This window comes from Phoenix dactylifera, unplaced genomic scaffold (assembly GCF_009389715.1).
Source record: "Phoenix dactylifera cultivar Barhee BC4 unplaced genomic scaffold, palm_55x_up_171113_PBpolish2nd_filt_p 001654F, whole genome shotgun sequence".
Lineage (NCBI taxonomy): Eukaryota > Viridiplantae > Streptophyta > Magnoliopsida > Arecales > Arecaceae > Phoenix > Phoenix dactylifera.
The window spans coordinates 15015-80907 of NW_024068957.1; the positions used below are offsets into that span (position 1 = coordinate 15015).

At 39.8% G+C, this 65893-nt stretch overlaps 1 protein-coding gene across 5 annotated transcripts; it reads left to right on the forward strand.

Moving 5' to 3' along the window:
* Positions 1–37539: 37539 nt before the first annotated feature.
* LOC103711617 (U-box domain-containing protein 44-like) lies at positions 37540–49410 on the forward strand. Of its 5 annotated transcripts, XM_039122659.1 has the most exons (5): positions 38088–38101; positions 41855–41916; positions 42116–43308; positions 44879–45197; positions 47731–49410. In XM_039122659.1, the coding sequence occupies exons 3-5, from the start codon at positions 42493–42495 to the stop codon at positions 49203–49205; spliced, it is 2610 nt and encodes an 869-aa protein (XP_038978587.1). In that variant the 5' UTR covers positions 38088–38101; positions 41855–41916; positions 42116–42492; the 3' UTR covers positions 49206–49410. The 5 variants fall into 5 exon arrangements, with proteins under 5 accessions (XP_008796067.2, XP_038978586.1, XP_008796068.2 ...); XM_008797845.4 differs by lacking the exon at positions 38088–38101 and adding an exon at positions 37540–37923 and having other exon boundaries at positions 41855–43308; XM_039122658.1 differs by lacking the exons at positions 38088–38101; positions 41855–41916 and adding an exon at positions 37567–37923.
* The last annotated feature ends 16483 nt before the right edge of the window (positions 49411–65893 follow it).

Here is a 65893-nt window from a genome sequence, read left to right on the forward strand (position 1 = left end):
CCTTTGCTTGAGTGGGTCCCCATCTCGTCCTCACCATCCCTTGTCCATCTATTAAAATTAATTAAATATGTCTTAAAAAGTTTGAAGACAATATGAATATAAAATATTAACTTTAAATCGAATTACCCTGGATGTAAAGCTCATCCTCCGGGCAATCAGTAGGAGGCTCGCACTGAGATCCTGACTCGTGCTGCTGGTGCTCACATGGCTGCTGGGACTGTAGGGACTGATCAGAAGTAGATTCCACTTGAGAATACTGGAACTCCACATCTTTAAATCATCTCCCTCGGGGCATATTGTTACCTGGTATGCACAAAAAAGAATCAATATTTGGCTAAATGATAAATTTATACTAAATAAATGCTAATAAAAGAGAAATAATAACTCATTCAACGTATATATGATAATGTGAGTTGCCATTATGAAACTACATTCTCATTCAACATATAAGAGAGATGAAACCAAATGAACAAAGTATATTCAAAGAATCTAGTATTTGACATATGAAACATGAAGAAAATACAAGGCATTAGGTGAAGGGATCACTTAGAAAAAGGAATGATCCGGAAATGGAATCTTTATTTGCAACATCATAAGTTTTATTGCCCTTGTATAAGGTCAGGGGTGCCTACAACCAGAGTGTCTTCTTCTAGATCAAAATCTCAGATCACTGTTAATATGAGTTGTAGGAAAAAGGCCTTGAATAAGAAGTTAGTTGGCTTCTCTAAGAGAGATGAGTCTTACTGAATCACATTCTTTTAACAAACATGATGATTGTCTAAGTTGATGTTTGTGAGCTTGAAAGACGGGATAATGCTTCGTTTCTGTTTGCACTTTGATCGGTTTCGGCCCTTGGGTTTTGACTCTTAACAAATGTTAAATTTTCAGTGAGTTATGAAGACATATGTAGGAGGCATTGTGATATAGCACTCATGAATATGAGCATAAGCCACAGTGCATAGGACCTAACATTAATCGATCCTGTAAACAATTGATGGTTAACCTGCAAACATAAATCAGAGTGGCAACATGTGTTAGGAGTATGCCCTAGAAGCCAATTTGGCAGATGCATTGTAATTACTCTAGAGGCATGAAATTTGTATTTGATCTTTTATTAATTAATAAATCAGTATTTCTTCATTCATGTATTAGGTGTCCATGAATCGTCCTAGGAATTAATAAAATGATAACACATATTCTCAAAATTAAAAATTTAAGGCATGTTGTAATTAATAGTTAATTTTAAATAGCTCCTGATCGATGGATCATCATGAAGACGGTGATCGATCCGATAAGATTAGTGCATAGATCACTTTCCTTGATGGACGAGTTTTAAGTTCACAGGTGACGACACTGGGGTGATTGTGTAAATGCTTGTTAGAGAACAAGGTACTGAGGCATGACCAAAGCAAAAAGTTACTTGGATGTCTATCCACTCGTCAGTGACTTACTTGATTGCTGCTGTTGTATGACTAGTACTTAGACCTCGATGTCTCAGCTAATCATGGTGAGATTGCTGTAGTTTGACGAGCACATAAACATGGCCCTAAGAGTCCTTGTGGTGCAGATTGCTACAGTAGTTTTACTGTCGATTAGGGTTGCATCTAGAAGGGATCTATCGATCTTGATAGACTAGGGGTGATCCTATATTGATTTATGAGACTACGTTCGAAATACCTTGGCTAGGGCAGTTCTGAAAAAGAGTTTCTAATCTCGAACTTGAGTCAATAAATCTGATATAGATAGACAAGTGAGGTTGACAAGTTATCCATAACCTCCGTTCAGTCGGGATCCATGATAGAGTACTGTATCATACGCTAACTGCACCTAGAAGTTCATCCCTTCCGTTCTGCTAGATTGTCACTATATGCTGCTAGGTGTCACTAGGTGGATTGTGAGACTCGAAGCATTCACTTGGTGATCAGTGAACCCTAAGAGTAGAGTTGAAATCATTTCAACCATTGAAAGGAGTTCGATTTGATATTCTGATAGAAATCATAATATATCTCATTACAGTCAGAATAGAACTTACGGGGTCACACACATTAGAGATTTTGATCGTTCCGAGGTAGATACGGATTGGAATCGAAATTAAAATTGATTGTTATTTGATTGACAATTGGTTAACCTACTAAGAGTTAGTAAGTTAAAAGAAGAAGGAATTGTAATTGGGATTGCAATTTAATTGAACCCAATTAAAATAGGCTTTAACTTTATTGGATAAGGATGGAAGGCCTAATTAATTAGAACTCCTTATTAGATATGGAACTAGATGTTAGAACCCGCCCATGCCGTAAAAAATTTTTAAAAAATTCAGATGCGCGGAAAAGGCATGTGCAGGATCAACCGTTCATCACATGAACGTTGTTCAAAAACCGTTCGTAGTTAGATAAGGATTAAAAACTTTTGAAAACATGAAAATCAGATCTTCACTTGTGCGGGTAGGATGATCACCGCAAACTGATATCATGGTTTTGGAAGAAGGTTCACTTGAAGCCGTTCAAGTGTCCGGCCTCTATGGGTATCCACACGAAACAAAAACCGATCCAAATGCTTTAATCTCCCCGGGGGTGCTAGCTCCCTTGCAGAGATTGGTTTGATGGCTGATCTCCTTCCTTTTGATCAACCCTTGATTGTGCTTGGGAGAGGAAGAAGAAGGATGAAACTTGAAGAAGAATCAAAGCCACCTTGCAGCCTTTTCTTTCCCTTACGTCTGGATGATGCAAAAGAGGAGGGAGGAGGCCGCCAAGCTTCCTTTCTTTTTCACCTTGCTTGCGGCTGAAAAGAATAGGAGGAAAGAGGTCTCACGGCACAAGGAAGAGGAGAGGAAGAAGTTAGTCTAGGGTTTGGCCTTTGACTCCTTATAAAGGGCATATGGAGCTCCTACTTATTAGGAGCTTCATAATTTTCCTTTTTGGAGCCAAGAGGAGGGGCGCACGCCCCCTCTTCCTTTTTCTTTGATTTCGGCCAAGCCCTCCCTCCTAACCCTTCGTCACACATGCCCCTACTTGATCTAATCAAGTGGGGCATGGGGCCTAACCCTAGGTGGCTTAATCCTCTTCCAAAGAGGGATTAGGTGCACTTCAAATCCTAATCCAATTAGGAATTGATTGAACCATGACTCTATTGAACCCTTCAATCCTAATCAAATTAGGAGTCAATCATAATTCATTGGATTTAATAATTAATGTTGGGACTTAAGAAGTCCTAATCCAATTAGGACTTATTTAATTTTAGTCCTAATCCTATTAGGACTCTATTTGAATCCGGAAGTCCTAATCCAATTAGGACTTCTAGGGAATCCTATTCTAAGTAGGAATCCAAATTGAATTCAAAATTTTAATCTAATTTAGGATTGTAGAAATCCTACTCCAAGTAGGAATTCCAATCCTACTCCAAGTAGGATTCCCAGTCCTAATCCAATTAGGACTTCAGGAATCCTACTCCAGTAGGATTCGTGTTTAAGTCTAATGAATCAACTCTCCTTGTTTCTTCTTCAACTGATTATTAATCGAATTGATTACTCGTGATTCATAATCACAATGTCAACCATCGGATCGGTCAATACTTCTAGTGTGTGTGACCCCATAGGTTCTATTCTGACTGGTAGTGAATACATTGCAATCTCATCACAATATCATTGAAACTCCTTTCATGGGTTGGAACAGTTCCAACTCAACTCATCAGGATTTATCGATCATCGGAAATATTCCCTATGAGTCTCACCCACCACCAGTGACACCTAGCAGCATGTAGTGGCTACCCAGCAGATGGAATGATGAACCTCTAGGTGCAGTCTTGTCGTGTGATACATTTCCTACTATCGTGGACCCTACAGGACGGAGGTCATGGATAACTCGTCAAACTCCATTGTCTTGTCATATGTCAAAGATTTATTCGACTTAAGCTCGAGAGTGGAAAACTCTTTTCTCCACTGATACAATCTGCCCCGGCCGAGGTTTTACGAACTCAGTCTTATAATCACATAGGATCTCTCCTTATCTATCAAGGTCGATAGATTCCTTATAGGTGCATACCCTACTCCTACAGTGAACCTACTGCAGCCAATCTATACTGCATGGACCTATATAGCTAGAGACCATGTATATGTGCAATCAAACTACAATAACCTCACTGTGAGTAGCCGAAGCATCGCATGTCAAAGAACCAGTCACACTACTGCAACATCAAGCAAGTCACTGACGAGTGGATAGACATCCAAGTGACTTCTTGTCTTGGTCACGCTCAGTACCCTTGTTCTTAACAAGCACCTGCACTATTACTTCAGTGTCGCCACACTGTGGACTCGAGTCTCGTCCATCCATAAGAAAAGTAATGTGTGCACTGATCGGATCGATCACCATCCTCGTGATGATCCATTGATCAGGAGCATTCAGAAATTAATCACCAATGATGCATGGCTTAAATTCTTAACTCTTAAGAATATGCATCATCATCTTATTAATTCTTGGACGATTTATAGACACATAAACAATATGAATGAAAAAGATGCCTTTTATTTATTCAATAATAAATAGTCAAGTACAAAATTATGTTTCTAGAATTAACAATGTGTCAGCCAGATTGGCTTCTAGGGCATACATCCTACACTAGATTCATGAAGTCCAATTCAAGTCCTAATTGGATTAGGATTCATATAAATCCAATTTGGAGGACATATTGGGTTCTAATTAGATTAGGATTCAATTGAATAGATGGGACCATATAATTCCTAATTGGATTAGGAGGCTAATTGTGGAGTGATCGATTAAAATCCCATTTGATTTTGATGAGCTCAAAGCATTTGAGTATATCTTGTGATTACTAATGAATTCAATTGAGTGTTTCAGTGAAAATCCTGTCCAAGTGTCTCTAGACTTGGTTCATAGCATTTTGGATAAGTTAAGAAGTCTGCATGAACCAATGTCTGAGATACGAGTCGACTCTCGAGTTTCACGAGTCGACTCCAAGCGTATCAAGGTCACTGGCACGAGCTCGAGTCGACTCCTGATCAGTACGAGTCGACTCCGACTGAAAACAGACAGAAGGACAGAAGAGCAGTTTTTCAGGTCTGAGATTCGAGTCGACTCCAGTGGAATGCGAGTCGACTCCCAGCCGGTACACACAGAAAAAGTCAGAGAGCGTTTTATGGACTCTGAGATTCGAGTCGACTCCCGCAGTACGCGAGTCGACTCTGAGACTGTGCGACCATCGACAGACAGAAGACCATGTTACTGCCTCTGAGATTCGAGTCGACTCCCAGACAGCTCGAGTCGACTCCAAGACAAGCTTCACGTCAAAAGGCAGAAGACCAACTTTCGGAAACTGAGAGCCGAGTCGACTCCAAGGAAGTTCGAGTCGACTCCAAGACTGGATGAGCCAAAAAGACAGAGAATCGGGAGTTCGGGCTCTGAGATTCGAGTCGACTCCCAGGACAGTCAAGTCGACTCGAGTGGACAAAATTCAAATTTGGATCCACGGACTACAGAGGATGAGCCGACTCCAAAATTGCCAGGTCAGCGCCAGAAGTTGGCGAGTCGACTCCGGGTCAAGACGAGTCGACTCCCCAGTCAAGACAGCAACTTTAATTCAAACTGGGAACAGTTGCCGAGTCGACTCCGGAAAAGCTCGAGTCGACTCCTGCTACAGCCGAGTCGACTTCTGATCGCGCGAGTCGACTCCAACCCACCAACGGTCACATTGTCAGGCTGCGCAGAGTGTGCAGAACGGCCAGAAAAAGCAGAAGTAACGGCTAGTTTCCGTGGGGGTTGACTTAAATAGCCACAGAAGACTGTAGCAAGGTAGAGAACACATATTCCACTCCTAGCATTCAAGTCTTCAAGCTCTCTAAGTGCTCTTCAACGAGAAAAAGGGAAGATCTGCATTTACTGCTCCACCAACATCTTCCCAGCATTCAAAGCTTCCTCCTCCTGCTTTCAAGTCGACCACTCTTTCAAGAGGAGACCGGAGTTCCAGAAGCCACACCTCTTCACCATCTTAAAAGCGTTTGAGGGCTTCTAACTCCTTTACGATTATATTGTTTTAAATCTGCTTTTTTGAGAAGCTATTTTCTGTTTTCTTCTATCTCGTGTATTTACTTGATTCAATCGGGGGATTGAATCAAGGGATTAAGGTTGGTTGGTGAGCCGGTTTAAAACCAACGAGTGTAAGGGTTTGATTGTGAGCCCGGAAAAAACAATCGGGGTTGGTTCTAGTCCGGTAAGCCTGGGAAAACCGACCGAGTTCGTTGTGAGCTCGTTAAAACAACAAGTTCGGTTGTGAGCTTGCAAAACAACCGGCTGTAATCCAAGGGGGTTATAGTGAAATTCCCAAGTGAGACTTGGGGAGTGGACGTAGGAGCAAGGGCTAGCTCCGAACCACTATAAAACTTTGTGTTTGTAGTGCATTGTCTCTCATCTTCTTCCCCACACATTACTCACAGCACTTAGCTTTAATTAAATAACTGGCTATAGTATTTTATTAATCATCCACAAAGTTTTAATTAGCTAAGTTAATTTAAAAACCCAATTCACCCCCCCCCCCTCTTGGGTTGTCTATCTGGGCAACAAGTGGTATCAGAGCCAAAAACTCTTCCACTCAAGAGTTAAAAGATCAAAATGACAACCCCATTTGGATCTTCTCACATTGAGGGTCAGTCCACCCAAAGACCTCCTTTCTTCAATGGATCCGACTACTCATACTGGAAGGCTAGGATGAGAATATTCATCCAAGCCCAAGACTATGAGATGTGGACCATTGTAGTGAATGGCCCATACATCCCATCCACATATGTAGAGGGTGTTAAGGTACCCAAACTAGAAACGGATTGGGATGAACATGACATGAGGAAGGCGCAACTAAACTCTAAAGCAATGAATGTGTTTTATTGTGCCTTAGACCGTAATGAATTCAATAGAGTTTCAACTTGTAATTCTGCAAAAAAAATTTGGGACAGACTTGAAGTGACCCATGAGGGCACGAATCAAGTCAAGGAATCCAAAATAAACATCTTGGTTCATAAATATGAACTATTTAAAATGGATTCAAATGAAACAATCACAAGCATGTTCACTAGGTTTACTGATATTGTCAATGGCCTAAAAAGCCTTGGCAAGAACTATACTAACAGTGAACTTGTCAGGAAAATCCTTCGGTGTCTACCAAGGTTGTGGAAGCCAAGGGTGACGGCGATCCAAGAAGCTAAAGACTTGAACAAGCTTCAACTTGAAGAGCTCCTTGGATCCCTGATGACGCATGAGCTTACCATGAAACAACACAACGAGGAAGAGTCCTCCCATAAGAAAAAGGTAATAGCTTTAAAATCTACTTCTTCTAACAAGGACCTGTCTTGCAGCAGCAGCAGTGAAGAAGAAGAAGATGAGGAAGATGGTGGTGAGGCACTTCTTGTGCGCAAGTTCAAGAAGTTTATCAACCACAAGAAGACGTATCATCAAAGGAGAGGTCCCTCAAATTCCTACCGCAGAGACAAAGGTAAGGAAAGGAAAATGAGGGGATTGGGTGTTACGAGTGCAAAAGCCGGGACACATAAGAGCAGAGTGCCCCTTATTGAAGAAGGGGAGTAAGTACAAGAAGAAGAAGGCACTTGTCACCACCCTATCGACTCCGACGCATCATCTTCATCATCGGATGAAGAACAAGAAGAGAAGGCCAATTTCTGTTTCATGGCCAACGAAAATGAGGTAATTTCCGATACGCATTTTGATTTTACATTTGATGAACTTTATGATGCGTTCAATGAATTAATGATTGAGTATAAGAATATAAATGTTAAAAACAGAGAACTAAAAGTAACTAACCAAAGTTATATTCATAAGCATGATTCATTAATTAAGGATAAAGATAATCTCACCAAAGAAAATCTAGACTTAAGACAAGCAACCAACTCCTAATAAGAAGACTAACACCTTAACGAAAGATATTGAGAAACTAACAAAGGAATTTTCAGATCTCAAAAAACATAAACAAGTCTTAAACAAGGATCTAACTAAAGAGCTAAATGATCTAAAAACCGAAAATCAGACATTAACTAAAGAACTAAACAAATACAAACCCTTAGTTGAAAAATTCACATATAGTTCTGAAAAGTTAAACATGATACTTAATAATCAACGAGCCGTATTAATAAAGCGGTTTAGGTATAAACCAAGGAATAAGCAAAAACTTCTTAGTAACTTCTTTGTTAAAGCTGGGGAAACTAAAATTAAGAAAATAACTTGCTTTTGTTGTGGAATAGTAGGACATAAAGCAAATGCATGTAATTTTAGGAAAAGTAAAACTAAAAGAAAAAATAAAAGGGTATGGGTTCCAAAAGGAACCAACTTGACTAACCATGAAGGACCCAAGAAAAACTTGGGTACCTAAGATGACATGATTTGCTTGTGTAGGAGTGTCTTGCAGCCAAGGTCAACAAAAACTGCTGGTATTTGGATAGTAGCTGTTCAAGGCACATGACGGGTGATAAAGATCAATTTTTCACCCTTGAAGCTAAGAAGGGGAGGTGCTGTGACTTTTGGAGACAACAACCAAGGTCACATCATTGGTATTGGTAAAGTTCAAATCACCCCCTCTACCTTTATAGATAATGTAGATATGTTGATGGTCTTAAGCATAACTTGTAAGCATTAGTCAAATTATGTGATAAAGGATATGATGTATGTTAAACCATCACTATGTATTATAACAAATCCTAATGATAATAGGTTTAGTTTTTAAAGGGATGAGACGTGGAAATGTATATGTGGTAGATCTAGAAGACCTTACAAACATAACCAATGTTTAGTTGTTAATGAAACTAAAGGAAAATGATGCTAGTTGTTATGGCACCGTAAGTTAGGTCATGCAAGCATGGACACAATAACTAAACTAGTTTAAAAGAGACTCCTGATAGGTTTGCCAAAATTAAAATTTGAAAAAGAACAAAATATGTGAAGCATGTTCAATTTTGGCAAACACATCTAGAAACTCTTTAAATCCATAAAATGTGTCTCTACTTCTAGGCCTCTAGAATTACTACCACATGGACCTATTTGGTCCAACTAGAACAACAAGCCTAGGTGGAAATAAATTATGGTCTATGTTATAATAGATGATTACTCTAGGTACACATGGGTCATGTTTCTAGCGCATAAGGATCAAGCATTTTCTATGTTTAAGGAAGTTCCATAAGGAAGTAACAAAATGCTAGAGAGTCCTCAGTATAGCTATTAGAAGTGACCATGGTACCGAATTCGAAAATCAATTATTTGATGAATTTTTGTAGTAAAAAGGGGATAACCCATAATTTCTCAGCACCAAGGACACCACAACAAAATGGAGTTGTGGAAAGGAAAAATAGAACCCTAGAGAAATGGCTAGAACGATGTTATGTGAAAGTAACCTCCCTAAGTACTTTGGGGAGAAGCCATTAAATACTTCTTGCCATGTATTAAATAGAGTTCTATTAAGACCCATCATAAAGAAACACCCATATGAACTGTGGAAAAACAGAAAACCAAAGGTTAACTATTTTCATGTTTTCGGATGTAGGTGTTTTGTACATTAATAATGGGAAAGATATCTAGGGAAATTTGATCCAAAATCTGATGAAGGAATATTCCTAGGTTATTCTACAACTAGTTAAAGCTTATAGAATCTTTTAATAAAGAACCCTAGTTATAGAAGAATCTATACATGTTGTTTTTGATGACTCTAGTGACATCTCATCTAGTAAGAAGGTTAATTTTGATGATGATATTGAAATACTTGAAGAAAAGATAGATGAGATGGATTACAAGATGATAATCAAAACGTTGATTGAAGGAGAATCATCAAACCAAGAGCCTATAGTGGATCATGGGCTAACTAAAGCTTGGAGGTATGCTCATGGGCATCCTAAGGAAACTAATTCTAGATGATCCATCCCAACCCGTTAGGACTAGAGCATCCCTTAGAAATTTGAATAACCATCTAGCTTTTTGTTTCACACTTTGAGCCCAAACATATAGAAGAAGCCGAAAATGATGTAAATTGGAATAAATGCAATGCAAGAAGAACTAAACCAATTTACTAGAAACAAAGTGTGGATCTAGTAGAGAGACCTTCTGAATATCCAATTATAGGTACAAAATGGATATATAAAAATAAGCTAGATGAAAATGGAATTGTTATAAGGAATAAGGCTAGACTAGTAGCAAAGGGTTATAATCAAGAAGAAGGTATAGACTTGATTGAAACCTTTGCTCCCGTAGCTAGACTTGAGGCTATTAGACTATTATTAGCTATATGCATGCTCTAAGAACTTCAAGCTATATCAAATGGATGTAAAAAAGTGCTTTTCTAAATGGGGTTTATTAATGAGGAGGTATATGTGGAACAACCTCCTGGTTTTTGAAAATCATCAATACCCCAATCATGTGTATAAACTGAACAAAGCACTTTATGGTCTAAAACAAGCACCTAGGAGCATGGTATGAGAGACTTAGTAAATTCCTATTAGAACATGAATTCTCTAGGAGAAATGTAGATACAACATTATTTCTGAAAAAGAAAAATAAGATATGTTATTAGTACAGATTTATGTTGATGATATCATTTTCGGTGCTACTAACAATCGCCTCTGCGAGGAATTTGCTGATTTGATGCAGAGTGAGTTTGAGATGAGCATGGATGGGAGAGCTGAAACTACTTCCTCGGCTTCAAATCAAAACAATCTGAAGGAGGCATCTTCATCAATCAAGCCAAAATATATCAAGGAGATGCTCAAGAAGTTCGATATGGAGTGGAAACAAGTCAATCAGCCACCCCCATGAGCTCATCATGTAAGTTAGACCAAGATGAACAGGCAAATCTGTTTAGATCAAAAACTTTATAGAGGTATGATAGGTTCTTTACTATATCTTATTGCAAGTAGGCCTGATATTATGTTTAGTGTGTGCATGTGTGCTAGATATCAGGCTAATCCTAAAGAATCACACCTAGCTGCAGTTAAGAGAATCTTTAAATACTTAATAGAACTAGAACATAGGCTGTGGTACTCTAAAGAATCTAGCCTAAATTTAATAGGGTACACAGATTCAGACTTCGCTGGATGTAAGCTTGATAGAAAAAGTACCAGCGGGTCTTGTCAATTTCTAGGAGAAAAACCTAATCTCATGGTTTAGCAAGAAACAAAACTCGGTTGCATTATCCACTGCAGAAGCTGAATATGTTGCAGCCGGGAGTTGTGCTGCTCAAATCTTGTGGATTAAACAACAATTAGAAGATTATGGCATTAAACAAGATAAAATTCCCATTAATTGTGATAATACAAGTTGCCATAAAACCTAACTAAAAATCCAATTCAACACTCAAGAACTAAACACATTGAGATAAGACATCACTTCATAAGATCATGTATTGAATGTGATGTGGACTCTCCAATTGTCTGTACTGATAATCAATTAGCAGATATTTTCACAAAACCCTAAGTGAAGAGAGGTTCAGTGTACTTAGGAGGGGATTAGGAGTGATGTGACCCATCCTAGTGGGGAGTTTCCACTAGATTAATTGATTTTGATGGTTAAAATGAGTGTTAAAATAGATTTCTATTCAATGATCATCAATCAGATCCCAACTAGGTGATTTTCCCTCATTTGGCATGGTTATAGCATGATTTTTTAAGTGCGTGCCAAGGTTAGAGACGACTCGAGTAAGTTTCAGAGCCGGCTCCTAAGGGGGAGTCGACTCGCGCATTTGGGGGAGTCGACTCGCAAAGTTGGCAGCTGAGGGGGAGTCGACTCGCACATTGTCGGGGAGTCGACTCGAAGTCTTACAGGCGCATAAGAAGAGTCGACTCGCGCATTTTCTGGAGTCGACTCGAGGTCGAGTCGACTCGCGACTCAAGGGAGTCGACTCGCAGTCGGGATCCGACTTTTTAACCCTAGGTTTGTCGTTTCGCAAACACTTTTTCTCAAGCCGCCACTGTTCACAAAGCCCTAGAGCCGACTCCCTAGGTCATCCTCGATCGTCTCCAAGCCCTTTTTCCCGTCGATTCTTCGCCGGACATTGAGTTTCCGTCCTTTCCTAGGTTCTTTTCAGGTACAGTCCCGAGCTTCCTCTATCGATCCTTCTTCGTTCTCTAGTTTTCATCTCGTTTAGGTCAAGATGCCTCGCAAGGATTGTTAGAAAGAGGTCCCGTCCCGTGGCCGGTCACCGAGCGGCGCTCCAAGGTGCGGCACGATCCCACGAGGCAACCTCCTCCGGATCGTTCCCCCGCCTAGGGTGGTTCTTGTTTAGGCCGTTGGCCGGAGAAGGCCGTCACCTCCGGGAGGTATGTCACTTTCGACTATCTCTCCCGGAAGGATTCACCATAGGGATAGGCTTAGAGCCCAGGGTCTAGAGTACTTCCTCACCTTGGACCTTCCCACCTATCCGGCCTAGTTCAAGAGTTCTACAGTACCGTCCATCGGGGAGATGGGAGGTATTGAGGGCACGGTTATTAGGTGTCCCATGCGTGTCACAGAGGACCTCATTGCCCATATCCTCCACTTCCATTAGTAGGGGTGGCTCCTGCACATCCTGAGGATAGATTTGAGGCCCTTACGATCGTCTTAGGGCATCCACCTCAGTCTCCCCTAGATGAGGTATCTGCTAGCTCACTTTCCTATTGAAGTGAGAATCCTTTTGAGCATTTTGTCCAGGTCCATCTTCTCTAAGACAGGGAGATTTGATTTTGTGAATGAGAGGGACCTAGCTATTATGTCTTACATTCTTCAGGACACCCCGGTCAACTTCCCCAAGCTCATTTATAGGTATATGTGTGAGCCCCTGGATAGACCTAGGCTCTCCCTCCCATACGGAATGTTATTCACTCTTCTATTTAGGCAGTACGAAATTTCCATTCCTGAGAAGAACCCTCTCGTGCCTTGCGATGGACCTGATCGCTTGGGTACGGGGACCATGCACAGGATGGGATTTCGGAAGAGAGAAGGGATCTGGGTTAGGAAGTCCACTCTCACCGCTCAGACCACCAGACCATCACCCAGTCCTGAGCCAGATTGCTGACTACCCAGAGTCCCCAGACCATCCAGACCTTCCATCCACTCCTCCTGCTCCTACCACCTCTGCCGGACCTTCCTCCTCAGCTCCACCATCTATGGAGGTCCGTATTGATCCAGAGCAGCTCCGGGAGCTGCGGCAGGAGATCGTCGAGATTTGAGGGACGAGCTGCTCCGGGAGCTCCGAGGTTCCGTGCCAGCTCCCACTCCTGCACCCACTCCATCCTCAGCACTGGTCCCATCCTTGACAAGCCGTGACAGACATGACGGCTGAGTGCGGCAGGAGATCTACAACATTAGGACCCTGGTGCCAGGCCCCAGTCCACAGCATGAGCGAGGTCACGAGCACCACGAGGAGGATGCGGGGATGACATCCGCCGTGACATGCCACACCACCACCGAGGGGGCCGAGCGCTTGTCGAATGTGCTCATCGACAAGCTGGACGCACTTCAGACCTCGGTGACTGGGCTTCAGACGTTGGTGGACTGAGCTCTCCACTACACATAGCAGAGCCACCACGTCTATTATCACGCAGCTGGGCCATGTTACAGAGGCAGTCGCCCTCCTCATGGAGCAGAGCCGATTGAGAGAGGAGTCACATCCTCGAGAGGAGGAGCTACATCCTCCAGAGGAGGAGATGTATCCTCGAGAGGGGAGCTACATCCTCCAGAGGAGGAGATGTATCCTCGAGAGGGGGAGGCACATCCTCGAGGAGGTCATAGATGATTTTGAGTTGTGTTTTGTCTTCTTTTGTATTGTTCTTGCTTTACCTATTGTATGCTCAAATGTATTCACCTTCATATCAATACAATGAGTAGACATCTTATCTTCATTTCTGTGCCATTTGATGATTGACTGTGCCATTTGTGCCATTGATTGTGTGTGATTACCTCCTTTTTGGTATGATGACAAAAAGGGGGAGAAATGTGTAAAATATGTAAAAGGGAAGAAATATTTAAAAAGAAATAAATAAAACGATAAACTCTTAAAAACACACATAATTTGTTCTAAGTGGATTCGGTACCTCGAGGCTCATTATCTCTCTTTTGGGGCTCCTAATGGAGTAATCTCCAGAATCTATTCAAGGGATATTCGGAGATTAGCTGAATCCTACTCAAGAACAAATTGACAGATTTTTCCTCTAAAAACAAAATTTTTAGTTCAAAAATTTCAAAGCATTAAAAGGAAATTCAGAAAATCAAAACATAGTTGAATGCATATGTTGAGGGGGAGAATCTGAATTTTAATCAAGCTAAATCATTAATGTCATATAAGCCAAACAATTGATTACAGAATATGAAGGCTTATATAATTCCAAATGAAAGGGGGAACTTTAACTCCGAAATTTAATATTTCACTCCTTTCAAACTTGGATAAATTAAATTATCAAGACATTTGAATTCATTTATGGAGTTTAATTCATTATTTACTGAGCAACTCATTTTACATATACTCAAAGTTTTGTCATCATCAAAAAGGGAGAGATTGTGGAGTGATCGATTAAAATTCCGTTTGATTTTGATGAGCTCAAAGCATTTGAGTATATCTTGTGATTACTAATGAATTCAATTGAGTGTTTCAGTGAAAATCCTGTCCAAGTGTCTCTAGACTTGGTTCATAGCATTTTGGATAAGTTAAGAAGTCTGCATGAACCAATGTCTGAGATACGAGTCGACTCCCGAGTTTCACGAGTCGACTCCAAGCGTATCAAGGTCACTGGCACGAGCTCGAGTCGACTCCTGATCAGTACGAGTCGACTCCGACTGAAAACAGACAGAAGGACAGAAGAGCAGTTTTTTCAGGTCTGAGATTCGAGTCGACTCCAGTGGAATGCGAGTCGACTCCCAGCGGTACACACAGAAAAAGTCAGAGAGCGTTTTATGGACTCTGAGATTCGAGTCGACTCCCGCAGTACGCGAGTCGACTCCGAGACTGTGCGACCATCGACAGACAGAAGACCATGTTACTGCCTCTGAGATTCGAGTCGACTCCCAGACAGCTCGAGTCGACTCCAAGACAAGCTTCACGTCAAAAGGCAGAAGACCAACTTTCGGAAACTGAGAGCCGAGTCGACTCCAAGGAAGTTCGAGTCGACTCCAAGACTGGATGAGCCAAAAGACAGAGAATCGGGAGTTCGGGCTCTGAGATTCGAGTCGACTCCCAGGACAGTCGAGTCGACTCGAGTGGACAAAATTCAAATTTGGATCCACGGACTACAGAGGATGAGCCGACTCCAAAATTGCCAGGTCAGCGCCAGAAGTTGGCGAGTCGACTCCGGGTCAAGACGAGTCGACTCCCAGTCAAGACAGCAACTTTAATTCAAACTGGGAACAGTTGCCGAGTCGACTCCGGAAAAGCTCGAGTCGACTCCTGCTACAGCCGAGTCGACTCCTGATCGCGCGAGTCGACTCCAACCCACCAACGGTCACATTGTCAGGCTGCGCAGAGTGTGCAGAACGGCCAGAAAAAGCAGAGTAACGGCTAGTTTCCATGGGGGTTGACTTAAATAGCCACAGAAGACTGTAGCAAGGTAGAGAACACATATTCCACTCCTAGCATTCAAGTCTTCAAGCTCTCTAAGTGCTCTTCAACGAGAAAAAGGGAAGATCTGCATTTACTGCTCCACCAACATCTTTCCAGCATTCAAAGCTTCCTCCTCCTGCTTTCAAGTCGACCACTCTTTCAAGAGGAGACCGGAGTTCCAGAAGCCACACCTCTTCACCATCTTAAAAGCGTTTGAGGGCTTCTAACTCCTTTACGATTATATTGTTTTAAATCTGCTTTTTGAGAAGCTATTTTCTGTTTTCTTCTATCTCGTGTATTTACTTGATTCAATCGGGGGATTGAATCAAGGGGATTAAGGTTGGTTGGTGAGCCAGTTTAAAACCAACGAGTGTAAGGGTTTGATTGTGAGCCCGGGAAAACAATCGGGGTTGGTTCTAGTCGGTGAGCCTGGGAAAACCGACCGAGTTCGTTGTGAGCTCGTAAAACAACAAGTTCGGTTGTAAGCTTGCAAAACAACCGGCTGTAATCCAAGGGGGTTATAGTGAAATTCCCAAGTGAGACTTGGGGAGTGGACGTAGGAGCAAGAGTTAGCTCTGAACCACTATAAAACTTTGTGTTTGTAGTGCATTGTCTCTCATCTTCTTCCCCACACATTACTCACAGCACTTAGCTTTAATTAAATAACTGGCTATAGTATTTCATTAATCATCCACAAAGTTTTAATTAGCTAAGTTAATTTAAAAACCCAATTCACCCCCCCTCTTGGGTTGTCTATCTGGGCAACACTAATGCATGGAGAGAAGGGAGAGAACCCTTCCTTCATGCGTGTGAAGCAAAGAAGGAAAGAAGGAGGGACGTCCGCCCCTCCTCCTTCTCACACGCATGAAGAAAGGAGGGGCGTCCGCCCCTCCTTACTTATTTGGTCCACGCGACATGGAGGGCTGATAGCCCTCCTTCCCCTTTCACGCGGATTGCCACAAGGCATGAGGAGTGCTCTTGGATTCTCTCTAATATCTTTTAAGTAAGGGATGTGATAGAATTAAGTAAGGGGTGTTGCAGATTTTGGAGGGATGAATCATGGAGTGATTGATCTCTGAAATTATTCCTTATTTGTATGGGCATGAGATGCCTATTTAAAGGGCCCTGGCATGAAGCATAATAAAAATTGAAGCTTCTTGCTGCCGCCACCCTCTCTCCCTTCTCCCTCCTTGGCGTGAGCAAAAGGAAAAAGAAGAAGAAGCGTCTTCTTCTTCCTCCTTTTCATCCTTCTTCTTCTTCCTCTCAAAGGAGTCAAAGAGTTGATTCAAAAGAGAGGAATTCAGCCATCAAAGGTGATCTCTACAAGGGAGCTAGCACCCCGATGAAATCTTGGAATGATCTGTACCTCGTGTGGATACCTGTAGAGGCCGGACGCTTGTGCGGCTTCAAGAGAACCAGAAATCCTACGATCATCAGATAGCGGTGAAGTTCTACCCGTTCAAAGGTAAAGATTAGATCTTTATATATTTTATACAATTAGGAATTGTAGTAGATCTGAAATTAATCTAGTTTTTAAATTTTAATCTTTTCTTTAGATTTCATAAATCAGAGTTAGAGAACTCTAGAAAATTTTTAAAATCTACGTTCTCTAGAAAGTTCATAAGATGAACAACCCCGCGCGTGTCTTTCCGCTGCGATCGTTGCAACACGTGCGAGAGTACTCCGATAACATGCGCATCCGCCGGACTATGGCAAAAATGTTAAAAATGCTCCCTAGACTCAAGTTGAAAAGCTTTACTTAAGCTCAAGCATATTCTAATCTCTATTGCTATCTTTATACTGTTTCCTTGCTCTTATGACTATATTCTGGAAGTAACTCTTTTTTCACTAATATGTTTGATGTTTTTTATGATTTTTCTTCACAATTTCAATTGATGAATTGTTTAAAACTACTGATACCATTTGGTTCTATGGAGCAGGAAGCATCATTCAAAACGGAGACTAGATTTTCGTTTGTGCTAATGTTATTATGTATACAATTAATCCAGATGTTTTTGTTGGGAATTGTATCCTAAATGTCAATTGTCAGCATGTTGATGATTAAATGAATTGACAAATCAATAAAGTAATTTTTAGCATTATTCATCATTTTACATCTTCAAATGAACTCTTATATGATGAAGTCCTTAGGACTTATTAATGATAAAGGAGGATTTATCTTCGAGTCCTTAAACTTGTTCGCGACCAAATAATATGTTGTTACTAGGACGACAACATTATCGAGATTAGGTCATTGTGTGACATATACGTTGGTTGTCCTCTTAACCAAGGAGTGTGGAGACACTGGTATGCCATACAGGTGAAGTGTAGGAGTACATTTTACTGAACATGACCAATTCCGGAACGCTCTACTGTCGAGAGATGTTCCGAGTAGATATGGGTATAAGTTTGGCCCTCTGACCTGAGACCGCAACCTGTGACTAGCAAGCAACTCACTGTACTTTGGTACCGGACTACCTGAATTTCTAATTCAGTGACTGGGTGCAGTCACTGGGTGCAGTCAAGTACTTGCGTAGTCAGTTGTGAGTCAAGATGGAATTGACCCCTCCTGGAAACAGGAATAATGTCTTGTGATTAATTTAGCAAAACCTTGGCCAGGGTAATCCTAGTGAGGAGTCACGGGATATCTAAAGTTAATCACGTAATGGATGTACTAATTATAGGGTTGACAGTGAGCTCTAAGTCATCCTGGCATTAAGAGTCAAAGGGATTGAATTATACAGTAACCATAGTTCAGGGTTCCAGAATATTTGCTTCGCATATATTCGGCCTATTCGGACGTCGGGTACCATTGCTAGATGGTCACATCGATTAGTGTAGAAGTCGTTCCTATACTACCGGCTTAGGTTCGAACCTATGAGGTCACACGCATAGAAGATTCCTGATTGATCAAGAAGGCTGATGAATGATTAAGAATCATTCAGGAGTAATTTGGTCAATTTGATTGGCAAATTATCTTATAAAATAATTAAAGTAATTATCGAAGGATTAATTAGTAATTAGATTGCTAATGAACTCAATTGGATTGAGTAATTAGACTAAGGATGAGCCAAATTGAATTAGATTCAATTCTGGGCTCAATCAGGGTTTTTGACCTGATTGGATTAGGTCTGAATCAAGAGGACTTAGGTTGACCAAATTAAATTAGATTAAATTTGTGCTTAATTAGGGATTGACCTAATTGGATTAGGTTCAACCCATGGTAATTGGATCATTCTAATTGTTAGGATTTAATTAAATTAAATGGGTTTGATCTGAAACTGTTCGGATCTTGAAATCCACTTGTCACATATCCATACATGGCGCCATAAATTGATTTTTAATATGATTAAAAATTAATTTAATTTATTTAATGGTGCCATAGGACACTTGGCAACATCAGGGACCTCTTTCATCATTAGATGGGTCGAAATGGAGAGATAAATTCATGAAAAGAATTGGATAAGATCAAATTCTCTCTCTTCATGACATATGTCATCCTTATCTTTATCTCACTTCTAATTAAGGTTGAATTTCAAATTTAATCATCACAAAATCACCACGTGACCCTCTAATCTGATTGGGGGCATGGGAATTTCGAAATTGAAAGAGGGAAGTGGCAACATGATGAATAGTTTAGATTAGATCAAGCTTCATCATGTAATGGCACATGAACTTGAATTTTGAATTCAAAATTCAAAACCCCACAAAATCCTCCACAAATATGGGATGGTTGGCATGAAGTTAGGTGGGAGAGCAACATTACAAGGACCTCCATCAGCTGGTGGTCGAATTCAAGGAAAAAAGAGATAAAAGAAGAAGAAAAAGGGGAAAAGAAAAGAGAGGAACCCTAGTTCATGCATGGAAAAATTCTGCATTCAATCTAGCTGACTTCTTCCTCCTCTAAGTCCATCGTGCCATTAGTGTTAGGGGTCCCTGATAAGAGTCTTTAGATCAGATCTAAATTCTCTTCAATCCCTTTAAACCTTTCCTCCAAGTTCTTCCAAGAAGGCGGATCAAAAGTTGATAGCGTTGGGAAGATCAAATTTTAGCCTCAAGAAATTCTGCGCAAGCTAGCACTTTCGCAGGATTGGATCTCTTCAAGAACTTCGCGTGGACTTCTCGTAGAGGCCATTCGTGTGCGTGGCTGCGAAGTCGAGGATCAGATCCACAAGCTTCATCCATCATAAAAGGTATTAATCCTACATTAATCTTTTATTATGGTGTCAAGATCTAGGTCCGATTCTCCGAGGTTTTACCCTCTTTTGGGGCTCCTCACGGAGATATCTCCAGAATCCATTCAATGGATATTCGGAGATTAATTGGAATAGAGTTTTTAAGTTTCAGATCTGATAGTTAATCATGCATGAAAGTTTTAGCATAATTTTTAAACGATTCCGACATAATCCTATGTGTTCTTAATGTGCTGATTTCTAGATTTGATCTTGTAAGCATGCATGAATTAAATTGTTTGATTCATTTTTCTGCTGCGTTTTTGAAACTTAAAAAGAACTACGTATGGCTTGATCCCCCTTATGAAGGGGTACGTAGGCAACCCGATCAGGTTCAGCCATGGTTTTCAAAAAAAAAAAAATCAGCATGCTTAACACCGAAGAACCTAGGATTCACTTTCAGTGGTATCAGAGCAAAGGATTAGTGGAGACTATCCGATTTTCGGAAACTCTCACGCGTGATCGTGTGACGATGCGTGGCTCTCCGCCCGAGGGCGTATAGAGATGCGTGCTCTGATAGGTATACATGGGTGTCACCCTATTTTTAATAGGACCGAACCCATGTAGGAGTGGAGACTCCCCACTTTCAGTGGCATCAGAGCCAGGTTCATGTTTAAACTTTTATGTTTTAATTCTTGTAATTAAATCTAAAATCATTAACATATTTAGATTAGATTTAAAGTATTTTTTATGATTGATTTAATTACTGATTATGCATGATTAAGTAGATCTAAAATTTTGGATGCATATGATGCATGTTTGTGTTAGGATTAGTAACATGAATAAATCTGAAATTATAATATTATTTAGATTAGATCTAAATAAAGTTTATGATTTATATGATCTCTGATTTTAATGAACAAATCAGATCTGAAAATAAAAGTGAAAAAATAAATACATAAGATGTATGTTGTTTGAATTAATTCATGTTGTTGTGTATATGTGATGCATGAACATTAAATATAATGACTTAAACATGAATTAAATCTGATTACATGTGATTAATTACAAAAACTCAGATATGAAAATATGTTTTAAGAACTGAAAGATTGTAATTAATATGTAATTAAAAAGAAATATGCAATGATCAAAACTTTCATAAGTCTAAACTTAATTGAGAATTAAGTGTTATGAAATAGAATTGTAACTCAATTAATTGACATTGCATAATTATTTGGGCATATGGGTTAGCTTGAATCAAGTTCCTAGGATTGGGTTAGACCTAAGGTTAGAATCATACATGGACAAATAGAATTAATTGATCAAATCTAATTAAGTAGTAACTAGATTAGGTCAAGAAAATTCTAGGTCAATTTACAATAGTTGTAGATGGATCAAGTCCGTGTCTTTGATTAGACCAAGATGGAACTTGATTTAGGCTCAGAGGTGTAGCCCGAGTCATTTGAGTAATCAAATCGAAATTGATTAACCAGTCGGTGTCTAAGGTAAGTTTGGCAGTTTTGACCGGTGGTTTTTAATTGGGAGCTACTCGCACTGATTCGTCTTTGTCGAGTTAATGGCATATCCCTTCCACTGATCTCACTTACCTGGCCGACATGGTCAATCACATTTTGATTGGATCACTTAATGATTCGAGTTAGCCCATGCCTATAAGGAAAATCAGTTTGACTGATTTAGGTGCCTCCTTAACCTGTTTGAGTCTAATCTGATTTGGTGAAGTCCGTGGGAGAAATTAGACTAACCGGATCTTCTTATCTATCCTAATTAAGAAATCCTCTAAAATTATTAGGTCCCTAAAATGAAATGGTTATGGGGATAACTAGGTCATAGCCTTCCATTAAGTTGGGTGACAATGGGTCCAATGTTTTGATAATTATTGGAGGCGCGACACGCCTGGTACTTATCAAGCATTGGAATTGTCATTCAATATATGATGAGTTAAGTGTACCTTCAATAGGCGGTCAGGTGAGCCGAGCCACTCTCGGGCTTGATCGTCTATTAGTTGATTATCTATTAGTTGATTAGACTTAACCCTATCATTTAATGGTTGGACCTGACTAGGATATTCGGTGGAGGCGCCACACGCCTGCCGAAGAACCTAGGGCAAAATTATCACTAGAAGTTGTTTGGTGAAGCAACTGGTTTAGAACCTACCAATAGGTGCATATGGGTTAGCCGAGCCACACTTGGGCCTATATGCGATCTATTGGGTTCTAGTGCCCACTAAAGAATTAGGAGTAATTTTTCGAATTGGAGGTAGAGGCTACCAATTTGTATAAAATAGTGGGAGTATCTTTAGACTAAAGTCCAAGTCTACTATGTTTAGTCAATTCATATACTAATAGCCAAATTTTCTTTTATGTAGAAATGGCCACAAGTTTGTCACTTCGCTCATTATTGGATAATGACAAGTTGACTGGTCCCAACTTCAATAATTGGTATAGAAAGCTAAAAACTCAGCATAGTCAGACCAAAAGGATTAAGGATGACCAAAGTCAGGCAGAATGCTTCTATTGTAAGAAGCAGAGGCATTGGAAGAGGAATTGTCCTCAGTACCTTACCTCACTTGACCCGAACAGGCTAAGCAAGAGAAAAGGGCAATCAGTTACTGATCAAGGTATTTATATGATAACACCTTGTAATTTCTCTATATGTGATAATTCGACCTGGATATTAGATACTGGAAGTCCGTTTAATATATGCAATTCGTTACAAGGACTTCAGGTCAATGAGAGATTTGAAAACAGCGAGAGATTTTTGAATGTTGGAGATGGAAGATCTGTTCCAGTTCTAGCTTTAGGAAATCTCAAACTTATTTTCAATTCTCATTTAGTTGTTTTGAGTGATTGTCACTATTGTCCTACATTCTTATTGAATGTAATTTCCGTAGGCCTTTTGGCCATGAACGGTTATGAAATTTCAATAAAAAATATTCTTGTGATATCATTATGAATGGTGTTACTGTAATGAATGGACAATTGAGCAATGGCATCTACTTGTTATCACAACCTGTTAATGTAATGTACACGTCAAGTAAGCGTCCTAGAATAGATAATGTCACGGATGTCTACCTTTGGCATCATAGACTAGGTCATATTAACAAGAACATGATGAACAGGTTAAGTAAAGAGGGAATCCTCAATGTTAATGATTGTGAATCATTGACAACCTGTGAGTCATGTCTTCTTGGTAAGATGACCAAATCACCTTTTACCGGAAAAGGTGAACGAGCCAGTGACTTATTGACCCTTGTACATTCTGATGTATGTGGGCCAATGAGCACAAATGCTAGAGGTGGGTATTCATATTTCATTACGTTTACAGACGACCTTTCTAGGTATGGTTATGTCTATTTAATGAGACATAAATCTGAATCATTTGAAATGTTCAAATTATATCATAATGAAGTAGAAAACAAACTGGAAAGAGTATTAAAACTCTTCGATCAGATCGAGGAGGTGAATACCTCACCAGTGAGTTTTTGACATATCTAGGAGAAAATGGGATTCTCTCTCAATGGACTCCTCCTGGTACACCATAGTATAACGGTGTATCAGAAAGGAGAAATCGAACTCTGTTAGACATGGTTCGATCCATGATGGGGTTTGCTGATCTGTCCATATCCTTTTGGGGATATGCTCTTGAGTCAGCCTGCTACATTCTAAATAAGGTTCCAAGTAAGTCTGTAAATAAAACACCACATGAGATGTGGACTGGACGTAAGCCGATGCTCTCTCACCTTAGGGTTTGGGGGTGTCCGGCGTACGTCAAACGTTTGAAGACAGACAAACTTGAACCAAAGTCTGACAAATGTTTCTTTGTTGGTTATCTTAAAGAAACTAAAGGATATTACTTCTACTTTGCTAAAGAACAAAAGTTGTTCGTAAGCAATAGAGCTGTTTTCTTAGAGAAAGAATTCCTTAGTGAAGGAACTAAAAGCCTAATGTTGAGCTTAGGAAAGTTCAACATGTAGAAGATTTGACACCATCTACTGAACTAGTTGAGTCGGATTTGATTAGATCAGATCCAGAACCCATATTAGATGCACCATTAAGGCGATCGGGTAGAGTACCACGTCAGCCGGACAGATACTACGGTTTCTTGGTCCGGGACAGGGATCCTATCGAACTTGATGAAAATGATGAGGATCCGATCACATATATGGATGCAATGCAGAGGTATGACTCTGATAAATGGCTTGGAGCCATGCAATCCGAATTGGAATCCATGAAGGTCAATGATGTATGGATATTAGTTGACCCACCCGAAGGGATTAAACCCATAGGGTGTAAGTGGATTTTCAAAAGAAAACGGGGCGCAGACGGAAAAGTAGAGACTTATAAAGCCCGTCTGGTTGCCAAGGGATATCGTCAACGTTATGGTATTGACTATGATGAGACATTTTCTCCTGTGGCAATGCTCAAATCCATTCGAATTATGCTTGCGATAGCAGCATACTTAGATTATGAGATCTGGCAGATGGATGTTAAAACCGCTTTTCTAAATGGAGATTTAGAAGAGGAGGTGTATATGATGCAACCTGAAGGTTTTATATCTGCAGATGAGTCTAAGGTGTGCAAGTTTCAAAAATCTATTTATGGATTAAAGCAAGCTTCACGGAGTTGGAACATACGATTTGATAAGGTGATCAAATCATATGGCTTCATTAAGAATGAAGAGGAACCTTGCATTTATAAATGGGCAAATGGTTCAGTTATTATATTTCTTGTTTTGTATGTGGATGACATTCTTTTAATCGGGAATGACATTCCTGCATTACAAGGAATAAAGGTTTGGCTATCATCTCAATTTGCCATGAAGGATTTGGAAGAAGCATCTTACATCCTAGGGATAAAGATCTATAGAGATAGATCTAAAAGATTGCTTGGATTATCCCAATCCACATACATTGATACTATACTGAAGAGGTTCAGTATGATTAATTCCAAGAAAGGCTATCTTCCAATGGGCCATGGAATTAACCTCTCTAAAAGGGATTGTCCGACAACCTCTCAAGAAAGAGAGAGTATGGATAGAATTCCATATGCTTCGGCAGTGGGATCTATAATGTATGCCATGACATGTACTAGACCAGACGTGGCATACTCACTAGGAGTAGTGAGCAGATACCAGTCTGATCCAGGTAGCAACCACTGGAAGGTTGTAAAAACCATCCTTAAGTATTTGAGAAATACTAAAGATCAGTGGCTGGTCTACGGTGATTCTGACTTAAAACTTGAGGGATATACCGACTCAAGTTTTCAGTCAGATCAAGATGATAGCAAGAGTGTGTCGGGATATATCTTTACTCTTAAAGGTGGGGCCATCTGCTGGAAGAGTTCCAAGCAGCATACAGTGGCAGATTCTACATGTGAAGCAGAATACATCGCAGCATCTGATGCAGCCAAGGAAGCCGTATGGTTGCGCAAGTTCATCACCGAGCTGGGAGTGGCACCTTCCATTGATGGTCCAGTTCCTATATTTTGTGATAACACTGGAGCCATAGCTCAAGCAAAGGAACCTAAAGCACATCAGCGGACCAAGCATATTCTGCGACGCTATCATCTGGTTCGAGAGATTATAGAACGAGGTGATATTGATCTTCAGAAGATTGACACAAAAGAAAATCTGGCTGACCCATTTACCAAAGTCCTTGGCATTAAAGAGTTCAACGAACACAAGTCGAAGATGGGTATTAGATACTGTGCCGATTGGCTTTAGGCTAAGTGGGAGTTGTTGGGAATTGTATCCTAAATGTCAATCGTCAGCATGTTGATGATTAAATGAATTGACAAATCAATAAAGTATTTTTTGGCATTATTCATCATTTTACATCTTCAAATGAACTCTTATATGATGAAGTCCTTAGGACTTATTAATGATAAAGGAGGATTTATCTTCGAGTCCTTAAACTTGTTCGCGACCAAATAATATGTTGTTACTAGGACGACAACATTATCGAGATTAGGTCGTTGTGTGACATATACATTGGTTGTCCTCTTAACCAAGGAGTGTGGAGACACTGGTATGCCATACAGGTGAAGTGTAGGAGTACATTTCACTGAACGTGACCAATTTCGGAACGCTCTACTGTCGAGAGATGTTTCGAGTGGATATGGGTATAAGTTTGGCCCTCTGACCTGAGACCGCAACCTGTGACTAGCAAGCAACTCACTGTACTTTGGTACCGGACTACCTGAATTTCTAATTCAGTGACGGAAGGTCACTGGGTGCAGTCAAGTACTTGCGTAGTCAGTTGTGAGTCAAGATGGAATTGACCCCTCCTGGAAACAGGAATAATGTCTTGTGATTAATTTAGCAAAACCTTGGCCAGGGTAATCCTAGTGAGGAGTCACGGGATATCTAAAGTTAATCACATAATGGATGTACTAATTATAGGGTTAACAGTGAGCTCTAAGTCATCCTGGCATTAAGAGTCAAAGGGATTGAATTATACAGTAACCATAGTTCAGGGTTCCAGAATATTTGCTTCGCATATATTCGGCCTATTCGGACATCGGGTACCATTGCTAGATGGTCACATCGATTAGTGTAGGAAGTCGTTCCTATACTACCGGCTTAGGTTCGAACCTATGAGGTCACACGCATAGAAGATTCCTGATTGATCAAGAAGGCAGATGAATGATTAAGAATCATTCAGAGGTAATTTGGTCAATTTGATTGGCAAATTATCTTATAAAATAATTAAAGTAATTATCGAAGGATTAATTAGTAATTAGATTGCTAATGAACTCAATTGGATTGAGTAATTAGACTAAGGATGAGCCAAATTGAATTAGATTCAATTTTGGGCTCAATCAGGGTTTTTGACCTGATTGGATTAGGTCTGAATCAAGAGGACTTAGGTTGACCAAATTAAATTAGATTAAATTTGTGCTTAATTAGGGATTGACCTAATTGGATTAGGATCAACCCATGGTAATTGGATCATTCTAATTGTTAGGATTTAATTAAATTAAATGGGTTTGATCTGAAACTATTCGGATCTTGAAATCCACTTGTCACATATCCATACATGGCGCCATAAATTGATTTTTAATATGATTAAAAATTAATTTAATTTATTTAATGGTGCCATAGGACACTTGGCAACATCAGGGACCTCTTTCATCATTAGATGGGTCGAAATGGAGAGATAAATTCATGAAAAGAATTGGATAAGATCAAATTCTCTCTCTTCATGATATATGTCATCCTTATCTTTATCTCACTTTTAATTAAGGTTGAATTTCGAATTTAATCACCACAAAATCACCACGTGACCCTCTAATCTGATTGGGGGCATGGGAATTTCGAAATTGAAAGAGGGAAGTGGCAACATGATGAATGGTTTAGATTAGATCAAGCTTCATCATGTAATGGCACATGAACTTGAATTTTGAATTCAAAATTCAAAACCCCACAAAATCCTCCACAAATATGGGATGGTTGGCATGAAGTTAGGTGGGAGAGCAACATTAAAAGGACCTCCATCAGCTGGTGGTCGAATTCAAGGAAAAAAAGAGAGAAAAAGAAGAAGAAAAAAGGGAAAAGAAAAGAGAGGAATCCTAGTTCATGCATGGAAAAATTCTGCATTCAATCTAGCTGACTTCTTCCTCCTCTAAGTCCATCGTGCCATTAGTGTTAGGGGTCCCTGATAAGAGTCTTTAGATCAGATCTAAATCCTCTTCAATCCCTTTAAACCTTTCCTCCAAGTTCTTCCAAGAAGGCGGATCAAAAGTTGATAGCGTTGGAAAGATCAAATTTCAGCCTCAAGAAATTCTGCGCAAGCTAGCACTTTCGCAGGATTGGATCACTTCAAGAACTTCGCGTGGACTTCTCGTAGAGGCCATTCGTGTGCGTGGCTGCGAAGTCGAGGATCAGATCCACAAGCTTCATCCATCATAAAAGGTATTAATCCTACATTAATCTTTTATTATGGTGTCGAGATCTAGGTCCGATTCCCCGAGCTTTTATCCTCTTTTAGGGCTCCTCACGGAGATATCTCCAGAATCTATTCAATGGATATTCGGAGATTAATTGGAATAGAGTTTTTAAGTTTCAGATCTGATAGTTAATCATGCATGAAAGTTTTAGCATAATTTTAAACGATTCCGGCATAATCCTATGTGTTCTTAATGTGCTGATTTCTAGATTTGATCTTGTAAGCATGCATGAATTAAATTGTTTGATTCATTTTTCTGCTGCGTTTTTGAAACTTAAAAAGAACTACGTATGGCTTGATCCCTCTTATGAAGGGGTACGTAGGCAACCCGATCAGGTTCAGCCGTGGTTTTCAAAAAAAAAAAAATCAGCATGCTTAACACCGAAGAACCTAGGATTCACTTTCAGTTTTGACTCTCCATGACAAGGTCTTCCGCATCCTTGTCTAGTTCAGATCTCACCTAGTAATACAAAAGTTCTCTTAAAACAGGATTTGTTTCCTTGAACATGCTTGCAGGCCACAACTCCATTCACCTGCTTGGATATGCTCAATCTGTAGGAGATATTTTGGACATAGGAGAACCATAAGACCAAATGCTAAGAAATTGTACTCTCTGTTTCTGAACCGAACCAGCATGGCCTAGGAAGTGTTTGCATCAAAGGTCTGCACTTGTCAAAAGGGATTCATGAGGGAGCCCAATGAGGTTAGACCTAGTAGAGGAGAATTTCACGAAAACCCTTCAACTTGTGTATGTGAAAATTCCAAGAAAGAATCAGCAACCACCTATCACTTTCAGCCAAAGATTGGAATTGAAAATGGGAAGTCTAATTCAACTAGAAGTATTGGGGAACCGACAGACAATCCTTCTAGTGATGAGGAGTCAGATTGGAGGGACTATGATTATGGAGAAAATACACCTCTAGGGGGCTCACTCAATGGAACAGACCAGGAGTATGACCTCTTCATCAGATCTGAAGTTCCAGACTTGCAAGAAATGCTTTCAGACTAGAAAATTAGGGATACAAATTCATGTCATACAAGGGTTATAAATTTAGGGATGGAGGCAGTTAAAATTCAAAAGATTTTATGCCAACAAATCAAGCAGATTTGAACAAATCATTCCATATTCCATATTGAACCAAAAGCAATTGATGATGCATGGTGCAATACCTCGAGCGGAGACGGGCCTGGATCGATCGGGACTTGGGGCCAGTCGGTCGACGCCGGAGAGGAGAGAGGAGGAGAAGATCCTCGGACGGAGGCAAAGCTCGATCAAGGCTTGAGGGTAAGAGAACAAATTAAAGAAGGAAAAAAACCCACGAACACCCGAAGAAAAGGAGGAGAAGGAGGAGAACAAGCGAGAAGGAGGGAGAGGAGGAAGGAGGAGAAAAATACCTCGAGCAGAGAGTGACAAGAACCCACCAGGAGACCTGCCCTAGGAACCCTTGAATCAATTTGCTATACTTGCCCCGAGATCGCTAGAAAAACAAGTTGTAGGAGATCAGATTAGAACTCTAAGGAAACTAAGTCCTTAAAACCCTAATCCTTGAAGACGCCACAAAGGTTGATCACTCCCTTTGATAAGTCAGAATTTTGTATTCTAATCCAAGAACACAAAAGAGCATAGCAAAGCTTGCCAACACTTTAATTCATTCATAATAATCCCTTGGTTACATATGGCAGCCTTTATATAGGCTTCAAACTAAGCTATTGGAAAGGACACCATCCTCTTTCCAAGGCAATAAGTAAAAAAACGTTTTCCAAGTCACAACTTCCAAGTTACAACTTCAAAATAATAAATGACACAACTTTCAAGGTTCCTAACTACGAAGTACATGAATAACTTAGGAAAAACGAGTTGACAAGTCAAAACTTCATGTACAAGTAATTAGGAACACAACAAGACTCAAGCCCAAAAGTACCCACGAAAAATGGGCCTAAATAGCATCTCCACGTGGATCAACCTTGTTTAATGGCTCCAAACTTTGTTCTTCAGCATTTACTATGTAAAGATAAGTGATCAATCTTGGTGAAGCCTTAGAGTCTTCTAGAGCAGCCTCCTTCTCTTGAATTTCCATGACTAGTCCATATAAAGCTTCTTTCATTTGTTTTGCCCTTGCTCTAGTCATTGGACCTCCAATTCCTTGTAATGGATCTTTGGAATTAGCTTGAACCATTCGGCCAGCCCCTTGATCTCTATCAGAGAGGGTTGGGGTCGGTCGGTCGACGCCGGAGAGGAGGGAGGAGGAGAGGAGGTAGGAGTCGGACGGTCCGCGTCGGAGAGGAGGTAGGAGTCGGACGGTCCTCGTTGGAGAGGAGGAAGATGGGGGCTAAGGCAGCGCCGGAGAGGAGGAAGACGAAGGCCAGGGCAGCGCCGGAGAGGAGAATGAGGGGGGGCTCCAGGAGTAGCTAGGGCAAGTATGCGGGCTCGGGGTCGGCCGCTGGGTTTGAAGGGGGCTTCGGCGATGCTTATAACCGTCGTTTTAGCGTTTCAATTAATGACGCTTATACGCGTCGTCTTAGGCCACAAAAACAACGCTTTAAAGCATCGTTCAGCTTTGGGCCTACGACGATGCTTTTAAGCGTCGTCCATTGTTTGAAATTGCTGATGCTCATTTAAAGCGTCGGCAAAATTTGATGCGGGAGCAGAACTTACCGACGCATCTCCCTAGCGTCGGCATTTAAGCGTCGAATTTTTTCTCTTTTACTGTAGTGTAAGAGATTAGCCCAAAGTTGTATGCTGAGTGATTGTTGATCCCCTATTTGATTTTGATGAGTCCAAAATACTTGAGTATATTTCATATTGTACTAATGAATTCAAGTGAGTGTTTTAGATAAAATACTTTTAAACTTAAAAGAATGCCTTAGAAAATAGTTCAAGAATTTTAAGTTGAGTTTTACTCATGTTTGGAACTATTTAAGTCTTTGCCTTGCACTCGAGTTGACTCCCAGAATTCTCGAGTCGACTCTAGCACATGGTTACTGTCTGGCACTTTCTTGAGCCAACTCCCAGATAAGGCGAGTCGATTCTTACAAAAATAACAGAGAGCAGTTTTTTCAGAGTGCAGAGCGCGAGTCGACTCGAACTATTCACGAGCCGACTTGTACGGAAAAGACAGAGAGCTGATTTTCAAGTCGCAAAGCGCGAGTCGACTCTAATTGTTCACGACCCGACTCATACAGAAAAGACAGAGAGCTGATTTTCAAGTTGTAGAGCACGAGTCGACTCCAACTGTTCACGAGTCGACTCGTATAGAGAAAGACAGAGAACAAGTTTTCAAGCTACAGTGCGCAAGTCGACTCCCAGAAGTTTTGAGCCGTCTCTCGCAAATTGAAGCCGCAAGGTAATTTCTTCAGCACAGTGGCCGAGTTGACTCGAACTGTTCACAAGTTGACTCTTATAGAAAATAGCCGAGAGCATTTTTCCACAGACCAAAATGCGAGCAGACTTCGAAATTACTCGAGTCATCTCCTGGAAAAGAGCTGGTATTTCACTTTTGAAGATGCCATGGGCGAGTCGACTCTCGACTCCTTCGAGCCGACTCTTTCAGGATCGACAGAGAGCCTATTTGTAAGAATTCGAATTCGAGTCGACTCCATACTTTCTCGAGGCATCTCCTGCTTCTGCCGAGCTGACTCCAAGATGGGCGAGCCGACTCCGATCCCAACGGATACTTTGTTAGGATGCGCAGTTTTGTCAGAACGGCTTTTTTCTTCTCTCTAACGGCTAGTTTTTAAGGAGTTAAGTTAAGAGAGGTGATTCTAAGTGAAAAGAAGGAGAGAATACACATTCCAGAGAGGGCATTCAAGTAAATCAACCACCAAAGAAAAGTTAGAGTCTTTCAAAGCGGAAAAGAGGAGTTATTGCATTCCAAATGATTTCAGACCACTCCTTCCATTAAAGGCTCATTGAAATGATCCTCAACTACCAGCATATTCAAGAGAGGATTCAGTAAAGCAGAAGCCAAGTCCTGCATCAGCAAATTCTGTTTGAGGGCTTCTTCCTTTACATTTAGTTTACATTGCTATATTTGATTGTTTAGAAACTTGTAACCTTTAAACTCTATTTCTCTGATATTTGTTACTTGATTGAATCAAGGGGTTAAGATTTATTGGTGAGCCCGTAAAACCAACTGGGTTGTTTGTGAGCCCAGAAAAATAAACGGAGAGGTTAGTCGGTGAGCCAGGAAAAACCGACCAGGTTCGTTGTGATCCTATGAAAACAACAAGTTGGGTTGTGAGCTTGTAAAACAACCGGGTTGTAATCTTAGGATTATAGTGAACTCCCAAGAAAAGCTTGGGGAGTGGACATAGGAGCAAGGTCGGCTCCGAACCACTATAAAAACCTTGTGTTTGTATTGTGGTTTATCTTGCTTTACTTCTTTACTGCTTTCTTATAGATTACTTAATTATATTTGTTTAAAATCAAGAAAGCTTTCATAATTCTCAATAGATAAATTTAAAGAATCTAATTTTAATTAGAACACAATTCACCCCCCCTCTTCGGTTGTCTTTTGGGCAACATTGTAGATCTCGAAAAGATACCCAATTCAAAAAAAGATAATATCAATCGGGCATCGTATGATCGAAGTATGGCCTCCCGAAGTTTGGCCTGTGTCACGCCCCGAATTCGGAACATGACACGGCCGTGCTATTGCAAGACAATAACATGCAGCCACTTTAAAACTTCAAATCAATTATGAACAATTATATTCTTGAATGTCTTCAAATATTTCATCAGTAGAAGATTGATTACAAAGCATTTAAAAAATGACAGCATTTAATTTTTCATTTTCTTTTCCCCATAACTCTGAAGCATGTCACGCTCCTTGTTCTTAGCATCTTCTATTCATCTGTAAGAATATAAGTAAATTGGTGGGAGTTATAAAGCTCAGTAAGTAATCATGCATAATCTTATCCGATCAAGCATAATATTTTTCATACTAGTGCATTATTTTAAGAAACTAACAGTTGTAACAAAGTAAGTAGTTCCTACAACATATAATCAAATCAGACGTAAACCTTTTGTCTTTATTTCATGCTTTGAAATCCGTACTTATCATTATTCTTGCTTTGAAATCCGTACTTATCATTATTCATGCTTTGAAATCTGTGTTGTCATTATTCTTGCTTTGAAATCCGTACTATCATTATTCATGCTTTGAAATATGTGCTGTCATTATTCTTGCTTTGAAATCTATGCTTGTAACAAAGTAAACATTTCATATAAACCAACCAGTCATAAAACTATGCAAATCCATCCATGCAACTTCATAAATATGATTATGCATCATAAAACTTTTGCCATTATTCCATACTTTGAAATTCATACTCTCAGATGGTAGTGTAGCTATGGCCGCTCTTATTCCCACGGCAAGATCTTTACCACTGCAGGGTCATCTTCCAGTTACTATTACCCACTGGTGGGGGTCGTAAAGCCAAGTTATTTTTACCCACTGGCTGGGGTCGTATGTCTAGTTACTGTTACCCACTGGCGGGGGTCGTACATAGCAATCTGAGAGTTCTTTAAAACATATCATGCTTTTCATAAATCTTTTCTCATAGATACATTGGAAAGTGAATAATGGCATCATGCTAAATAAAATTCATGATCATGCTGAAAACTTTATTTTTCTTTCCATGCATCTTTCTACATCATCATAATCATGTATAAATAATATAATAATCATGATGGATGCTATTTATCCAAAATCATGCAATCATTTGCTAGCACATGTTGGATCCTAATTTTGTAAAAAATATAAATAATCATATACAATTTCATAATCAAATAGTCACAAGTATTTGATAAAACATAAGATTATATCAGGGTTACTTACATTTTCCACAATTCATATACATAATTCCAATTCCATAAATAATACTTTTTCATCATATAAAACGTGATACATGATCCATAATAAGATTAAGATAGGTTACTTACATTAATTTGCTCACTAAATGCCAATTCTCTAATACCTAGCAAGATCATTAAATTACATGTCACTTGCACATTTCTATTTATGTATAATCTTAAAGACTTTTATAGCCCATCCATAGGACTCAATTTTATTTTCGGATCCATAGCTTAATTCAATTTCTGGTTCAGGCCCATGGCCCAATTCAATTTCTAGTTCTGGTCTAATCTACTTTCTGGTTCGGATTTGATTCTATTTCTCGTTCAGGTCTGGGTCAATTGCATATGGGTTCAGATCTGACCCAATTTTTGGTTCAAGTCTGAGTCAATTGCATACTAGTTCAGATCTAACCCGATTTCTAGTTCAGGTCTGGGTCAATTGCACACTGGTACAGATTTGACCCAATTACTGGTTCAGGTCTGGGTCAATTGCATACTGGTTCAGTAAATTCTGGGTTTAAGAACATTGGGCTCGAACTAGAGCCTAGCCCGGCCTCGAGCTTCTAAAGCTAAATTTATTTGAAGCCCACTCCGAAATCAGGCCCAATACGGCCCACAACAACTTTTATTTTATTTTTCTTTCTCCTTTTTCCTTCTTTTCTTCTTTTTCTTTTCTTTTATTTCTTCTTTTTCTTTTCTTTCTTCCCTCTTCTTCCTTCCCGAACCTTCCCTTCCCTTCTTTTCTTTCTTCTTTTTCTTTTCTTTCTTCTCCTCCCTTCCCGAACCTTCTTCTCCTTCTTCTTTCTTTCCCGAGCTCCTCCCCCTCCTCTTCTACTCTCCTCCCATGAGGCAAGGAGGCTTGATGAAGCGCTCGGGCGGAGGCCGGCCCGAAGCTGGCGGCGCTTGCGGCGGCCGCAGCCCAACCTGCAGCAGCCGCGGCCCGGCTGGCCGCTCTCCTTCTCTACCTCCGGTGGATGAGATGGGGCACGACACCCATCGAGAAGAAGGAACCGGCCGAAGCCGGTGGTGAACGCAGGGTGTGCGGCCATACCCATGGTGCCCGCACAGCCCACAGCCGGCTCTGCGACTGCTGCCCGTGGTCAACCCGATGGCGTCCACGACTGGAGGATAGAAGAATCCTCTTCACCTTCTTCTTCTCCAGTCACCTCCGATTGAGATCAAACCGGTTCCACCCATGGAAACCGGATTTGCATGAGCCGAGGACCCTTCCATGAATCATTAGACCTAGGGTTTTGATTGAAGGGGGAAAAGCCATGATCGGGTGAAGGAGAAAGATCTTCGGCCAATGTCAGATCACGGTCGATCACGAGTGAGATCTCCCTCCTTCCTCCACTGCATCTTATTCCTACCCTTCCTCTTCTTCTTCTATTTTGATTATTACACTAGATCGACCGAATGTAATTCATGAACAAGGGTGAAAGAAAATTTACCTAGCTCTGAGGAGCTGCGAGTCGTTTCCAGCGGGCTGCTGTGTCCGCTCCGGCGCCACTACTCTCGATCCGGCTCCATGCACAGAAGGAAGAAGGTGAGGAGTAGGAAGAGTGTAGTCGATGGGGTCCTGTACTCAAGACTCCATGGGTTCTTATAACCCTCCATCAACCTTAGAGGGGTGGGGGACCGCGGCTGTTAGGTGGTTATAACCGCCTCAACAGCTACCGCCCTCCACCTCCTTCCTTCCAAAATTTCCAGATGGACCGTCGGCTTTGGTCCATGCCGTCCATCTGGTCTGGGGTTTACAGCCTGCAACTCAGTTTTTCAATGTGACGAATCTTGCTCCTGAACCCTAGAGATTTGGCCTGCTCGTAGTAGCTAAAGTGGTCCATATTAAGTTTAGTGATCCTCCTAAATCATGGACAGTACCCCAAAGTAGCATAGTCATGTTATGTCTCGAATTTGGAGCATGACACATACAATTTACCCATCTTAATAGAAGAAAAAAGTCCTTGGATTTCTTTGGAGTCTATAGTAAATTTTATCTAGTTAGACTACTAGCTTCCAGCAATTTTCCATGATTTTCTATCTAATTAGCATTGACATTTATTGTATTAATCAAGTTATTTACTTGAAATTAATACTGACAAAAGAATACGAGATGAGTAAGAGTTGATAAATGTAAATATATTAATTACTCATCCTTTCCAAAAATTGATCTTACCCTTCAAATTATTCTAAACATCACATTCAGTTTGACTAGATAAGCATAAAAAATTATAGTCAAACAAGAAACAAATATAATTTGCGAAATGATTATGTCCTATTCCAACCAAACATCATCCCATGATTGAGGAAATTGGAGTGATGGTGGTATTGAAATGGTACCCATGCCGGCGAGCAACGAGGTGGAATCTCTTGGTAGGATTATTTCTTTCTTCGGCCTCCGCGCATCCTTTTGTAGCTAAATTGCCCTTGTCTCCACCTTTGGGCTTTCCCCATTTCACTATTTTACCCCGTTTCCAGGATTTCTTTTTGAAATAATCGGAGCGCATTCTACTATCCACCAAATCTACCAAAATGGTAGATTTTAAACGTGTGCGAACGGGATTCCACATAAGTCACCAGCAACGACTTCCGAAAACTTTACCAGCGACATCGACCGAGTTAAATAAGCTTTAACGTCTACGTTGGTTTATGCGTGCATCAACTTGGAATGACCAAATAGTGGATCTATTTAGAAGTGTTTTATATTGCTTTGAATTGTGAAAAAGAGAAAATAAGAGCTAGGAGCTAGGGTTCTATTTCGTAATTTTGTTTTTCTACAAAGAGATGAAATTTGCTGCAAAAAAAATTGTTTGGTTATTCTACTTTTATTTATTTAAAAAATTTACTATTTTGAAAAAAATATGAAAATACAAAATTTTTATTTAAGATTTTTTGAAATCCGTGTCACTGCCCTCCACCTCACTTGCATCCACTCATCCTACGCCGCCATCTCCTCCCTTCCCACTGATGTCTTCCTCCCCTTCGCCGTCCCAAAAACCTAATTCCTCTCCCTTCATTGTAAATATGTCACGACCGGAGTCCTCATAGGACCCCTCCAGCCATCCACCACCGAAACCCAACCGAGTGTCACCTAGGTCACGGAGTCTCCACCCTCCTACAATGTTTGCTCGAGACAAAAAGGAAAAAAATGAGAACCCCACAAAATTCTTCCAAACGTAACCTGACAGCCCACCACATAGAACCCCATACCTTCACTCAATGCATCGCTAGGCACTGCCTTTAGACCAGATGTTCTCAAGGCCTCTCTCCCTATTTTATTAGATCAGATTAGCACCGCAAAAGATATAAGAGTCAAGGTGGAGCCATCCGATGGAGGAATAAAGGGCAGTGGCCATGGACGGAGATAGTGGCAACGAGGGGTGCCTTCTGAAAAAGAGTGAATGAAGCCAAGAGAATGGCTTGGTCTGACTCCAATGATAGCAGGAGTCTCTCGTAGATTAGGTCAGTCGAAATGAATGTCACATACGCCGTCGCGCTATTATGTTTGGCCGCGGCACTCTTGAGTATCAAGATCATGATTTAAGAAGAGTAAATGAGGAGGGCAATAGCTCCTTTCGGCGTTGCCTCTCAACGTTACCATGGTCGAGTGGCTCTTTGCTTTGTTAAAAAAAAAATCAAATGTATTTTATGTTGTCATAAATTTTAGAAGATAGAAGTACATTTCTATTTTTAATTTTTTTTAAAACAATTGATAGCTATGCTAAATACAGCCTAGATCTTCTCATTTCTAAAAATATATTTTATTTTTTTATTTATATAAAAATACTTTTTAGATGATATTAGTACATACTTTTTTTTTTCTTAAAAAAAAAATTTAAAAAGCGTGTGTGCGTGTGTTTTGACTTTTGACGCTGGACTCCAAGCCTTCCTGGAAGATTACCGCTGCAAAGGGGCCTGCACACAGCATTCAAGCATAAATTTATGGGCCACAAAAGACTTCCGACGGCAACCACCCGAGGGCCACGAGAAGACTTGACTCATAGGACCCGTCGTCTCTCCCGTGACTTCTCTTCACAGCCATCTTCTTCGAAAACTTGTCGAAAAAAGAGACACAAGTTCCTCCCTTTTTCCGCGTAAATTCTCTCTTGAAGCCTTTCCCAGCTCTGCTCTTCTCCCAGTCTTCCAAAATCTCTGCAAAGGGGCCTGCAAACAGCATTCAAGCATAAATATATGGGCCACAAAAAGACTTCCGACGGCAACCACCCGAGGGCCACGAGAAGACTTGACTCATAGGTCCCGTCGTCTCTCCCGTGACTTCTTCACAGCCATCTTCCTCGAAAACTCGTCGAAAAAAGAGACACAAGTTCCTCCCTTTTTCCGCGTAAATTCTCTCTGGAAGCCTTTCCCAGGTCTGCTCTTCTCCCGGTCTTCTAAAATCTCCCCCCCTCTCATTCTCTCTCTCTGAGATACTTTTTTTTAGTTCTAAAGCAATCGCTAATGAGCTCTACTGGGCGACTTAATACTTGAGCTTGGGGCTCTATGTCTATGGATGGGTTTATAACAAAGTGGGTGGAAGGAGTGGAATCGGTAATGCTTTCTCTCTCGATTTGGGACTACCATTTTTGAGAAATAGTATGTGGAATTGATATAAAGTTTGGATCTTATTCTCCCCCGTGATATGAATGTTCTTTATGTGTTTTATGGAGCTGGGCTTATTACAATGTTTTGCTTTAATTTGCGGTGTTTTAGACTAATTTTTACTTGTGGATCGTTTCTTCTTGAGCTTCTGCCATCATTTATTTCTCTCGTTTATTGTATCTTATAGTAGGACTTTGCATTTTTCTTGTCAAAGGTTTTATTTTTTGTCAAGTCTGTGCAGATTGTTTCTTGTATCCCTCGTTTTGTTGCTTGTATGTCATTTCAATTGCTCAATGAAATGAACATGGAGAGACCATTTCTCTCTCGCTCTCTCAAGGAAAAAGATGGAAAAAACAAAACTTTCGTTTTATAATAGCCATGAGCGGTGCAAGAGATTGGGCAGGATGATGATTTTTTCAGTTGAGTTAAAGCTTGCCCTCTCTATGGAACGTGATTTTGTTTCCTTTGATGGGTATTGTTGAATGAATGAATTTTTGAGTTCTCTTTCATTTCATAAATGTTCTTCCCCTCCCCCACCCTCCAACATTTACACAAGCTAGTAGTCTTTTATGGAATTTTGCTTTTGTTTATGTGAATCTGGATATTTGATTCTCTTCATTTTCTGGCATCCTCTTTTTTATTTTAATTCCTTTGATATAAATATTTGTTTAATTTTGGATTTTTTTTTTGCATAATCCATTGTTATTGTTTTTTATTGTATGGTTGCAAGGAACCATTCAGGTGTGTGTTCGGTCTCACATTGGGTGTGTGTTGGGGAGGTCCTGAATACTTGAGCAGGGCCAAGGACCCCCAAAATTATAACCTTCTAGATAGCCCTCTTTTGGTGAGGTCCTATGTTGTTACAATGGACGTGATGTGAGCCTATGATGGTTGAATTAATTGAGTTGGTTTTGCTTTTGTAGCATGTATTTTCTCCTTTGATGCTCTTGTGATCATTGGTTATTTAGATAGTCTTCATTTGTCCCGATTCTAACATATTTGAAGAGATGACTTCAACCTTATCAAATACTAAATGCAGGAATGTGAGGCATCTATTGATATAGTGATTGAACTGTCTTAACCTGCAAACAGAACATTTAGGAGTTATATTTGCTTCAAAGCATGTTTTAGCAAGACTTTGGCAAGATGTTTCGCAGCTGTTTTTTTGCTTTCGAAAGTCACAATGGGCCAATGCTATAAAGGTTTTTATTAAATTTGGAATTTTAGAAAAATTATCATCAATATGATTTAGTAAATCTATTTTTAAAAAATAAAGATAATTTTCAGCATGTAGATGATTTATGATACACTGTTGATTGAAGTTAGCAGCCAAATTTCATAAGATAAAAATGATAATATCTTCATGAGCCTTCGTGACTGTTCATATAAAAGTTTTGAGCCTTCTACTTACTACTCTAAGGATCCAAAACTATGGGGATTGCATGAAAGTACAAGGCAAACTATAATGGCTGTTGTATGTATCTGTAGTCTGGTTTTACATGCTTTGGAGAGATACAAATCGTTTCGTCTGAAATCTTGTGTTCTGATTGAAATTGAATCAGTTTCGTCTTAAGCAGGTTGAAAGGGCTTTTAAATAGATATTACCCTTTCGAATATCATACAAAGACTCAGTAAAAATGGGGGGAGTATCAATTTATATCAAAGTTGGCACCTTGGCAGAACTGTCCCGAAACGCCCGGTTCGGGGTGTCCCGAGCGGTACCAGCAGCTTACCGGGACGGTTTCGACAAAGAATCTGAAACACCGTGTCGGAGGAGGAGAAGGAGAAGAAAAGAGAGAGCGAGCGGGGGAGGAAGGGCGGAGGAAAGGGAGGGAGGCTGGCGGAGGCCGACACTGGTGCAGGTGGCAGAGGTCATGGCCGAACCCCTGTTTTGTTCGAAACAACGTCTGGCCATAAAATATTTCGCGATTTTTAAGTGCAGACTTGCCGACTTCACTTAAAAATTGCGAAATTTTTTACAGTCGGACTCCTGTTTCGAACGAAACAGGAGTTCGGCCGCAGCCTCAGCCACTCGCACCAGCGCCGGCCTCTGCCGGCCCTCCACTGACCTCCTTCCCTCTCTCTTTTCCTCTCTCGTACTCCCTCTCCTCCATCTCTTCTACTGTGTTGGTACGGGCCCATACCGACTCATCTTGCCGGGCAACCGGTACGGTGCCCAGTACTGGTTCCGCCAATGCTGGTTTGCATAGTTTCTTTCAACCATATTTTTAAAACCACACAATCTATACAATTATATACTAATTTCATTTTTGTGCCTTTTCTTTTTTTTTTACAAAAGGGACTTAGCTATAAGGGTGGCAAAATATGACCCGACCTGCCAACCCGACCCGTGTTCGACCCGCTATAAACAGGTTTGGGTTTGGCTTAAACAGGTTTGGGTCGTAAACAGGTCGACCCGTTTAACCTGTTTATTAATTGGGTCGGATACGGATTTTAGATGTCTGACCCGTTTAACCCGTTTAACTGTTGGGCAGGTTAAACAGGTCTAAACAGGTTAAACGGGTTAAACAGGTCTAAACAGATTAAATGGGTCTAAATAGGTCTAAACAGGTTAAACGGGTCTAAACAGGTCGGATTGGGCAGGTTAAACAGGTTGGGTTGGGCAGGTTAAACTGGTTAAACGGGTCAGGTTAGGCAAACAGGTTAAACAGGTCGGGTCGGGTTGGGTAAACAGGTTACCTGTTTATTAAACAGGTTAAACGGGTCGGGTCGGGTTACCTGTTTAATAAACAGGTCAGGGTCAGATTGTAATTTCTGACATGTTTAATAAACAGGTCGGGTTCAGGTTTATGATTTTCTGACCCGACCTGCATGTGACCCGACCCGTTTATGATCTGATCCGACCCGATTGCCACCCCTACTTAGCTACCACCTCCTTTCTTGGATTCGGGTGACATTTATGAAGGAGTAAATGTAGGCTGTGATTTATTCTGCAGTTGTCTACTTTCTTATAACTACAGTTTCCTTTTATCTTCTTTGACTTATTCTAGACTCTAAAGGATCGGCATCAGTTTGAGAGTCTTCTTGGACTTTGCTGCAACATATCCTAATCCATACAGCTGACCCATCTGATAAAGATAAGGGGCCCTGTATAGAAGTTATGAGGCTTATTGATGTAACTTAAGGTTAAGACTTCATTCTTGTTGTTTTTTGAAAACAGAATTAATGTTGTGAAATTGAGTACGATGGATTTTTTCTCCTTTAATATTTGACTTTAGTGTAGATAAATTTGAAAGCTATATCTACACGAGTGGCATCACTGGAGAAGTTTTTTTCTCAGATGAGCACACCCTGATGTTTCTCTTATGAAAAATTTCTATGATTGCTGTTCTTTTAAAGGTGAATTACTAAACTGATTAGCAATGTATACCCCTTAAAGGTTTATTTCTTTTCCCAATGAGCTTTTGGATTTTCAAATTTTAGGAGAGATTATCATGGATGGATGATAACAAATAATCATAGAGTTGTCTGATCTTTGTAATAGCTTATCAATTTTTTTATAGTTTGCACTATTCCCAAGCATTTATTTTTACCAAAACTCAATAGATGCAAGAAGCTTTCGCTGGGTAAATTGTAAAATTCTTGATTGATTAGGGGCGGACTTCCTTGTAAAAGAAGTTTTGTCCACCAAGGTTTGAGATTAAGACTTACCAGAGTGATGAAATGCTGTTGTACTTACAGGCACTTGATTTCTAGCCCATGGTTTATTTTGGTGTTTCTTGGGCAAATACCATCACTTGAAGGTCGGAAAGCTGATCCACTTAAGATCATCAAATCTTTTGAGCTACATTACCTGTGGATGGAAATTGACTTTTTATGTCTTGTTTAGTGAAGATTTGGATCTCTGAAATACCATACGCATAAAACATTAAACAGAGATTTCACTAGAGGATCTCAGAATGACACTAATTGAACTAATACCGATTGGAACGATTTTGGCAGTGCTGACAGATCAGGTCTTAGCAACGGCTGCAGCTGCAAGGGATGTTCTTATAGAGAAGGAGAGCTTCAAGGCTCTATCAAAGTATCTCTATGACATCGAACCAGTCTTGAAACAGTTGCAGCTTCGAGAACTGAATGACACACAAGCTGCAAGGCAAGCTTTGGAATTTCTCAAGGATGATGTTAAGAAGGCCAAGGACATAGTGGATAAGTATAAAAACCGTGCACGCTTTTACTTGTTGGTTAGGTGTAGAAGCATAGTGGGAGAAATACAGGATGTCACTAGGGATATTGGTAGGTCTCTTGCTGCTTTATCTCTTGCGAGCACTGAAGTTCTCTCTGATATATCAGAAAGGGTGAATAGGCTTCATGGTGAGATGCAGAAGGCTGAGTTTGAAGCTTCTCAAGCACAACTCAGAATTGTAGAGAAATTGGATCAAGGTCTTCATGAGAGGAAGAGAGACCAGAGCTTTGCAAATAACATGCTAGAAGAAATAGCTAGAACTGTAGGTGTGCCTGTTGAGCCATCCGAAATAAATGAAGAACTTTCCAGTTTGAAAAGGGAAAAGGAAGAAGCTGCTGCCCATAAAGAAAGAGCAGAAGAGATCTTTCTGGAACAGGTCATTGAACTGCTGTCTCGTGCTGATGCTGCTATTGACCAAGAAGAAATTGAGCAGCAGTATCGGCTCAGGGTGCAAAGTGTAGAGAACTATGCAACCCAGGATGTGCACATTCCACCACTGAAATCATTCATGTGCCCTATAACAGGAAAGGTGATGGTTGACCCTGTCAGTCTTTGTACTGGAACTGCATGTGAAAGAACTGCCATCGAAGACTGGCTTGAAAGTGGACGGACCACAGATCCTGACACAGGCCAAGTTCTTGAGGATTTTACCCTAAGAAGCAATATTGGTTTGAGGCAGTCAATTGAAGAGTGGAGAGAACTCAACTATTGCCTTAAGATTAGGTCAGCAAAGGGCAAATTGCAGTCTGGTAATGATTCATTGTTTGTAGATGCTTTTGACCTGCTACAGGAGGTTATCCATGAAAATCCTATGAATAAGGATTGGATTGCTATAGAGGGGCTAATTGATATCATTGTGCCAATGGTAGGAAGCTCTCACAACAAAGATTTGAAAAGGCAAGCATTAGTGACATTAACTGCAATAATTGAAGGGCATTCTAGAAACAAGGTAAAAAGCTCTACTAGCTACATAACTTTTAGTTATGAAAACAAGACTTCAGGTATTCTTTAAGCATTTCACATCTCATGGTTGATTATCATATTAATTCATAGAAATTTTTTAAATATCTGATGCATATGATCAGTCAGTTATAGCTTTTAAGCATAAGCTTTTCAAATATAACATGTTATGGAAGTGGATCAAAATGGAGGTATTACCTTCACTAAGATCATCAGGATTTTACATCAGGGAAACAGAATGGCATATAATAACTGGATAAAATAATGGTGGAGATTTATTATTGAATATTGTAGGTAACACAACAAAGTGCAAGTGACATATAAACCTGTAATGGTGCAGATGATATGCCATCTTATGCACCAGGCTAACCCCATCCACTTTACACCCATAGACCATATTGAAATGATCTCTGTGTATTAAAATGCAAACTGACTACCTTACAAATATTTCTTTTGAAAGTTGCACTTACACCGTAAATATTATGAATTAGGCAGTCTATTTAGAAAAAGCCTTTGATAATAACTGGAATCTTCTCAGTTTAAAAGATGATTCTCAACATGTCTCCAGCCTCTGATGCCATGAAACTTGAATAGCAATTAAGTTCTGCTGAAGAGCCTATGATAATTCACTATGGAGCTAATAAAACTTGATTTACTATTAGAATGACTAATGATCCTCTTTTTCCAGATAGGAGTTAATGAACATATGCAAGTTACAAGAATGTATAAAAGTCATATGCAGTGTACGTCTATCTGACAATCTTTACAAATGTTATTCTATTCTTGAAAACTGTACCACTAGTTTCAACATTGTAGCTACTTCTTGCCTTTAGGCATTTTTTAATGAAGATACTCCATATATTTATTTTCCAGCAATTGGCAAACATAGGAACAACTTCTTGCACTCATTATTTCCCCTTGGAAAAATCTTCAACAAGTTGTGCTTTCTAATAGCATTCTCTTGTGTCTATGCTGATTTATCTTAAGTTTCAACTGCTCTATTTGGTTTATTCGTTTTGTTCTGTTATTTCTAGTCTTTTATTGATCACAGTAAGATCTTGTCGAGCTCCTGCCTGTACCAAGATATAGTCAGTTCGTTATAGTAATCATCTGTTGTGGTCCAACCCTTATGCTTGCTGGCATCCCTTAACACTCATTTTATCCTGCTAGGGAGCTATTTCTCATATGCTCTTGGTTTTTCATGCTAATTGTTTATCTGTTTGCAAACGGCTTTCTGAGACTTTAGTGGTCAGTGTTGATCTAAGAGGTGTTTGTCACAACTATAGTGGTAATGTTCTGAGATATAAAGTTATACATGTGTATTTACGTACTTGTGAGACTTTTATAGACTTATTTTCTGTTTGACATTATGCTTCTTGGCCTATGTTTTAGTCTAGTCAACTTTTTTCCAACCATTTATTGGTTAGGGAAATTTAACCTTCCCCATTAGAACCTCTCCATGGTTCTCATATGAATTCAGATATCTTTCTCTTTCCACATAGAGCAACCTTGTTACAGATTTTCATTTATTTTGTAAATTTATAAATTTAATGTAACAGAATAGAGTGGTTGAAGCTGGGGGAGTTGATCGCATTGTTGTTTGCCTCGTACGTGGCTCAGGGATATCAAAAGCTGCAATTAAGTTGCTCTTTGAATTATTGCAAGATGGTTCAACGTGGAAGGAATCTACATGTACGAAACTTAAGCAACAAAGCAGTGCTATATTTTTTCTTGTAACGCTTCTGCATGGTACCGATAGAGAGTCAGAAGAAAAAGCTGAAGTTATCTTATCAAAGCTTTGTGATGATGACGATGATGCAATTTCAGCTGCAGCTGCCTGCGGTTGGTATAAGCCACTAATTGATCATCTCTGTCATGGTTAGCCATCTAAAGCCTGATGTTTTCCATTATTTATTTTCATATGTTGCTTTAATAAAACTCTAGGTTCTAAAAGCCATTGATTGTGCATGTGTCAGTCGCCTGCTGGTATGGTCCTGCCGTGTCAGCATGCATGCAGGCTCTTCCAAAACAGAAAAGGAAAAAATGAAAAAGTAACTAAAAATGGTATAAAAGAGTTGTGCTTTGCCTAGACTAGGGCACATTTAAACCATCAACATTCCTTGAATAACCTGTGAAAAATCCTTCAGTAAATCATAAAATTCACAGATCATTGACCAATTCTTCTTAACTTAGAACCTGAGAATAATTCATATAAACTTGTGAATAATTCAGATAATCATTTGGTCAATGAAAATACCATGAATAGTTCAAGAATTTTCCGGCAATATGGAGGATATTGACATCGTACCATGCTTTTTAAAGTTATGACTTCTTCAAGTATTGTAGTTGCATTAGTGGGACATTTGTCGTCTACTGTTTTGTATCTAAACATATGTCTCTTGTAATGTGTCTATTTAGTAATATTTGGAATGGCCTTTCTATCTTGCCTTAGTCTGATAGTCTTTCCCTAACTCATCTAGGGCTGCAAATGGATCAGATCAACCTGTTTCCAACCTGAAAATAACCTAGTCCAGTTCAAACGAAGATCATGTGGACCAGGGTTGGTTGGAACTCTTGACGCATTTAATGAACAGACCCAGACATAGATATGAGACACAATATAAACCAGAACAAATCTGAAACTAATGTACTGTAAAATAAAATTTATGTACTTAACTATCAAATTTTGCTGCTAACTGTGACTTAGATGCAGTTCTTGAGTAATCTTATGCAGAATGAGATGTTGACAGCACATAAATATTGATATATTTTGTTGTATTCATACTGTTAACTAACCAATTGACCCCAAAAGGTTATGCTGATAGGAAAAGGGCCAACAATGCATATTAAGCTTAACAAATCAACCCCCCCTCATGTGTGGCTCAGACCATGCATACTAGCTCTGATACAATGTCAACTGACCAATTGACCTCTAGAGCTTAAGCTGATAGGGAAAGGGCCAATAATATATATCGGGATTAATACATGTATATTATACTTAGGATACGATTAGGTAAATATAATCTATGGTTTATGTGAGTGCTGTTTTTTAGCATGGTTTAGGTCAGAAATAATTATCGGACTTGATCCAATCTGTTCCAAATAAACATGAATCAGGTTGGTTCAAATTTTTAATTCGATTTGAGTAGATACCAGGCCTGCATTGTGCCAGGACCTGATCCAATCTGATAAACTTTCATCTCTATTTCCTTACTCTTAATGCACCTAGCTTGATCTATGTTTTTTCAGTTTCCTTTCTCTCATCTTAGCTTGTCCAAGAAAAAGTGGTTTCTTTGTAGGCCTGACCTGTTGTATAGGTTATATATTTTTCTTGTTTAAAGATGGGCAACTTTTTCGGCTTCTTTGTAGGCCTAACCTGTTGTATAGATCATCTATTTTGCTTGCTTAAAGATGGGCAACTTTTTCTTGATAATAGACCGGACCCCAAATTCCAGAATGAAATTCTTTATACATATGTCACCTAACTTTAAATTCTGTAAGCACATCTCTACCTGTGCTTTGAAACCAATTTGCCATTAAGTCACACATCATATCCTTTAACAGTTCGTTTCTATTGTTCATTTTATGTTTTAATCTAGATCCCAATACGTTTCTTGGGCATCTGGTGGTTTTCCTCTTTTATTCTTGCTCCTACTGCATATACATCCATAACATCTAGCTGATACGAAGCTTTCAAACTTCCTTTCTCAATCCTTGCATATTAATCTTTTTTTCTATTTTTAGGACTAAGCGATCTATTAGCTGTGCATTTTTCCCATGTCTGGAAGTAGTTAAATGCTCACCTTTGTAAAATTCATAATTGCTATTCTGTAAGAAATCATGAAATCAACTATGTCATTTAATGGATTTCTATCTCCAAAGTCTTCAGTATGATGCATGCTCTGATATCATCTGCTACTCCCTTGAGGTCATGACCTATCAAATCCCTTTCCCTTATTTTTTTACTCAAGAAGTGCTTACATTAAACTGTGCATCCCTTGCAAAATTGCGTCTCTTTGTTCTCCTCCGATCGTACTTACATTGTATGCTTGCTATTGGTTCATAAGCCTTTTGTTATGTACTTTGTGCTCCAGAAGCTTAACTTCATTGCTGGTGTAATTTTTCAGACAGTAAGCTTGTAGCCTTTATCAATCTTTAGGGATTTTCCTTCTTTTGATTGGTTTGTTCCTTCCATCACACCAGCTCAAAGTATCGACATCTCAAGTTTCAAGTCATATTATTTTCAGCTTTGTGACATTTTTCTCTTAACTGGCCATCCATTTGATGCAAATCAGTGTTATTGCTGGTTTTTGCTTGCTGTAAATGCATAATCAAACTCTTTGATGCAAAGTTTGTAAGCATTCGTATAGCACGGTAATAAGTCTAAGATATTTTGTGACTTGCCATTTAGGTCCAGAACGATCGAGAATGGCTATGGCAAGATTTCTTGTGGAAACAGAATTCATTGATCAGAATATAAAACTTCTTGGTGAAGGAGGAGCAATACCTCCCTTAGTGAAAATGGCCTCAGGAAATCTGGAATCAAAAGATTTGGCTCTCTCTGCTCTGGCTAAGTTGTTGAGTTGTCGGGACAACAAAAGGATAGTTGCTTCTGCAGGAGGGGTTCCTCTTGTCATAGAACATATCTTCTCTTCCCATGCTCCCACAATTATAGTCGCAAAGTGCTCTGAAATTCTTGAGAGACTCTCTTCAGATGATGGCATAGAATTTCTTGTAGATGCTAATGGGACACGTCTTGAGTTAGGGCCTATCATAACCAACTTGATGGCCATCCTTCAGAAATCAAATTCCTCTCCCACCATTAGGAAACCAGTTTTACGTTCACTCCTGAACATCTGCAAGTCTGAAGAAATACTTGCTGAGAAGACAGTTGCTGCCACCAATGGTGTCTCTTTGGTGCTTCCCTTGCTCGAAGATCCTGATCAGGATATCCGAGAGCTTGCACTCAAGCTCATCCATCACTTCTCCCAGAATGAACCGGACGGTATAGCAGATTTCCTCCTGGACAGCAGACTGGAGACATTTGTTGGCTTTCTCGAGGGTGACACCTGCAGTGATGCGCAGGTGGCAGCAGCAGGGTTAATAGCCTGTCTTCCAAAATCGGAAGTTGCTCTTACTAATAGTTTGATTAAGCTAGATGTGATACCTATTCTTTTGAACATGCTCAGGATAGGAACAGCTGAAGCAAAGGAAACTGTGCTTGGGGCCCTCTTCCGGTTTACAGATCCTTCTAACATTGAGATGCAACAACTGGTGGTAAATTTGGGAGCTTATCCATTGCTTGTGAGCATCCTGCAGTCTGGAAGCACAACAGCCAAGGCAAGAGCAGCAGCCCTGATCGGCAACCTTTCTTCAAACAGTAGTAGACTTACCGCAGCACCAGTCAGGACTGGCTGCTGGTGTTTCCGGGCATCACCTCCTAGTGTATGTGAATTGCATGGAGGTATATGTGACATGACATCTACCTTTTGCCTATTAAAGGCAAAAGCTTTGCCATGCTTGGTAAATTTGTTGCAAGAGCATCAAGATGCCACCACTTATGAGACCCTTCAAGCATTGGGGACCCTGGTTCAGGATGGATTGTCTTATAGAGGAGCCAAAATTTTGCACCAAGCAGGTGCCATTGATCTGATATTGGGTGTTTTGAACTGGGGGTCAGTTGCTTTGAAAGAAGCTGCTCTTGTCATCTTGGAGAAGGTATTTCAGGCCAGGGAGGTCTCTGATTATTACTGCACGGCTGCGAAGATCCCACTTATTGGGCTGTCAACACAACGCAGTGAGAATGGAGAGCTGGGCAGGAGGGCTGCTAGAGTCCTGGCGGAGATTGAGCGGTATTCAAAATCAAGTTCTATGCCACTTACGTAGAAGGATACATAAGCCTTTACTTGGCAAAATGGAAATCATTCTTGTACATTAGATTGATTATCAAAATTTAAACTATACCCATTTGTCTTGTGTAAATATGATGCTGGAGATTTCGTACTTGTAAATTAGTCTTAGTTCAAGCCATACTATTTTTTGGGATAACATATATAATGATCAAATGCTAGTGCTTGTTTGGATGTCCTAATTTCATTAACCACACTTCTGTCCGGCTACCTTTGGTACTGGATATTTCTGCTCATTTTTTCTATATTAGCAGTCCATACTCCACAGGCAGAGAGGTTTCGTTTCAGGTTTGATCACTGTACTGTACATGTCATTGCTTCTCATTTGCACATGGATAATGAATGTTCTGGTTGAATATTATTCTGGTGAATCAATCAGCATAGCGAATGTCATAGAATAATATGGAACTTAAATTTGTATATTATTGTTCTAATATATTGCAAATGGTAAGCCTTGGTGCAATGGTGACGTCGTTCAATTATAACCTAGGTGTAGCAGGTTCAAAACATGAAACGGCCTCTTGCACATGAGGGTAAAGCTGCATACTTTGGACCCTCTCTAGGGTCCATAATGGCAGGAGCCTCGCATACTAGAATGCCCTCTTTTATTATTCTGATTTTGGCAGCTCATCAATATGGGAGGAGCTTGTACTTGCGATTACGGAATGAAGAAAACAAAAACCAATTAAGGAATAGGTTACAAAGAACATGGAGAGATCCCATTGGTTAGTGAACTATGAAGTTCATTTGTTGAAGCATGTTTAAAACATTTGCATATACAATACTTGGTATTTTTGTTGTCATTCATCATGGGGAACCATGAGGATGAGCTTAGGCTATATTTGTAACAATCCAGGACCTCATCCAAAATGACTAGCCGTAAGTTATTATTTGGATTCCTTGATTTTGTATAAGTACTCAAGATCTATCCTCTGACATCCTCATTAGGTTAAGGGTTTAAATCCATTCAAATATAATCACAAACGCCACCATCGGCTCTGATACCATTTGTAACAATTTAGGACCTCACCCAAAATGGCTAGCTAGAAGGTATTATTTGGATTTTTCGATCTTATATAAGTACTCAAGATCTACCCATCGAATAACCGATGTGGGACTAAACACAAACCCGCGCGGGTCCTCACAATATTCCTACTACATTAACCACAAGCTAGCCTCCCTCAAAAACATTGAGAAATTTAGTGGTTCGCTGCTTGCAAGGTTGTTATGGCAGTTTGCAAAAATTTCTCAGCAGTCATCCCTTTCATTTAGCTATTCCTTCCTGTTGTCAAACTCTGGCATATCAAGTATATCAAGAAAAACGGATTCGTTTGTTTGGTGATACCTGGACCTTGGCCCAAATAAGCATCAGGCCTCCCCTTATAACCGAAATAGAAAACAGGGGACAAGATCCCCTGTTTCTCACGATCACGTAGAGACCCCAGCTCCTGCCGCCTCTTACACTCTCTTCTTCTCTCGCGTCCATCCAAAGCCGACGCCTCACGTTCCCTTCTATACCTTGTCTCCCTCTTGTTCTCTGTTCTCTCCCCTTTGAAGGAAGTAAATAATACGGTACTGAGCCCTCACTCTTCCGCCGCTTCCCACAATCTTTCTATCTCATCTCTCTCTCTCTCTCTCTCTCATGTTTTCTCTCTGCTGAGCTAGAGGCGCCTCTATTGTGCGGCCTCCCGTCTTTAATGTCAAATTTATGATTGCTAAAGCGCGATCAAAATTATAGAATATTGCAGACTTACACTTTTATTTGGTGCTAGTGTGGGCGGACAAGACATGGATCCACATTGAGAAATGCCGAAGATTACAAATTAACGTGATACAATATATATTCCGAGGCCCAAAATGCTGATTCAAATGGGATACAGTTTGGTAGAAACTTTTGGCATATTTGAATAGCTAGAATCCTCCTACTTGCGGGAGTGACTCTTCATTTTGGATCAGATTGGTTTAGAAATATTTTTGAAATCAAACCGACTTAAATTGATTTTCTAAAATCGAAATTGACCTAACCTAATATGAAAATTGGTTCAAATTGATCTGAAAAATTCGGTTCGATTTTGGTCAGTTTATTAGGTTGAACTTGATGAGGTGGGTGAGGTGAAAGAGATTGGTGATGGTGCCGAAGAGGAAGAGAGAATATAAGGAAGGAGGGCGAAGACAGGTCCAGTGGCCCACCGGTTGCAGAAGATTCAGCAGTCGTGATGGTGGTGAGGCTTAGAGATGCCAATGTAGCAAGGCCATGCATGGGCCATGAGAAGCGAAATAGAGAAAAAGTTGGCCATTATTTGATCACCTAGGCTTGCATGCTAACTAGACCTAGTAGCGGACAAAGGGTGAGATTGGTCCAACATCCGGGCGCATCGAAGGTTCGACAAGGTTGGAATTAGAATAAGCAAGTAGGACTAAAATAGGGAGAGAAGAGGGAAGCAAGAGAACTTTGCGGTTTGATTGGTGGCTAGCGGTGACCAACTATAATCTTACGGCTACGAGATAGAAGGAGAGAAAAAGATAGGAAAGGGAAGAGAAGGTAGGAGATAGTGATAATAGTGCTTGGATCTTAGTTGTGAGCCTTTAAACTAGAGGAGGGAGAGGAGAAATAAGGGTTTCTAGGCTGCCGGTATTGAGGAGGGAGAAGTAAAGGGGGTTAATGAACAGGGTAATCAGGCACTAAGGTCGAGGATGAGCTAGGGCTGTCATAGCTTGTGACGGTGGAAGTGGACGGACCGGGATGGATGAGACGGTGGCTAAATATGAAAATAAGAGAGATCAAGGAGAGAGAGGTGTTGGACAACAACCTTCCATTTAACCTCCATTTTAGTTTCTGTTTTAGATGAGGATGCCAGCATAGAGATTTACCAAGTCCACCAACTCTAGCTGTATGATTGCAATATCAAAAGATGTAGCGCAGTTGTAGGATAACCTCCATTTCAGTTTCTGTTTTAGAGGAGGATGCTAGCATAGAGATTGACTAAGTCCACCAACTCTAGCTGTATGGTTGCTATATCAAAGGATGTATATTTGGAATGTATTCTTAATCTGTAAATGACTTTGTTCATAAAGAGAATGAATATATGGCTTTCGTACGATTGACCAAGCCCTTCTCTTCAAATCTTTCATGGTATCAAAGCCTGACTTGGCTCATGCCCGATCCTACCCACAATAATATCTTTCGCTGTAGCCTTCGTTCCCCCAAACAATCTTGTTCAATTTGTTTCGGTGAAGCTTGAAGGGCTATCATCTTATTTAAATTGGTCCTCTCAAGTTGAAGGTGCGCTTGATATTTATGGTCTTCTGAATTTTGTAGATGGTACAGAACCATGTCTAGAAGAGTTCCTACCTGCTGTAGGGATTGCTACTCCTGCTTCTAATCCAGAATTTACTATCTGGAATCAAAAAAATTGCTTCATCCTAGTTTGGATGAGGTCCACAATCTCGGAGAAGGTTCTGTCCTTGGTTTATGGTCTCAAAACTGCTCGACAAGCATGGTTAGCTGTGGTAAATCGCTTCGCTTCCCCCTCATCCTCAAAGGTGAATCAACTGAAATGCCAATTGCAGAGTCTACAGCAAGGAGGCAAGAGTGGTCCTGAGTTTGTTGAAGGAGCAAAGGTCCTTGCGAACCAATTGGTGGCCGTGGAAAAGCCCATGACGGATGAAGATTTGATTTCTCATATGCTTGGAGGACTCAACTCAGCATACACTCCTTTTATATCCAATGTTTTATTTTGCACAACGTGAGAGGTCACTTTCACTCACTGACTTTCAATCAAAATTATTTGCATTTGAAGCCTTGCTTGAAAATCACCAGAGAAGTGTGCAAAATGATCACATCAACTTTGCTATGATGGCAAATACATTCGGTGGAGGAAAGAACCCAAAGAAGAATAATAGAAATTGGCAGCAGCTTCGTCCCAACGCTGCTCCCATTTTGACTCAGAGACCTGCTCAAGCTGACAAACCCATTCCAAACAGAATTCCGGCTTGGGCAAAAACTCAAGATTTTGACCCTTATACTTGTTAAATTTGTAGAAAAAAGAGTCACATGGCACTTGACTGTTTTCACTGCTATGACTATAATTACCAAGGTCGTCACCCTCCTCAACAATTGGCGGCTATGGCGGCTCATTCCAATTCTCTCCATGAGGACAACACTTGGTATATAGATAACAGTGCTAATCAACATATCACAACGGATGTTTCAAACCTTCACTTGTCTGAGCCGTATCATGGAGATGACAAATTAGATGTGGGTATTGGTAATGTTTTACAAATTAAGCACACCGGTAAACTTACGTTACATGCATCCTCCTCATCCCTACACTTATAAAATGTCCTCCATTGTCCACAAGCAGCAGTTAATCTCTTATCTATTAATAAGCTTTGTTTAGATAATGACTGCTATTTTATCCTAACCGGCTCTCAATTTTTGTTAAGGACAATCACACAGGACGAACGTTGCTAGCAGGGCGGAGTGAAGGAGGTCTCTATCCTATTCAAGTTGATCAAAAATCTATTAATAAATTTCGGTCTCATGCTGGTTTTCTCGGTGTTCGGACTACACTTGATGTTTGGCATGCGAGGTTAGGTCATCCTTCCTCCCAAGTCACCAAAAATATAGTCAAGACTTTTGATTTACCTGTTTTTGAATCCTTTAACCTTAAGTCTATTTGTGAATCTTGTTTATTGGGAAAAGCTAAATAATTACCTTTTGGTGAGTCTTCTCGTACTACATTATCTAAATTAGAACTTATTCATTCTGATGTCTGGGTCTCTCGTATATCATCTTCTAAGGGTCATCGATATTATGTTATCTTCATAGATGGTTACTCTAGATTCACTTGGTTGTACCCTCTCAAAAATAAATCCGAAGTATTCTCATGTTTTCTGCACTTTAAATCTTCTATTGAAAATCGTTTCTCTACAACGATTAAACAACTCCAATGTGATAATGGTGGTGATATCTCTCAAACCAATTTCAAATTTTTCTTCGTAAATGTGGTATCCATCAACGCCTTTCATGTCCTTATACTTCTTAGCAAAATAGCTTGGCTGAAAGAAAACACAAACATATTATGGAAGTCGGTCTCTCACTTTTAGCTCAATCATATTTACCTATAAAATTCTGGGTTCATGCCTTTATGACAATTGTGTACCTTATTAATAGGGTTCCCACACCTGTCTTGACTAATATGTCTCCCTATGCAAAATTGATTGAGAAAAACCCAGAGTATTCTTTAATGAGGACCTTCGGATGTGCCTGTTACCCATTATTGAGACCCCACACGAATCACAAGCTAGCCTTCAGGAGTAAACAATGCATTTTCCTTAGATATTCCCCCCACCATCACGGCTATCGATGCTTAGACCTAGTCTCTCATAAAATATACATCTCTCGCAATATGGCCTTCGATGAGCAAAACTTTCTAACAAAAGGATGGACCTCCTCTGCTACACCAAATGCCTCTGTGCCAGGTATCTCCTCTGACCTTTCACCCTTTTACTCTCAAATTAATATACTGCCTAATTAGCCTCTAGAGGAAGAACCATCTTCACTGACTTAAATGTCACCCACTTTGTCTTCAACAACCCACACCGAACATCCACCTGAACCAAGTCCTCTGCCAGCAACAGCATCCGCCTTATCTGTAATTGTGCCCGAAACCGAACCTCCTGAGGTACCCAATCCAACCCAACATCACATGGTGACCCGATCCCAAGCTGGTTCTATTCGACCCAAACAATTTTCTGATTTCCACATGTTCTATGCCTTCAATCATCCTGTACATGCGTATAACAATGTGCTTAATATTGTTGAACCCACTACCTTTTCTCAAGTCGTTTTGTCTCAGAAGTGGCAGAATGCTATGCAACTACAATATGATGCACTGATAGCTAATGATACATGGGATCTCGTGCCTCGGCCCACTGGTCACAATATCATTTGCACCAAATGGGTTTACAAAATAAAATAGAAGGTGGATGCAAGTGTTGATCATTACAAGGCGAGATTGGTTGCTAAAGGTTTTCAACAAGTAGATGGTGTGGACTTTATGAAAACTTTTAGTCCGGTAATCAAACCGGCAACTGTGCATGTGGTTCTTTGTCTCTTTGTTTCTTTTGGCTGGCCTATTTTGCAATATAGTATTTCTAATGCTTTCTTTCATAGAAATTTTGAAGAAAAAGTTTTTATTGAGCAACCACAGGGCTTTCTCGATCCTGCTACTCCTAATCATGTCTGTCACCTCAAAAAGGCACTATATAGCCTCAAGCAGGCCCCAAGAGCGTGGTTTCTTAGACTTTCTAATAGTCTACTTGATCTTGGTTTTCAAGGTTCTTCAGTTGACAGCTCTCTGTTTACTTATCACCATGGGCAGATATATGTCTTTATACTAATTTATGTTGATGACTTGCTGCTTAGTAGCTCCTGTCCTAAGTTCATTCAAGCTGTAATTAAACAACTTCAGCAAGATTTTGCACTCAAAACTCTCGGCAACCTAGGATATTTCCTTGGAATTGAAGCCTCTCGAGACTCTAATGGTCTTCATCTATGGCAAAGCAAGTATATCCTGGATATTTTGCATCGGTCAAGAATGATTGGGGCAAAACCATACCCTGCCCCATGTGTATCTGGTGAAAAATTGTCTCTTGGTCATGATGAAACCATGGAAGATGCTATTGTTTATAGAAAAATAGTCGGGGCACTTCAGTACTACACTCTTACTCATCCTGAAATTGCCTATTCAGTCAACCAACTCTATCAACATCTTCATTCTCCAACTGCTATTCATTGAAAATCTGTTAAAACGGTCATGCGTTATCTTAAAGGCACATTGAACATGGTTTGTATTGCAGCAAGGGTCCTCTAACTCTGAATACATACTGTGATTCAGATTGGGTTAGTGACCCATCTGATCGACGGTCCACTACCGGCTATGGTATTTTCTTTGGTCCTTGCTTAACCTCGTGGTGTGCCAAGAAGCAGAGTATTGTCGCTCGATCAAGTATGGAAGCCGAATATCGGACTCTTGCAATGGTGGTGGCTGAACTTTATTGGATTCGCATGTTACTAAAGGACTTGCACATTCCACTTCTTTCACCACCAACTGTTTGGTGTGATAATCAAAGTGCTATTGTACTCGCTGCCAATCTAGTTTATCATGCTCGTACGAAACATATTGAGGTGAATTTTCATTTCATTAGAGAGAAGGTGGTAAACAGGGATGTTTGTATTCAGTACATCTCTACCGTGGATCAAGTTGGTGATATTTTCACAAAAGATCTCACAATTTCAGTTGTTGAAGGACAAGCTCATGGTTTGTGACCTCCCCATTCGCTTGTGGGGAGGTGTTAGACAACAACCTTCCATTTAATCTCCATTTCAGTTTCTGTTTAGATGAGGATGCCAACATAGAGATTGACCAAGTCCACCAACTCTAGCTATATGATTGCTATGTCAAAGGATGTAGTGCAGCTGTAGGATAACCTCCATTTCAGTTTCTATTTTAGAGGAGGATGCCAGCATAGATATTGACCAAGTCCACCAACTCTACCTATATGATTGCTATATCAAAGAATGTATATTTGGAATATATTTTTAATCTGTAAATGACTTTGTCGATAAAGAGAGAATGAATATATGGCTTTGGTACGATTGACCAAGCCCTTCTCTTGAAATCTTTCAAGAGGGTTGGGGGGGGGGAGGAATTGGCCTTCAATGGTTGGATGGCTCATGGGGAGCCGCAAGAGAGGAATCTGGAGGGAAGGAGGTCAAGTATCATGGAGTGGGGAGAGGTGAGCAAAGGGCACGGCTAGGATATTTTTAGGTTCAAAGGCGGTTAGGGTTAATGGCATTCATATATAATATACCATGGTAGCCATTGATATTTGATCGGACAACTCAAAAAGGTTGACATTAAAAGGGTTGAAAGGCATTGGTTCTGTTTAGTCCCACATCAACTATTTATAAGATACATTCTCGCTTTAAAATGAAGTATCCTCATTAGCCCTATCACAAAGCTCAGAGCGAGAGCTTGGGTTGGATGCAATAGATACGTTGGACTGGCTTGCCTATTCCAAGTTGTATAGTATATATGAAGGACAGTTGGGTTTAAGTTTGTTTGGTTTAGCTTAAACCGAAACCAAATCGATTCTTTTAGTTCCAAAAAATGTTCATTTTACACTAAGATCTTATGTTATAATATAATTTGATCAATACTTTCAGCCATGTTACAAAACAGGCCACACTCTGTGGAGGGTGCTTTCCTGCAGGTTACCATGCATGGTCACCTTGAAGTTTCTCTAGCTGCTACACCCACATTTCCAACTCGTGTTTGTGGATTTCAGAAGTCCATATATGAGACATTCACTTCAAATCTCCTAGAATTTGGGTTTTACTTCCTTACAAGATGATAGCTCATTTTTTATTTATAAACCAAATGGTATTGTTACTTTTCTACCGCTCTATGTTGATGACATTGTCTTAACCGGCAGCAGACCTACTTTTCTATAAATTCTCGTTTTTGAACTCCAAAATCACTTGGCCATGAAGAACTTGTATTGCTTAATTATTTTCTGGGGATCGAGGTTCATAAAGAAGCCAAGGGTTTTTTCTTTCCCAATCCAGATATTTCACATATCTACTTAAATGAAGCAGAATGCTTGGGCCTAAACTAGTTTCTAAACCCCCGCCTCTTGTGCCAAATTGCATCCAGCTAAGAGAAATCACCTTGCGGATCCACCAACATATCAAAGTATTGTTGGAGCACTCAAATATGTCACTTTTGCACCAGTTGATGTTACTTTTGCAATCAACCAAGTATCTCAGTACAAGCACGATCTATCCGAGATCGATATGGTTACAACCAAGCGCATCCTTTGCTACCTAAAAGGAGAAATTATATCATACATGGCGTGCACCATATGGCCGTGCATGCTGCCAATCACAAGCACTCGTTGCTATGGGCCTCATTCATCAAGTGTTTATCTCAGTGCACTGCTAACTCTTGTGTCTTTACTTCTACTGGCTTTTCCTCTTCTCATGTGGCTAAGCTGTTCTTAATTTGTGCTGTCTTGGTCAGACTGGAAAGGAGTTAGTTCTTGTTAGCTCACAACTTGCTGGAACAATCATGAAAGACAATGAAGAATGGTGTTTGAAAATGTTAGAGTCCTCAAAATATTCCAACAAATTTTTATATTGATTACCTGATACCAAAATATGAGGGCTAATTTTCTTCAGAGAGAGAGAGAGAGAGAGAGAGAGAGAGAGAGAGAGAGAGAGATTTTAGAACTTATAGGGAAAGAAGATGAGTGACCGAATCAAAGTTGATTATAGTTAGAATGCATTTTTCCAAGCTTTCTTTCGCTAATAGATGCTTAATATTAATTAGGCCAAATCGGGCTAGCCCAGTTTTTGGTCCAAATGGGCTAATTTAGGCTAGCTTGATTAGAGTTCGAATTAGGACCAAGGCTGAATTTTTTTAAATTGTCGAGCCTAAGCTTCGACTAAGGCCCAAGAAAATTTTGGGCTAAGCTTGTGTAAGGGTATGGCCTGGCCCAGCCCATTTCTAGCCTTATCTTTAATTAAGCTAGCTTAAACTAAAAACCACATTTAAAATATGTAGGGCATGCAAGCAACAACTACTTGTATTTTCTGCATACAGAGACAACACACTCCTAAACGAGAAATTGAATCAGTCCAACAACAAATTAACACGAGAAAGAGATGCTGAGGCTCCCTTTTCCCTCCTCTTTTTTCCCTCAATATTTGGCCACGTTCATTTGTGGTTGGACCAGCTCAGCTGTGGATCTGATCCATCCAATAATCTTTCCTTCTAAACTGCATGGAATAGTAGATGACGCTCATGGTTACTAGTTCTACTTAAGATTTTCTTCACGATCGGTATGCCATGTAAAGCTTCAAGGCCCAACCCGAACCCCGACTAAAAATGAATAGAGTTTAGCCCGAGGCCCGGCCCATGATCAAGTCAGGAACGCAAGGCACCTGCCCCAAAAGCCTCTCTCTCTCGGTCCAACAAGCATGCTTGCATCTTTAAACACGAACATACGTGTTATCTTTCTTCCTTATTTTTGAGAAGATAACTTTCAGACCTTCCTCAGCCAAAAAAAAAAGAGGACCCTTCTAAATATCGAATTTTGCATGAATACCCTTCCAAAATTGATATTTGCATGTATACCTTCATCAAACTTTGTTATTGTGCAAATGCCCCTAATATAACGGTTGTTTTAACGGTGTTAAGAAAAAATCATATTTATATTAATTAAAAATAAAATAAAATTTTAAATTACGCTTATGTCCCTGCCTTCTTTCACTGCTATCAGAATCGCGATCTATTTCCATGTGTACCCATTAAGGGTATTTTAGTCATTTTAATTTAAATCATTAATTTTTAATGCCGTTAGATAATATGGGTACATATGCAAAAATAAAAATAAAAAGGGTAGAATAGCAAAACAGTGTATTACGAGGGTATACATGCAAATATTAATTTTGGAAGGGTATTCATATAAATTTCGATATTTAGGAGGGTATTCATGCAAAAAATTTTAAAAAAATATATAGAGAGAGAGAAAGAAGAAGAAGAAAAAAAAAACTTTCAGACTTTCCCTCACAGAAACCAGCAAGGGTAGTAGAAACGCAGGTAAACAACTACCATGGAGTGGAGAAAAGGCTTTATTGGAGGAAGGCACTCGAAAATAGATAGGACTTCCATTGAGGCGGCTTGTACAACTAGAATTCCTAGCAACCTCCAACGCTCCCCCGACCAAGTGGTTCATTATTAAATTGTGCAAGCCAGAACTTCAAGAGTTCCATCCCGAGGGAGTTCTTAGATGGCCTGCGTAGAGGTGGATTGGGTCAAACCTGTGAAAGAAACTAATTAATAAAGTCAGGGGCAGCACAAGTAGGTCCAGCTATTACGAACAACCGTTTGACCAACGTCGTGCCATCTTTTGCATGATAAAGCTACAGTTGTTCACCAAATCAAATTGGAACTATTGCATTATTTCTGTGGATTAGTCAATTAGTAATTGATGGTACAGACAGAGTTAAGGTGGCTTTCATCTGCACTTTCTTTTGCATGTATTGCATGGGTGCATTACTTAGAATCGACATCCCTCATGTTCCTCCCTCCTATGTCATGTCGACAAATTGGTGTCGTGTTTTTTTTTTTTTTTTTTTTTGCTCAAGGGGTTGTCCACAAAGATGTTCATGAACATTTACTTTTTGTACACCACAGCCTAATAATTTCTTCGCCAAATTAGCTATATAAATTTTATGATGATTTTCTAAAATTATTAATGATGCGCTAGAAGATTCAAGGGTAAATTTTATAACCCAAACCGCTGTCTTTATTTTTTTTAAGAATTTTTTTTGTATAAATACCCTTCTAAATATCAAATTTTGCATGAATACCATCTCAAAATTAATATTTGCATGTATACCTTCTTAAAATACTTGTTTTGCTATTCTACCTTTTTTTTATCTTTGTTTTTGCATTTGTACTTGCACTATCTAATGCCGTTAAAAAATTAATGGGTTTCAAATTAAAACAACTAAAATATTCTTAATGAGTAGATGTGCAAAAAAAAATATTTATAAAGTGATCGCGATGAAAGACAAAAAGGTAATTTCAAAATTTTATTTTATTTTTAATTAAAATAAATATAATTTTTATTAACGGTGTTAGAAGAACTGTTATATTAGATGCATTTGTGTAAAATAATATTTTATTAACGATATTCAAGCAAATTTAAATTTTTCGAAGAGTATTTATGCAAAACACCTTTTGTTTTTATACAATTCCATTTCAAATGATGGTGGGTATGGCTTTAATTGGATACACATCAATTTATGGTAATTTCTTGTAAAAAGGTCGCAGATATTAGTTAGATATTAAAAGTTAGATCTATATTTTTTTCAAGCAGATACATAAATAATTTGGATTTTATATTCCTTCTCTCACAAGAAAATCTCGCTGGGTGGAAATTGTGGACACATTAATATTGTCACTTCCTGCATGCACATGTCGCTTTATAGGAATCATATGAACCAAGAAACAGAGACAAAAATAGATTAAAAGATTAAAGATATATGGTTATATTTGTATGAACTAGCAATAGGATACATGCAATTCAAGTTTGAGGAGAAAATATTTTTGTTTGAAAGAAAGAAAGCGGGCCCATCCATACTAAAATTACTTTTAAATGCTTAGGGTCCACCACCCAAGATATGAATCTAAATTCTCTTGCTGCTGGGCAAAAGTATCATCACCACCAGAACAAGCCCAGGCTTTTATGAAGCACAATGTAAATATAAAATTTGTGTCGGCTCTCCGCATTAACAAATTGTATAACATGACTCAAAAGCTCCTCTAAAAATGAAAGGTGCACGCTAATTAGTTGGATTTAGAGAGATTAATTTTCAAAGCAAAATTTAAAGACATTTTAGAAAAAAAAAAGTAACAAACAAAATATCTTAGAGAATATTTCAAAATTCAAACTCTTATTGTGTAATGTAGTATATATTGTTTATTTTTGTATCGGTCTTTCTTATTTTATGGATACAGATATAGGTATAATATTAGTCAAACATCAAATATTTCTTTCACACAGAATAGATTCAGGTGTGTTGACAAATTCGGACAAATATTATGTGAGGATCTGTGTGAACGTGTGTTTAGTCCCATATCGGTTATTTGTCGGAAAGATCTGGATATTTATACAGGACTAAGAAATCCAAAATATACCTTCCAGTTAGCCTTTTTGAATGAGAACTTGGGTTGTTACAGATGATATTAGTGTAGACCCGGCCTATTCTTGGATACTTTTAGAAGACTAACCTTTTTAGGTAAGGTCTTGAATTGTTATCTATTATCCAACTCATAGCACCGGGAAGAAGGGAAGATCTGGGACACGAATAAAAGGGGAAAAAATGGAAGATCAGTACTTGGAAATAGGATGTCCTCATTGATAGGGGACAAAATGGATGTCTTGCTCAGGACTGGAACCATCCCATTCCTGCCAAGTAGACCCCAACGCCGACCAGATTAGACCTTGGTCCCGTTGAGAGCCAGTCCTGCCTCGAACCTCGCCGAAGACCAAGCCGACCTCGGCCAGATCTCTCTGCTGCTATGACCTGCACCAACAACTACGCACACCAACCTTCTCTGGAGTCTACAACAACGACGCGCCCCGGCCCGAGGTTAGGGCGTCCTGTAGTGCCAACCAAGAGCCGAAGAAGCCCCGTCGACCATAGCAAATGATGCCCCGACTCGAGCTCAAGGCACCCTACTGAGCAGACTTCAAAGTCAAGGAGGCTAGGCCGATCTCAGAACCCGCCAAGCCGACTCACCGAACATATATCGTGGTCCCCAAGTCGGCCTGACCTCAACGCCCTGCCAAGCGGGCAAGGCTGATCTCGGCCTCCATCAAAGGCTGAGCTGACCTCAATCCCCACCCATGGCCGAGCTAATCTCGCCTAGTATGCGCCGGCAATCTTACCGCACCATACTTCGTTTGATGGCCACGCCTTGCTGCCCCAGCCATGCTTGCTGATAAGGGCCATACCCTGCGGCACACACCAGCCGCCATACCGCACGCTAGAACAGCTCAAACCGTGTGCCTTAAGCAAGTCGTGGCCACGCACCACCTGGCCAGTGCCATCTCCTCCCAAGATGAGGACGGGCCATGTCTCCGCCACCTGGGCACCTTATGGGGACTATAAGTAGCCCCATTAGGTAACGCCTAAGGACCTTTTGGTCAATAAATACTCTACGCTAATTTAAGCATCAGAAGGCCCTTACTGGAAAATACCGTGAGGCTTTGTGCAGGTACGTTGGTGCATGGAAGGTGGGCATCCTTTCTCCCTCTCGACTGGCAAATCTCCTGACTTCGTCCGCGTGGTCACCCTCGGGCCCAAATTTGAACCACAACACTCATTTATTTTAAACCTTGCCTAGAAATTAAATTTGCCAATTCCTTCTTTTATAATAATGCTTCTGAAAAATAATCACTGGAAGATGATTGGCAAATGGAAGTCGACCTAATTAATTATTTTTTGAGTGAAAATGGAAGGGAAAAAGCTCCTCCGAAACCAGGTTAATTGTTATTAAAGAGGAGTGGGCATCAGAAGTCACTTCTTTGCTTAAGCTTTGTGTGTTTATCCGGCGGCAATTCCTTTATAGCCCGAATCGTTTGATTTTCCCTTATTTTTTCCCATCAAAATAGTCGTAGGGATTTCTTGTAGGTTGGGCACATTGATGGCAACATATTTCTCTAACTCAGTGCAATCTGAAACCATCACGGGCCCAGGCCCCAACAGGAGAGCTGAAGTTAGATTTCCAGTCATAACTCTTTGAGCTACCCAAGAAATCAAAGGAATAGTGCAGAGACTTCCTAAGGAGGTACCATTCTAAACAATCAATTTCTCACTCTGAGCAACCACACTGATGGGATGAATGCCAAATTTATATCACATTTATGCCTATTCCACAAGAAGCCCAAGTTATGCAGAGAACATTGCAATTAGGACAAAACTACCATTCAAGCCTCTGGTAGAATTTTCTCTCTTTGAGGACATGGTGGTTGTTCGCCCCTGTACAAGTTTGAACATGCAATATCTCGTTTAGAAAGGAGAGTTTCAACCTACTGAGCAAAGAGCTGTTGTCATGGCCAATCAAACTGCTTGGTAGGTTGGTACGCAGCTTTCTTTCGAGTACGAGGTATCGAAAGAGATTTGGGAGTTCAACTTGGAAAAGATGGCGCTCCCACCATTATTGACACCAAACTATTACTTCGAAGATTAATGAGTCAATGTTATTGTGGCAAGTAAAGCCAAACTCGACCTATTCGCTCAATTAGTTCATATCCGAGATTAGCCAGTTTAAACCTATTTACTCACTAGTTAGCTCAACTCATGTTCAAGTTATTTATTCAAAAATTAGTATTTAAGAGTTCTGCTTCCTTGCATTATTTTTCTTGGAACCATTCGTTTTACTTCATCCAAAAGGACCATATTAATGGGTTACCTAGGATATGATTGGTCATACCTCAAGAAGCCGGCAAAAGGTACATGGTTGTCACACCCTTGAACCCTATAAAACATACAAAGTCTTCTAGATTAATAAATTTTCAAAAGTAATTATATTTTCAAATAAATATAAATAGTTCTATTAATGTATCAGAGATATTTTTTTTTTTTACCTATTTATAACAAATCCCAAACCTCGGCGCTAACCATCCTGTGACTTCTGAAGAAAAAAAAAAAAAAACTAACAGCTCATTTAGAATTTCCAGGCACACATACCAACATAAATAATTAAAATAGCAAATAACTAGTACCGAAATGTATGCAATTATCACGAAATTGCATACCAACAACCCAGTGTGATTCCAATATATCAGAATATATATATATACATCATTTATCAAACTAACTATTCTATTCATATATAATATCTCATGTAATATCAAATTGACCATTTTATTCAATAGTGAGCTCAAATAACTTATTTGTCATTTTCTGATCAGTACGATCCAAATCCAATAACAATTATCTTTCAACTTTGGGCTAACCTCAGTCATGTTTTTCGCACGTAACAGAATAATTGATAGTGTCATATTTTCCACCTATTATGGGTCATTCGATAATGCCATATTTCCAACCTATGACGAGGTAATCAATAATAACGAGATTAGCTCAGAGTAAACAAGTGCACATGCACATGTCCAATATTTTATTTTGGACTTCAAACTAACCACAATCATGTTTTCCATCCATAATGGGATAATTGATAGTGCTACATTTTCTATCTGTGACAGGGCAATTGATGGTACCATATTTCTAGCGTATGACGAGATAATAGATAGTGTCATATTTCCAACTTATGATGGGACAATCAATGATAACTTGGTTAGTCCAAATCATCACACCCTACTATCTAGTTATACAAGTCTCAGATATATTAATTTTATGCATGTACCATACTTTCTATATTATGTATGTGATCATAACACAAATCAATACTAGGAAATATGCAAAGGAAATCTTTTCAAATTATTTATCTCAATCGTTAGTATATGATATATATATATATATATATATATATATATATATATATATGCGCGCGCGCGCGTGTACATGTATAAAATATCCATAATCATGCAACTGGTCATTGTGTACAGGATTCTTACCTTTGTGGTGAAAAAACTCGAGCAAGGTACCTACCAATTTGTTTGTACATATACAATCAACTTAATGTTAATATTAGACTTAATTAAGGAAACTAATTACCCTTATAGAAACCTGCAAACCCACATACTTATGATCAACCTCCTGTTGGGCATTTAGATCAATATTTAACTTGTTGCCAAATTCTAATTTTCAAAGTTTGATGCTCAACCTACCTTGATCCAAACTAACTACCAAAAATTAAATAAATGAGAATGTTAGTATTTTACATTAATTAAAGAAATATAATGTAAAACCCCACTCTAAACCTTTTCTCGTCCAGATGACCGAACTCCTCCACAAATTAAGAATGGTGATTAGAGAAAAGTATAGGGGAAATGAAGAGCAAACATGGGAAAATTACGATGGAGAGCAGGGAGAAAGCCTTTCTTCTTCTTATCTAAACT

Bases quoted from the DNA above. Each gene is read 5' to 3' on its own strand.
- LOC103711617 (XM_039122657.1), top strand. From the start codon at position 41,832: ATGAAATGCTGTTGTACTTACAGGCACTTGATTTCTAGCCCATGGTTT. The intron at 43,309-44,878 runs GTAAAAAGCTCT...TTAATGTAACAG, and splicing joins AAGGGCATTCTAGAAACAAG to AATAGAGTGGTTGAAGCTGG. The intron at 45,198-47,730 runs GTTAGCCATCTA...CTTGCCATTTAG, and splicing joins AATTGATCATCTCTGTCATG to GTCCAGAACGATCGAGAATG.